Here is a 72,089-nt window from a genome sequence, read left to right as displayed (position 1 = left end):
CTATCTTGACAGGCTTGGCTAAAATGGAAAATCGGAGCATTATCCCCAGATATTCAGGTCACTGAAGCTTTAAGTTTTCTTTGCCACTGCATCATTTGGTTAGTGACTATTTTCTATCGGAAAGAGTGGATCACTGCATTAATGCAATTTCTGGTTTAATAGCTCAAGAGCTACGTCATTAGATTTAACTAATTTTTCTACTAAAAAGGCCAAACGTAAAGAAAGAATTTTATAAACTGACTCATGTAAATAATGTACTTGGTGCCGTTGACTGTTTAATATGAAAATTCCTGTCTGTGCCCTTACTGCCAGTAGTCACGTGCACATTAATTATAAAAGCAACCATTTAATTGATTCTGCCAGATGTGCAAAGCCAAAGAAAAGCTGCTTAATGTAATAGTCCGATGACCTGGAAGCACCAAAGACTCATTCATCTAACAAATCTATATAGAAGACAATTGTTTTGTTAATGGACAACATGGGTAACCTTGTCAATTTATATTAATTACTTAATGTCACAAATACAACTACCTTTAAATGATAGATCTAAAATTAGAAACATAACAAAAAGACACAAGCATGCAAACATTACATATTTTGGGGAAAAGCCGATCATATAAACAGCAATAAAGGGTATATAAAATGATGGAAAAATCATAATTGTGTTAGGTCTTCCTTATTGATAGAACAAGCTGGTTTTTTGGTGTACAGAACATGACTGCTCACATCAATAAAATTCATGTACAAATGTATAATGCAATTCAAGTGCGTGTTAATTTTGTATTATTTATTTTAACTAAAGTAACACCTCTGCAAAATTAACACAAAGAATGTAGCACAAGCATATTAAGCATTCATATATCAACTTCATCTATTGGAAATGAGAATCATAGAACAACAGAATAATACAGCATGGAAGGAGGCCATTCGACCCATTGGTCTGCTCTTCTGAAGAGCTGTGTTAGTTTAACATTGTGTTTTGTTTAAAGTGCTATGCTATTTTAATAATTATTTTGAAATTCAGAGGAAAGAAAGTCATGCTTTAGTTGCACAGAGCCTTGATCATACCCCATCTGGAGTACTGCAGTTAGGTTTCAGCACCACACTTCAGGAAGGATATATTGGTCTTGGAGGGGTACAGTGTACATTCACCAAAATGATACAAGGCCTAAAAGAGCTAAATTATAAGGATAGGTTATGTAAATTTGGCTTGTATTCCCTTGAGTTTAGAAGGTTATGGGGTGATCTAATGAGATGTTTAAAATGATAAAAGGACCCAATCATGTAGATACAGAGAAATTACATCATCTGGGAGAGGAATCCAGAACAAGAGTGCACAATCATAAAATTAAAGCTGGGCCATTCAGAAGAAATGGACTGGATTTTATGGAGGTGGTAAGAGTCCTGCCACTGGGACCAAAAGCTGGGGCAACCCCGCTTTGGCGGTCATGGAGACCCGGGCCGCACATTGTGAGTGGCAGCCAGTTAAGTGGCTGCTGCTGGGGCTGCCATTCATATTAAGGAAGACAGCCCACATGCAAGAGCTACCAGCTAATCAGAGGGCCGGCAGCTCAGAGGCCTCAGCAGCGCCACCACTAGCAGTGGCCACTGCCAGGGCTGCACCTGCAGGATGAGGGTGCCTCAATGGCTGTGCGCCCTCAAAGGCAGGTAAGTGGGGTCTGGCGGCACCAGGGCCAGTCAGACATGCCTCAGCGACTGGATGGGATGGGACGCTGAGAGTAGTTGGTGCTGTTGTTGCAGGGGTTACCATTGCTGCTGGGGGACCCCTCCATGGACCAAAGTGTCTGTAAAGGAGGGCCCCTCCTTCCCTGGAGCCTGACGGGAAGTTGCCAGGACTTACCTGGTGGGGCTGGAGTTTACCAGCCATTTGGGGATGGGATGGAAGGTGGGAAGGCTGGCAAAATGGTGTGGGATGGCAGTGGATGGCGTGCTACCAGCCATCCAGAGTCCAATTGAGTCACTTAAGTGGCCAATGAAGGGCCTTTTCCCACCTCCATTGGCATTTTGCCAGCACTTGGGGAGCCTTCCACTGCGTGGGGAGAGCACCAGGTAAACTCTGGCAGCCTCCTGGCAGGCTCCGGGAGGTAGGGGGTGCCAATTCCTTTTTGGGTACTTTTGTTCCATAGAGGGCTGCCCCCAAGGCAACGGCGCCACCCACCTTCAGCAACACCCCCTTCCTTCCTTTCCAGGGCCTGCCTGACTGGTCCCGGTGCCCCAGACCCCAATTACCTGCCTTTGAGAGTGCACAGCCATTAATACTCATACTGAAGGTGCGGCCCCAACAATTGCCATCACTAGCAGTGGCACTGCTGAGCTGCTGGTCCTCTGCTTGGCCGGCAGCGTTTAGGAGCAGGTCACTTTCCTGCTATAGTGAGCTCGCTCCCTGCTTTCAGCCCCGACAGCAGGTGCCTCTATAAAATCCGGCCCACTGTCTCCCCAGACGGTGGAAGGTCCCCAAGCGCTGGTAAAATGCCAGTGGAGGTGAGAAAAGGCCCTTAATTGGCCACTTAAATGCCTCAATTGGGCTCCGGGCAGCCGAGCCATCTGCCACTTTTTCCTTCACAGGCAAAATGGTATGCTGACTGGAAATGATGGGCATGCCACCTGCTGCCTTCCCGTGCCATTTTGCCAGCCTTCTGTCTCCCAGCCCATCCCCAAAAAGCTGGTAATATCCAGGCCATTTTTTTTCACACAGGCTGGTGAAAAATCTCTCCACTAAAAGGAATTTAAAGGAAAGCTAAAGGAAATTTTCAAGACTTAAATTGACTCCTCCTGCATGAACTTTTAATAGTTGTACAAAAAAATCCATTCAGTGGCGCAGTGGTTAGCACCGCAGCCTCACAGCTCCAGCAACCCGGGTTCAATTCTGGGTACTGCCTGTGTGGAGTTTGCAAGTTCTCCCTGTGTCTGCGTGGGTTTCCTCTGGGTGCTCCGGTTTCCTCCCACCACCAAAAGACTTGCAGGTTGATAGGTAAATTGGCCATTATAAATTGCCCCTAGTATAGGTAGGTGGTAGGGGAATAGAGGGACAGGTGGGGATGTGGTAGGAATTTGGGGTTAGTGTAGGATTAGTATAAATGGGTGGTTAATGGTCAGCACAGACTCGATGGGCCGAAGGGCCTGTTTCAGTGCTGTATCTCTAAGTAAATAAAATAAATAAATAAAATGATTCAGCAGAGAGGGTACATTAAAAATTCATTTATTTCACGTAGTGCTCCCCACAGTGTGACATATAATTCAAAGGAGAGTCTAGCCAGTGGAATACAGAATCAAGGAAAGGAAGTAGAAAGGGTGAAGCAAAGCTGGACCAAAGCGGAAGGTTTTAAGGAGGAGAGAAAAGTGGAGAGGCCAAGAGGTTTATGGAGGGAACTCCACAGAGAGGAATGTAGAAAGCAGAGATTGGATGGATTTAAACACAGGATGAGAATTTTAAATTTGATGCATTGGGGGATATAAAAGCCTATGTAGGCCAACAATGATAGGGGTGATGGATGAGCAGGTCTTCATTTGGGACAGAGTATGGGCAGCAGAGTTTTGAATGAGTGTTACGACCAGGTGAGAAAGGTGTCTAGGGGTCCCTCTCAGCCTTCACCTAGTTTTACTGTAACAGGGTTTAATTTTAAACACACCGTGTTTTGAGCTCCCCTTTGGTGATTATCCGCCTTCCAATTATAAGACAAATAAACCAGCCAAACAGGTTTTCTTAGGTTTAAAGAAGAAAGGTTGAAATTTATTAAAACTTAAACTCTAATTAGGTTAACGCCTACGGATACACAACGAGCCCACGCTAGCATGCAGATGCGATACACACATGCAGATAGGGACAGAAAAGAGTAGAAGAAAAAAATAAAGTGGAAAGGTTTGAGGCAATATTTTTAGAGATACAGCACTGAAACAGGCCCTTCGGCCCACCGAGTCTGTGCCGACCATCAACCACCCATTTTATACTAATCCTACACTAATCCCATATTCCTACCACATCCCCACCTGTCCCTATATTTCCCTACCACCTACCTATACTAGGGGCAATTTATAATGGCCAATTAACCTATCAACCTGCAAGTCTTTGGCATGTGGGAGGAAACCGGAGCACCCGGAGGAAACCCACGCAGACACAGGGAGAACTTGCAAACTCCACACAGGCAGTACCCAGAATCTGAAGAGTTGCTACGGTTCTTCGAGTTCACTGTAGAGTCCTGACTTGTAGGTCATTCTTGCTTTTCATTGGGGCTTAGTATTCTTCTTAAACCTTGTTCACTGTAGGAGAGTTTTCTCTCTTGGGATTCATGTGTCTTCAATGGATTTCAAAGCTGGTGAGAAAGAGATGGGAGAAGACAGGAGGAGAGGAGGTCTGCTTCAGTCCAGGAGCCAAGAGCTTTCTACGTTCAAATTCTCTGTGGCAAGTTCAAAAAAACCTGCAACAGCCAGTTAGTCATGTGACCAGCTCAGCTAACCAGTCCTGGCCCATGTGGATTGTCTTGTCCTAGCAGACCTTGGAATGTCTCCTCTCCGCACAATACCTGGTAATCAAAGATCCATTGTGGGTTAAATTGGAGCAGGGAATAGTCCCTTTTCCTTTCAAGTACAGTCTTTTAATATGTAAAAATGTCTTTCCAGCCAGTCTGGCAGCCCTTGTAATAGGCCTTCTCTTTTTCCCAGCAACAATTTGAAATTTAATGTCCATGTGGGGAAATTAATGTGCCTCATTATTGGCAGGTGGGGGCCTGCATGACAATGAGCTAAAGCTTACAGATCGTGAAGGGTGGGGAGCTGGCCAGGAGATCATTGGAGTAGTTGAGTCTGGAAGTAATAAAGGCACAGATGAAGGTTCCAGCAGTAGATGGACTGAGGTAGAGGTGGAGGTGGGTGATGCTATGAAGGTGGAAGTTGGCGATCTTTGTGACTGATACAGTCTGGGGTCAGATGCTCAGGCAACAGCATAGTAACACCAAGCTGATCAATGCTGTAGCTGTGAACAGCCTGAGACAATGGTGAGGGAGGAGATGGAGTTAGTAGCAAGGGTACAGAATTTATGCTGGGGACCTGAGACAATGATTTCAGTCTTTTCTATTTAGCTGATGGAAAGTGCAGTCCATCTAAGACTAGATATTGACAAGCAGTCTATCAGCCTAGAAGCAGTTTAGGGATCAGTAGACGTGTTGAAGAAATAGCTGAGTGTCATTAGCTACACATGGAAGGTGGCTCCAAGTTTGTGGATTATATAGCCAAGGGACAGGGGGCAGCAGGTAGATGTGGTGAAGGAGGGGACCAATTATAGATCCTTTGAGGATGGGAATAGAAACTATTGTTAGAGACCCTTCAGATACAGTTGGACAGGTAATAGTATAACCAAGTTATGGCAGTCCCACTGAGCTGGACAGTGAGGATATGCATGGAAGGAGGGTGGTGTGATTGATTGTGTGGAAAGCTGAAGTAATGCCATGGAGGAATGATGAATTCTGATGAAAGGTCACAGACCTGAAACATTAACTCTGCTTCTCTCTCCACAGATGCTGCCAGACCTACTGTGTATTTCCAGCACTTTTTGTTTTAATTTCAGATTTCCAGCATCCACAGTATTTTGCTCTTATTTGAGGAATAATGCACCATGGTCACAGTCACAAAGAATGGTGTTCATAACTATGGTGACAGTCATTTCAGCACTGTGAGAGGGATTCAAATTGTGAATTGAGGGAGAGATGGACATCTCACTGTTTTGGCTCATACATGAAAAGCAGCCACTTATGTTGCAGGCACCTATTGAATCTTGCTGCAGGATAAGTCAGCCTCTTCAGGAAAGGTGAGTAGAAAATTGGGAAACAAAGAAAAACAAGAAAAATGGAATGACATAGACCATTGTGACAAAGTGAAAATGGGTGGAAGAAATCTACTGAAGAAATAGTAGGATGAAAAGTAATTAGAAAAGTAAGAACTGAAAGAAGAATGCAAGGGAAAATAAAAAATGAAACTACAAAAGGAGGTTGTAAATATACTTGCCTGGAGTTTCCACAAAATTTGCCCAAAATAAACCGAACCAGAAAAAGACCGAAGAATTTCGAGAGCAAATTACAGCAAGCACAAATTGAGTTTCTGTGATCTATTGCATTAGTTTATAAAACATTGTGCTGGATTTCGGCCCTGCCCATAAAAATGGCCATGCCCCAGATCGGATTAATCACCATGGTGAGTTGCCTCTGTTTGCAGGCTTTCAAAGAGGGGTTTTAAAATCAAACATTTTTAGGCACCTTTTAAAAGCTTTTAATTTTTTTTTACTAAGAAACTGACCATGGTACACCAATGTAACTAGTACTCTGGCTTTGTATGGTTTTTAAAGTAATTTTCGGTCATTTTATATTGGGTTATATTATCAAAAGTGGTGGAGTTAACATTCCGATTATAATGCTTATATTTTGTGATAAACCCATTTTCAGCTGTATAAATAAAAGCGCACCAGGTTACCACACTTAAATATATTAAGGAATATTTTTAGTGCAAAGTTTAAAAAAATTATGTTCTAAAATGCTGTGTGATTACACAATTTCATAGAAGAGTTTGCATTTGATGATATGTAACTGAGTTTGAGCAGAAACTTGAGCAAAAACGAAACTACTGAAAACTGAAGCAATTTTGTCTGCAATTTGTGCCCAGGTCTCTGATTGCACCTAAAGTGGAAACTCATGGCCATTGTTTTGCTGAAAGATCATCTACCTGAAATGTTGGCCGGGATTTCCAGCCCCTTTCAGGAAGGCCTTGGAGGAGGATGGGGGCTGAAAAGTCTCGTGGGGTGGCGTCGGCACGGACTTCTGATGTCATCACACCAGGTCCACTTTTCAAAAAATGGCAATTAAGAGGTAGTTAAAGTAATTAAAGTTGTAATTGAACAGTATTTTATGGGCCCATTTGAATTTTCCAGCAGGTCCATGGGGACCATGAGGCATCAGAGCCCTGGCAGGAATATCAGGGTAGCAACAGTGTGGCAGATGAGGTCGTTGCTGCATTCAGCAGCCATTAGGTGAGGCAGTGTGCCTTTACAGGAAGGTTGGGGCAGTGTGGCCAAAGCAATTTGCATCGAGGAGAAGTTCAGGTGCTAGGGCTTTGGGGTCGAGCCTGCATAGTGCCATCTAGCAGCTGACAAGTGTGTGCATTGAGAGAGGGCTGAGAGGGGGTGGGGTGAGGTGATTGGAGGAAGCATCTGGCACAGCGGCTCTTTAGACTGGCAGTGCCCACCTGCCATGACCATCGTCCACTCAGGAGATGAGTCCTCTAACGAGGAGAATCTAAGGGGGAGGGAGGTGCAGCCAGAGGAATCTGGACAGCAGCATCCGCTTGGCAGAGGCAACCTCAGGATGGAGATGTGGCAGAAGGCTGCAGAGGGTCCACGAGCAGGTGCCAGCACACGGAAGAGGTTCCCTGCAGTTAGGGTGTACAGACAGAGGATGAGCTACCTCCAGATGTCGGAGCAGCAGTGCTTGCCGAAGACTGTGCCTCTTTCCACAGGCCTGCCATGCTGACCTCTTGGTCTTCTCCCAGTCCTCAATCCCCACCTCCAACCGCTGAATGGTCAGCCCTCCTGCCTGCTGGATGTTAATTGGCTGGCCGGCATGAAATTTTGGTGAGATTGGGGATTGGAGTGGGAGAGTCAGCATCACCCACTTCCGGCCCTGCCTTCCCCTCCTTGCCAATTCACGCAAAATTCCGGCCAATATTAATTCTGTTTTTCTTTCCAAGATGATAACTATACTGCTGAGTGTTTCTAGCATTTTCTCTTTTAAATCTGAAAATCAACTAGTTCCTTGAATTTTGAATGTATTTGAGATAGGAAAGAAAATAATTGGTCAGTACTGAGATTCTATGTTGAAAATAGCTTTGAAAGTTGCAGTTTGGTGACTTTTTTTTTACATTTTGGTGGGATGCCACTGGAACTTTATAGTGGCGAGCTTCAAAGATGGCGGCCTGTACACATGGGCTTTACTCTGCGGAGCCACAGCGATATTCAACACGGCGGCTCATTTACATGGCCGGGGCACACTATCCCCCCAATGATGTGCAGGGGGCAGGCAGTCCGTCCCTGGCAATGGCATCTGGCACCAGTGCACAGGCGCTGACGCCATTTTTAAAGGGCTTCCAGCCCTTACATTTAATTTAAATTTTTAAAGTTATATGCATTTTAAATTTAATGAAAAGACATAAATAAATGTTTCTAGCCCCTCTCCCACCTCCCCCAATAACCAGACAGCTCATTACTTGCCCTCTCCCCCCCGCCAAAATACTTACCTTGTGTACCTGACCTGTCCCCACTCCCCGCAAAGGTCACAAACTTTTATCTTTAACCCTTCCCACCATCCCCTACACCAATCATATTGGTTTGACCCCGATTCCCCCCCTCCCACACTGAAATACTGACCTCCTCCTCTCTCCCCACCAGTGTCTTGCATCGGATCTCTGGACAGAAAACCGAAGGCACGGGATTCACAGCAACTGACTACAATATCAGAGCGGGATGGCCGGCGGGAGCAGGTACGACATTAATTCATTACTTTGCATTAATTAACATATTTAAATTCTGCTCCTGTCGCCGAGTGGCATGAGGGGCCGCCACGAGGCCTCGCTGCTACCGCCGACAATATGGGGCCAGGCCTTCCCGGTGTTGAGGCCCATGGCGGGTCTTTCCTGGAGGCATTTTCCAGGCTGCTCTGCCACGATCCCCCATGTCTGGGGGGGGTCGGTAAAATTCAGCCCTCTTGAGCCTAGTCAAAATTGCAATCCATAAGTACAGGGTGTGGAAGATCCACGGGGAGGGTCTCACTGATTGTCGATGTCTCTTTTGTGATCTTGTGTGTGCCCAGGTGACCATGGAGAGGACCCATGTGGTGTCCACCAGCATGCTTGAAGCCTTCTATGACTGTCTGGCACTTGAGGATGTTAATTGTATCATAAATCATGAGGTTGACTTACTTTAATGCTGTGCAATTTTCAGTTCAAATGGACTATTTATAGGAGTATTTTATTGATGGTGTCCTCTTCAGATTGAAGAGGCACTTGTGGTGCTGTTTCTGTCCCTGTAACACCTGCTTGCCTAGTGCCACCCTTTTCCGCCCAATTAAAATAGTTATAATTTGGTTGCTTTAGCAATTTATGGCCAAAGTGCCTTGTCACCAAGGGATCATTGCCCTGGAGGCCCACAATAGGTGCAAGTAATGAATTTGGAATGATCAGCTAGAACTATCCAGATATATTCAGCTGATCCATAAACATAACCTAACTGCTCTCGTAAGAGATTTTCTTCAAGTAGGATTAACTTTTGCTGAGGAGTAGTTGTGCGATAAATAACATTTTGATATCAGGGCTTCTGTTTTACTGCAATTATCATGTATTTATCATTACTAGTCATTATTCCAGGATGCAACACTCCCATCAATTGATGATCAAGAACTGGGGCATTTTAACAAATCTCATTAATATCACCAGCCTGTTAACATTCCCCCTTTATGTCTGAGCATCTTGTGATGCGTTAACTTTGGTCTCTTTGCAAATCTGTCCTTTTTTTGTAATGACAAACTTACAAGGAAAAATTTGGGTTATTATTATAACACAAGTAGTCTAATTAAATAGGTGGGTGTAACTAAAGAGACTGTATCATAAACTCTCACTCTATTAGATATGGTGGAAAATTAAAAAAAAATAGATTGGGTTTTAAATGCAAAGCTGTAAACTACAGTTTGGGGAAACTAAAACATCTGCAGCAAACTGATCCATCAATTTTATCATCCCTAAATTCTAGTCCAGTCTAAAGGAGGAACATAAGCAGCTGGGTCATTTGGCCCAAATTTCCTGAAGGTGAGTGCCATTCTACATCGTAGAGATTCTAGAAAGACACAAAAGAAAGAGGAAATTATGAAATAAGTGGCTTGTGTCATAACTTTCGAAGATTTCTGTGCTGCTCCGTTATTACCCTCACTGACAACAGGGGGAAGGAAAGTATCATAGCTCTGCGTTTCTCCTACTGGTCATTAAAATCAATTGCAATTGCAAATTTCCTGGATTAATACCAGTTTCCACGCCCCCGTTGTTTAGACAAAAACGATGGTCTGGATTTTGCAACTATAATGATGGCGGAATTGTCAATGTTCGTTGTCATTACAACAGTAAAACTAACAGCAACTTCTGACATCTTAATATGTGCTGCTAAAGATGGAAATACAGATGTTGTTGTCAGTGATTCCTTGCTCCTCCGTAGGGTGCCATGTTGAAGTCTCAGCAGATGGAAATCTTAGAAATCACTTGAATTGACATGAACTTCCACTTTTATGTTGTTAATTGAACTTAGTACAATCTCTTTGGCCCTGAAAAACTAGTTTTATATTTGTGGAATGTCAAATTTCTCCATTATGATAAATTCATAGATTTTTAAAATAAAAGCTATTTTTTAGTTTTAAAGTTTGATATTTCAGCTACTACCTTAATCCAATCTTTATTGAACTGTCAGCAAAATGATTAAAAGAAAAAAACCTTACATTTATACAATCCTTTTTATGACCACAGGATGTTCCAAAGCACTTCACAGCCAATGAAATACTTTAGAAGCATAGTTACTGTTGCAATGTCGGAAACGTGAAAAATAATCAGTACTTTTTACTTCCTGGTTTGCTGTCTGTGAGCATTTGTCAATGTGATTGGTTGCTTGATGATATCACTGTTTTTGGACACTGGTGATCCCCTTGAGCTGATGCCAGAATGAAATTAATGTCAGAAAGGATGAAATCCACGCAATATCGATCATTCGATCTTTGTAGGCATCTTTCTTCTAGGCTAGCGGTGAGCCTAAAAATCCAGACTAGTGGTGTGTTTGATGACTGCGGAGAGAGTTTATGAAGCACTGGCAATATCTGTAAATACGAATGGTCAATTTTCTGTGAAGTTCTTGCCATTCTTTATAAATTCTGAAAGCATGGATACTTGGACTGTCCCTGTTAGAAAGGCACAGATTAATCACTCATTAACGCTTGCTGTTGAATTTGGTTTGTTCTTGTATCATTGCTTCCTGGATCAAACTAATGGTAATAGTTTCTGAAAAATATTACATGTAAAGCTAGCTGGCTGACTTTGTGCATATTAGGCAGCATCTGCAGAGAGAGAAGCAGAGTTAACTTGTCCAAGTTCATGGACCTGAAAGTTAACTCTGCTTCTCTCTCCACAGATGCTGCCTGACCTGCTGAGTTACCCCAGCACTTTCCACTTTGCTGTCACATACTTACCCTGCTGTGTCCCATGGTCCTGTGAAGTTACGATCCTCTTCTTCCACTCAAGTGTAACATTCCTTCTTGTAGGTGTGCCGCACCTGGGTGAATAAGCTTAATTTTGCACATACCAGGACGTGAGACTGAAATAGACCATAAAAGGTATTACAGAGGTTTACAGAGAACACACTGACACAAATGGGAATGCACGGGTGTCACAGCAATGTAAATATGTCTTTCACCAAATGTTCCTCACCAACATGTGTGTCCTTTTCTCTGTGTGAATGATGTGTGCCAGCATGTAGCGCCAATGTCACATCCCTTTGCACCGTTGGCCCTTCAGGAGAGCCCACATATGCAATAACAGCATTGCCATGTCACCATTACGCATGAATGTCTCCACGGACTCAGTGACAGGGACATTGGCTCAGCCAGCTGCTACCTCTAATGGTTTACACAGGGATGCTGCAGATGTGGACTGGTGCACAGCAAGTGAGCGAGGGTGATGTGTAGCTTGCAGAGCTCATGTCAGTTCCTATGGAGCAGACAGCCTTAGTCTGATAAGCCACTTCCATATGTCCCTAACTCACTGCTAGCCCTGCATGCAAAGCCTAGGTGCCATCTGCCCTCCATACGTCTTTCATGTTGTAGGTCTTCAGCGTCCTCATAGTCTGAGGAGGAATCCTGTTGACGTCTCTCCTCATCACGCCAGGCCTGGCTCCTATTGGGTGCGTAGGAGTGCAGAGCAGCAAAGAAAGGAGCTGGCCTTTTCTGCATCACCCTATCCATCCAGGCATTGGAGGCACTCTTTCAGCATGCCAATCTCCTGCTCAATAGTGGCTCATAGCTCAGTGGCTGGCATTCTATCACTCCTCTGCAGCAGTGGTGGAGTCTCTCACTGGTGTCGGGAGCCATGTCTGCAAAGGATAGCCCTTATCTCCAAGAAGCCACCCCTCCATCTGAGCCAATTCATTGAACAGTGGTGGCAGCCGGGACTGGCACAAGACCCAGGTGTCATGACAGCTTCCTGAGAAGCGGTCACACATTTGCTGCAAGCAGCTGCGGTGTTCACATACCAGCTTCACCTAGATTGAGAGGGCTCCTTTAATGGTGATGTCTGCAGGTGGTAGCCTGCCAGTAGGCCTGATGGCCACATGAGTGCAGTCCATGAACATTATCACCAATGGTTCTCCAGCAATGATGCCAGAACCACTGGCCCTCTGGGCCTGGCTGTGAGAGTCTGTCCTGAAGTGGACATCCTCACTGGCCCTCTGGTGCAGGGCATTGGTGACCTCTCTGATGCAGCGGTGCACTGCTGACTGTGTGACCCCACAAAGGTCTCTGGTGGGCCCCTAAAAGGCTGCAGAGGCATCAGGCTTGAGAAACGTTGCCACTATGTGGAACAAAGGTATGGGATGTCCACCAGAGCAGGTCATCCTTGAGCAGGGCACAGAGACATGTCACCATCCTCTCTATATGCTCAATCTCCTCTGACACTGGTGCTCTGACATCCGATGGCATGTCATGTGGGGCCTGTAGATGCACATAATGGCGGGCTCCCCTTGGGGGCTGCTGCTCATGACCGGGGGCCTCTACATGGATTGCACTTGCCTGTTGGTATTGCATCTGGCGCATACCAATCCTCACGTGCAGAGGATCACACAATGTAGGATGAGCCATAGCTATTTCCATGTGATAAATAAAGTTGAACCCTTCATGTATTCTAAGCTTCCTAACAGGGCATGGATTGATGTTTTTTTTTTAGAGATACAGCACTGAAACAGGCCCTTCGGCCCACCGAGTCTGTGCCGACCATCAACCACCCATTTATACTAATCCTACACTAATCCCATATCCCTACCACATCCCCACCTGTCCCTATATTTCCCTACCACCTACCTATACTAGGGGCAATTTATAATGGCCAATTAACCTATCAACCAGCAAGTCTTTGGCATGTGGGAGGAAACCGGAGCACCCGGAGGAAACCCACGCAGACACAGGGAGAACTTGCAAACTCCACACAGGCAGTACCCAGAATTGAACCCGGGTCGCTGGAGCTGTGAGGCTGCGGTGCTAACCACTGCGCCACTGTGCTACCCCACAGTGTTGATGAGTACATCAGCTGCTTTCCTGGATCAACTATGTGGTGTGCCATGGCATTGTCCATCTTGGACAACACTCAGCGTGGCACAGCATGACCACATCAAGATCCTATCAGCTGAATCGATTGCCCCCACCATCCATAAAACCTTAACGTTCCTGCCCTTTCCAGCACCCTCCCCATATACAGGGTGTCCAGTGTACCATTTCCCCCTCACAAACGCAGAGCGTACACTGTTAATGGAGGGATGGTACACGGTACCTCCCTTCATGCCAGCACAGTTTTCCTCCAGTAATCCCAGCCCCCTTTCCTTTCAGAATGCAGAGTGCGACCTATGTATCCCCCCTCCCTTCTCCCTTTAAGAATGCAGAGTTAGTCCCCTGTGTAATCCCCCCACCCTCCTCCATTTAAGAATGCAGAGTTAGGCCCCTGTGTAATCCCCCCTCCCTTCTCCCTTTAAGAATGCAGAGTTAGACCCCTGTGTATCTCCCCCACCCCACCCTCCTCCATTTAAGAATGCAGAGTTAGACCCCTGTGTATCCCCCCTCCGTCCTCCCTTCCATAATGCAGAGTGAAGACCCGCCAGCTTTTCAGATCATGAACAGGATGGCATGTAACAGCTGCCCATTCACTGAAACATCTGGCAGTGTCGGTGGAGGGGCGGCAGGCTGCATAATCAACGTAGGTAAGTAAGCATTACCATATGCTAATTGTGGTGCCCTGCCCCTGTGTGGCAGGGGGGCTGCACCGAGGTCCCACCACCGCCAGTAAAATGCAGCGGGCCCGTCTTGACGTCGCGGGTCGAGGCGGGCCTCTCCCCGCAGCATTTTACCGGCCCCCGCGCCGTGAACTGCTGTGTCGATGGGCCAGTAAAATTCATCCCTAATAGTGTAAATGTGTAAGTTAACATCAGTTCAGTGATTTCTAGGATTTCCATCTATGATGATTTCACCAGAGCACCCTGTGGAAGAACAAGCAATCACTGTCAGAAATTTCTGGATTTCAGCATTTAACAGCATATGTGCAGCAGCCAGAAAGTTGCTGTCTGTTTCACAGTTGTAATGATGGCGATGCTGACAGTTTAGTTGTCATTACAATTGCAAACTCTGGGCCGTTGTAGTAAATTAGCAAAAGTGAGAATAGTCTAGAAGATGGCAAAGTCTCTGGCGTATGCCACCAATCTTGCCATTGTCAGAGATGCCTGTGAGATAACCCTACACAGAACGTTAGTCTTTGCTTGACAGCAGCTAAGAGTAAAGTAATAAAGATAGGGTGTTTGTTCTCTGCGTAATACAACACATCCTTGCACACTTTGGACTGAAGTTTATGATGCCACCACTATAATCGGCAGCGGACATAAACAATATTCAGCAAAGTGGCTCATTTGAATGGCCGGGGCAGACCAGCCAGCCGGCTGATGTGGAGGGAGTGGGCTGTCCGTCCCCAGCAATGGCGTCAGCAGCCTTGCGCAGCCACTGATGCCATTTTTAAAGGGCTTCGAGCCCTTTTATTAAGTTAAAATATTTAAAGAAAGAGGTTAGAAAATTGTTTTAAAAACATTTAAATTGCCCCTCTCCTACCATCCCCCACAATAACCATACAATGCATTACTTGGCCTCTCACCCACAAAAACACTTGCCCTGCCCACCTGACCTTCCCCTCCCCCCCAGCCCAAGTTGATAAACTGTGCATTGTAACCCTTCCCATCATCCCCTACACCAATCAGATAAGTTTGACCCTGCTACCCCCTTCCGCCCGCACTGGAAAACCTAACTGTGCCCCCTCTCCACCAGTGTTCCGTCTCGGATGCAAAGACGCGGGAGTGCCGGCCACAGGCACCAATATCGCTCCGGGACGGATGGCAGGAGCGTGATGGTCATAATTCATGTATTTACATTAATTTACATATTAAAATTGGGCTCCCGTCACCGAGTGGCGGGGGAGCGGCCACGAGGCCTCACCACCGCAGGCAATATGGGGCCAGGCCTTCCCAGCACCAAGGTTCGTGGCAGGCCTCTCCTGGAGGCATTTTCTGGACCCCCCCACCCGCCACGACCCCCGACGTCGGGGAGTCTGTAAAATCCATCCCTTTATCTTTATGTAGCATCACAAAACGTAAAATATCCCTTGTGGATTTATTCAGGGGTCCAAAGAAGTCCCTTACCAAAGTTCCCGCTAATTTGCATGGCCATGCAGCAGCCTGCAATGTACAGCACAAGCCTTGCTCCATGATGAATGACGTTTGTGCGTGGTTGCGTAGAGAATTTAAAGGGACTATGCACTGAACAAAAACGGGCCATATACAACCAAATTTTAAAGGGAACATTGTTCCTTACTGAACATTTTTGCAATATGCTGTTACTCATGTTATGCATTCAACATAGAATCACAGAATCTTATACTGCAGAAAGAGACCATTTGGTCCATTATGCCTGTACTGGCTCTATGAGAGAGCTATCCAATTAGTTCCACTCCCCTGCTCTTTTTCCTCAGTCCTTCAAGTATTTATCCAATTTCCATTTGAATGTTACTACTGAATTTGCTTCCTCCCCTTTCAGGCATCACATTCCAGATCATAATAAATAGTTGCTCAAAAAGAAAATTCTCCTTTTCTCATTTCTGCTTCTTTTGCCAATTACCTTAAATCTGTGCCCTTTGGTACCAATCCTTTTGTCACTCGGAGCAGTTTCTTCTTATTACCGTCTCAAAACCCTTTAAGATTTTGAGTACCCTATTAATTTTCTCTTAACCTCTGCGCTCTAAGTAGACCTATCCCAGCTTCTCTAGTATTTCCACATAACTGAAATCCTTCATCCCTGGTACCATTCCAGGAAATCTCTTCTCCACCCTCTTCAAGACCTTGACGTTCTTTCTAAAGTGTGACAGCCAGGGTTGAACTCAATAATTCAGTTGGGGCCGAACCTGTGTTTTAGAAAGGTTTCGCATAACTTTCTGGCTTTTGTACTCTATCCCTTTATTTATAAAGCCAAGGATCCCAAATACTTTTTTTAATAGACTTCTCAACTTGTCCTGCCACCTTCAAAGATTTGTGTGTACACCTTGGGTCTCCCTGTTCTTCCACCCTCTTTAAAATTGGACCTTTGTCTCTCATCATTCATCCTTCCAAAATAGATCCCTTCATACTCCTGTGCATTGAATTTCATCTTCCATGTGTCTGCCCATTTCATAAGTCTGTATGCTCTTGAAGCCTGCAACTAAATACCAAATAAGAGAAGCAAAGAGAGAGTATAAGAAGAGAATCACGGCTAACATAAAAGGGAATCTAAAAGTCTTTTATAGCACATAAATGGTAAAAGGGTCGTAAAAGGAGGAGTGGGGCCAAAAAAGGGACCTAAAAGCAGATTTACACCTGGAGGCTTGCGGCATAGCTGAGGTATTAAATGAATACTTTGCATCTGTTTTTACCATGGTGAAAGAGGAGGCAGTTGAGACACTGGATGGGCTAAAAATTGATGAAGAGGAGGTATTACATCAGCTGGCTGTAGTTGATAAGGCACCAGGACTGGATGAGATGCATCCAGGGATACTTAGGGAGTAAGGGTGGAAATTGCAGAGGCACTTACCATAATCTTCCAATCCTCCTTAGATACAGGGGTGGTGCCAGATGACTGGAGAATTGCAAATGTTACACCGTTGTTCAAAAAAGGGTGTAAGGCCAAGCCCAGCAACTACAGGCCAGTCAGTTTAACATGAGAGGTGGGAAAACTTTTAGAAACAATGATTTGGGACAAAATTAACAGTCACTTGAACAAATGTGGATTATTTAGAGGCAAACCGTGTTTAACTAACTTGCTTGAGTTTTTGGATGAGATAACAGAGAGGGTTGATGAGGTTAATACGGTTAATGTGGTGTACATGGACTTCCGAAAGGCATTTGATGAAGTGCCATTTAACAGGCTTATCGGCAAAGCTCGAGGCCATGGATACGAAATTGGCTGAGTGACAGGAAACAGTAGTTGTGAATAGCTGTTTTTCAGACTGGAGGAAGCTATATAGTGGGGTTCCCCAGGGGTTGGTGTTGGGACTACTGCTTTTCTTGATATATATTAATGACCTAGACTTGGGTGCACAGGGCACAATTTCAAAATTTGCCGACAGCACAAGACTTGAAAGTATTGTGAACTTTGAGGAGGATAGTGATAAACTTCAAGAGGACGTAGGCTGGTGGATTGGGTAGCAGATGAAATTTTAATGCAGAGAAGTGTGAAGTGATTCATTTCAGTAGGAAGAATGAGGAGAGGCAATATAAATTAAAAGGCACAATTCAGGAGCAGAGGGACCGGGAGGTATATGTGCACAAATCATTGAAGGTGGCAGGGCAGGTTGAGAAAGCGGTTAATCCTGGGCTTTATAACTAGGGGCAGAGAGGACAAAAGCAAGGAAGTTATGATAAATTTGAATAAAACACTGGTTCAACCTCAGCTGGAGTATTGTGTCTAGTTCTGGGCACCAACTTTAGGAAGGCTGTTAAGGCACTAGAGAAGGTGAAGAAAAGATTCCAGGTATGAGTAACTTCAGTTATATGGATTGGTTGGAGAAGCTGGGGTTGTTCTCTTTGGCGAAGAGAAGAATAATAGGAGTTTTGATAGAGGTATTCAAAATCATGAGATGTCTGGACAGAGTAGATAGGGACAAACTGTTCCCATTGGCAGAAGGATCCAAAACCAGAAGACAAAGATTTAAGGTGACTGACAAAAGAAGCAATGGCGACATGAGGAAAAACATTTTTTTACGCAGCGCGTGGTTAGAATCTGGAATACACTGCCTGAGAGTGTGGTGGAGGCAGATTCAATTGAGGCCTTCAAAAGGTAATTGGATAACTATATCTGAAAAAAAAATTACAATGGGGAAAAGGTGGGGGAGTGGGACTAGCTGAGTTGCTCTTGTAGACAATTGGCACAGACATGATGGGCTGAATAGCCTCCTTCTGTGCTGTAACCTTTCTATGAGTTTGTGATACTATCCTCCTGTTTACTACTTTTAAATTTCATGTCCTCTGCAAACTTTGAAACTAGAATACACCATTGTAAGCTGCTCTCCAGTTTGAAAAACAACCATTCACCATTGCTCTCTGTTCTGTCTCTTAGGCAATTTTTTAGGTATGCTGACACAGCCCCTCAAATCCAATGAGCTTCAATTTTGTTAACAAAGCAGTACACAGTTATGTACTGCTGGTGCACGCTAGTTAAATAAGCAAATTTATTAGCCATTCCTGTCTCTTTTTATATAACCAGAAGCAAAATATATAGATTGACAATATAAGATTAGAAATGTTCAATCAAATTAAAAGCACCGATTTATATAATTAGATAAAATTATGTATGCATATTGTGCTTTAATAAAATATTCAGTTGCTCAATGAGATTATCTATTTAAATTCATATTGTTCTGAAAATAGTAAGGGTATTAAATTTTATGTATCTAGGCATACCCTATCTCTCACTTCAGCCAAAACACATTGTCCAATGCAAATTTGTTACCTTTTTGGAAGTAAAGAAATAAAGGCTATGTACAGCAAATACTGGAGCAGCAATGTCTGCAGGCTCTTAATTGAGATTCTCAAAAACAAATGTCAATTCTGATTTCTAGGCTGCGTAGTAACTACCACTTAAGCAAATGCTAGGAGTACATTTATCAATAGACTTTTGTTGCCACAGAGGGACACATTACATTTTAATATTCCTGTCCTTATAAGATAATAATTCCTCTGACACATGGTCCAAATTTAGTGTGAACAGCGCGGGTCTCGGTAGTGACACCAGAAGCAGGTCCTGTTGACGCATGAGCGAAATGCAGCCAACCAATTAAGGAAGGGGAGGCTTGGGGCCCATGCAGTCAAACAGCAGGGGTGGGAAATGAAGCACCTATGGTGGCGTCATCTGACTCAATGGCAGGTGCTGGCACCATATTTAAAGGGATGCCAGCCCTGCATTCACTGCTGCCTGTTTTAAAAGAGTGCCTTTCTGAGTTTCCTGAAGAACCTTGCTGCTGCCTCTGTTTCCCGAAAGACAAGAAGCTGAAAGAGAGCCTGCAGTGACCATTGCTGAAGGAAGACACTGGTTTAGCAATGCCTCCGTGCAGGTTCTCCTCCAGGCTTTAAGGGAAAGACAGGAGGTCCTCTTCCCCAGGGATAGGAGGAGGAGATCTGCCCACCTGACGAAGCAAGCCTGGACGGAGATAGCGGAGGAGGTCAGCCGCCATGGGGTCACCCCTAGGACATGGTTCCAGTGCAGGAAGTGGGTCAATGATCTGATCCGGACTGCTAAGGTGAGAACTCCTAATAGTTTTGACCCTTTGGGCATTGCATGTGGCAGAGCAAGAGGGAGCATTTGGTGGAAAGGGAGTGACCACTCAGTCACATGCATTGGGGATGAGCAGCAGGACAAGCTGTCTGAGGCTTGGCTGCATCTCAGTGAGAAGCGCATGTCAGTCATTGTAAAACTCGACAAAATCCCTCACAATGGGCTGCATGCAGGAGGCATATGCGTGTCCCCATCATGGATGACTGGACTATCACCTTCATAGATCTTGGGCTTGTCCCCACCAGGAGACGAACTCTATTCATCTTTGTGTCTGCAGGAGAAGACAGCCCACAATTGGAAAGAGCATGCCAAACCCAGCAGTGGAGTGCCTTATCTCATTTTCTTGAGCCTGATGGAGGAGGAGGCCATGGATCTGGCAGGACAGCAAGGCGGCCGCTCCACATCTGATGGCGAAATAAGGACACCTACCCAAGAGAGTGAGTGAGTATCTCCTGGGGCGCAAGTGTGTATCTGCTGCAAATGAGCCATGCTGCTCATCTGTTCACCCATGCATCAATGGAGCTGTACAGTAGGGGTGGATAGAATGTTGCATTAGGCAGATATTAACAAGTCAATGGGCTGGATTTTAAGGAGCCCTCAATGTCAGGATCCCTGATGGGGGTGGGTGGGGGGCTGCCTGAAGATGCCCCCAGCAAAGGTTCACCTCACACCTGATGCCAGCAGGGCCTGGCCCGATATTACTGGCTGCGGTGAGGCCTCGTGGTGGCCCCCCTGCTGCTCGGCAACGGGACTGCCATTTAAGTATTTAAATAAATTAAAATAAGTGAATTAATTTATCTCATGTTGCCTCCTGATGTCTTGCCACAATCTTCGGCCCAGCAGCTGGCACTTCCGCGCCTTCGGATCCCTGTCTGGGGAAATAAGGTGCAACGCTTGTGGGGATTGTGGGGAGATATGTTTATCATTGCCGAAGGGGGAGGGGAATGGGGTAAAATTAGCATCATTGGTGTAGGGGATGGTGGGAAGGGTTGTAGTTGAAAGTTTGTGCAGTTTGGAGGGGGAAGGCCAGATGGTAAAGGTACATATGTTGAGGGGGGAGGGCAAATAATTAATTCAATTGTTATTGGGGGGTGGGAGAGGGGCAATTTTATTTCCATTTCCTGGTAGGGCCGATAGCCCTTTAAAAATGGAGTCAGCGCCTGCGCACAGGCAGCTGACACCATTGTCAGGGACGGAAAGCCCGTCCCCTCCACGTGATCGTGTGGGTGGTGGTGGGTGGCATCCCACCCTGGCTATTTAAATGAGCTGCTGTCCTTTCAATCGCTGCGGCTCTTTGGCTGAAATCAGCGGCGGGCTTATAAAATTCAGCCCAATGTCTCAGTTCTCTCATGCAGGTCACGCTGAACAACAAGAACAAAGAGCTGGAAAGACTGGGGGACAGCCGGCCACCTCTGAGGAGGAGGAGCTTAAGGTGTACCGTCACATCATTTCCCTGCACCCTCCACCAGCACAAATATTCTCACATCAGTGGATATCTAGTCATGGTTAGATTTGGGCACACAACCTGGTTAGCACATCACAGCTGCACTCCAGCAGCTGGTGGAGGCTGTGACAGCCCAGGCCACTGGCATTTGGAGGATGGTGGGAGGTCAGGCCCATGCTGAGTCTCAGGCTGATGACGTGCCTCTGGTGTCACGAGCAACATGGGAAATGCTGCAGCTGCAGTGAGAGGTAAGGCAACATGTGGCAGAGATGTCAGAGGCTCTGTGTACCCAAGTGTGGATAATTGAAGAGTCCATCCAGACCTTTAGTGCTGCGCTGTCTCTGACGAGTAAGTGTTTGGTTCCTACATCGATAGATTGGTGACTCTCATGGTGAGCCAGATCCCAGATCCAGCAGACCAATCAGTGGCTGCCAGAGATGTGCACATACCTGCACTCCATCGCATTGTCTATGAGCTCAAGGCAGCAGTGACAAAGCAAGAGGGAGACAAGGCACCTGAAGTCTCCACCAGGTTCATGTCCCTCTCAGGTCAGTGGGGAGGTACAAGTGTGCCTTATAAGAGAGGAGGAGCAGCTGCCTCCTGCACCTGTGGACTCCTCTCAGGGAGCTCCTGGTGTGGGCAGTAGGTCCAAATCCCCTCTGCCAGTGACACTAGCACCTCCATCACTCCTGATCACTGAAGTGGTTTTTGCACCTATGCAGGAGGCCCAGTATGCCGGAGCACTCCAGGCCTCAGGCAGCCAGAGGAAGGTCATCCCAAGCCATGGGGCAGCAATGTCAGCAGCCTGTCTCCATCTCAGCTGACAGGGTGGGGGAAGCATCATGTAGGATCACCCGGAAAAGATTTAAGAAGAGTACTTAGATGCACTTATGGTTCACGAGTGAATGTTTAGTCTACATGGAAAGGATTGCATTTGGTGTCACGCGGAATAAAGAAACACTATTATGTCACAAAAACTCCCTCCTTTCATTAATGCCCTTCTGGATGTTATTTAAATCCTCAATTTCTGAAGAGACTGTAAGCAAGGGACCAAGCTACGGGCGCTGAACACTTCAGCCTTGTCACTGTGAGATATGCATCTGGGCACAATGCCATGGATTGTGAAATGAAGGGCTGCATATGTGTATGGCATTATTGCAGCAGTTACCAAAGGTAGTAAGAGGCATAAGGAACATGAATATATAAGGATGCCTCAAGCCTCCTTGCGTGTACCTCATGGTGCCTTTCCTGCTGTCCCTGGGGTCTTTCATCTGGCACTGCCTGGGCAGGATCCTCCTCTACATCCTATTCGTCAGAGGAGGCATCACGATCCATGATATCCTCACTGGCCAACACATTCTGCCTCTGTAGTGCCAGGTTGTGCAGTGCACAGCAGACCACCATGATACATGAGACTCCTCCTGAGGCATACTGAAGGGCTCCACTGGATTGGTCTAAGCATCGGAATCTCATCTTCAGGAGATCAATGGTCTGCTTGATGGTTGCTCGGGTTGTCCCATGGCAGTTGTTGTATCCCTCCTTTGCATCTGTGTCTGAGTTCCTCACAGGTGTCAGCAGTCCTGTCGTCAGTGGGTAGCCTTTGTCTCTGAGTATTCATCCCTGACTGCGTGCGGGGGCTGGGGGGGATGGGGGTTGCTGGAAAAGCAGTGGCATAGTGGCAATGTCACTGGACTAGTAATCCAGAGCCCAGGATAATGCTCTGGGGACATGGGTTTGAATCCCACCATGACAGATGGCGAAATTTGAATTCAATTAGTAAATCTGGAATTAAATCTCGTCTAATGACGTAGTCAAATGATGACCATGAAACCACTGTTGATTATTGTAAAAACCCATCTAGTTCACCAATGTCCTTTAGAGAAGGAAATCTGCCGTCCTTAACTGGTCTGGCCTACATATGACTCCAGACCCACAGCAATGTGGTTGACTCTTAAAATGCCCTCTGAAGTGGCCTAGTAAGTCACTCAGTTCAAGGGCACTTAGGGATGGGCACAAATGCTGGTCTAGCCAGCGACACCCACATCCCACAAACGAATAAAAAAACTTGGGAACGCTGAAATATGTAGTCATTGTGGCTGCTTCCTGGGAATTGTGCACAGAACTGCATGATCTTTTTGTTGTGGTCACAGACTAGTTGTACATTGAGCGAGTGGAAGCCCTTCCTGTTGATGAAGCCTGCGGGAGCTTTGATCGCCACGTGCGTGCAGTCAATGACACCTGCGCCTGGAGAAATCCAGCAATGGCCCCCAACCCAATGGATCTCTCAGCTTGACTGTTTGGATCAGTGCAGTAGCACACACAGTCGCCTGCCCTCTTGAAAAGGGCATTGGTAACCTCTTTGATGCACCAATGCGCCATAGATTGTGTGATCCCACACCTCTCTGGTGGATCCCTGCAAAGATCCGGAGGGGTAGAATTCAGTGCCACGGTGACCTACAATGCCACTAATATTAGGTGTCTACCAAGTCCCATGAGGCTCAGTTCGTGCTGCATCATGGCACACAGGTCTGTGACAGCCTCCTTTGAGAGGTGGAGTCTTCGTAGACACTGCAGCTCGGAGATCTGCAGGTAGTTTCTTCTGCATGCAGGAGGCTGTTGGCATGCCCCTCTGCACCCTTCTCCGGAGTCCTGACCCTGAAGCTGGTTCTCCTGCGGGCCTCGAGGTTGCTGATGTTCCAGTGCTAATGCCTGGACCTCTCTCCCTGTCTGCTGCTCCTCCCCCTCATCGGAATCCCCAGGCCTGGGTGAATGAGGCCCATGACAGGTTTCCTGTTCCTGTGTGAAAGGCCTTCACAGCCAATGGACGCCTCTTTTGTCACTTGTCACCTCTGAGGAGGTGGCACTTGCCTGTTGGTACACTGGTATGCCTCCCAGACAATGTTGGCACCTTTGCTCCCACTCCTCAGACTTATTTCTGATATCCTCCATGGCAATCGATGCTGCCTTACCTGATGGCTTCCCTTTGTATCCAGAACTGAGCTCCTGCCTCCTTGTCGCCTCCTTTAACCAGATGAGGCTCTAAAGGCCCATGGTTCCTGTGCACCTTCAGTTAAATTCCAAGCAGAGAATAAAACTGTTGTCAGTTGGGCTCTTAACTATCTAAATTGGCTTCCAGCCACGTCTGCCCCCCATGTTGGTCACCAACAGTAAAATACGGTTGGGATGTTATGATGTTGGTCTTCCGGTCCAATGTCTTCCGTCCTTATTTATGCACCACCCCCGACTCCCCGCCTCCATTCCCGTCCCCAACCTTCCTATAGAATTCAGCCGCACCATGAGCATATCACAGGGGATTTGCAATCATATTAAAATCAGGACATCTAGCATGCATTCTATTTCAAATGTCACACTTTAAGCATTAACGACTTAGTAGTTGAAACCAGAGTAACTGTAATCTCTGGGTGACCTACAAGTAGCATTCAAAAAAGCAAACCAAGTTTGTGATCTAAATCTCAAAGGCAATTAAATTCTGATTTTGCTCAGTGTTAATAGCAAAATCCTTTTCAAGCTTTAAAGTGACGCCGCTTAATCTTACCAGTAGGATAACATCTGTGGTATTTGCAAAACATAACACTGTCCTTACAATGCAGGGTATAATTTATTAACCATGAACAATGCCACAGAAGATCCACTAGTAATCTGCATAAATCTTGCGTCTGGTGCATGTTTATCACAATAGATCTTGCATTTTGTTGCAGTATAAAGCATTTCTTTAAGAAAGAAAGTCATTAATCTAAAGACTGAAATTTACAAGTAATTGATTGACCTCTTCGCTACAACTTACAAACAGCTACTATTATGTGAATTCAAAGAGGGAGCAGGAGTCTTGAAAAGTGCCATTAAAAGGACAGGTTAGCAGCTCAATATTACAACTATGCTCCAGACCAAGCAATTTTAGTAAATACCACAAAATATATAATAAAATTAAGTTTATATTTTAATTGTTTTTCATCTATAAACTGAAGTTCAGGGTGATATGCAAATATTCATGCTGTAAACTGTTTTGGTGACTGTGTATATGCTTTTTGGAAAGGGAAAACAGCATTGATAAACCAAATAAGAGCTAATAATTGCAATTTTTTGGAAAATAAAGAGGCAGGAAGTAGCCGATCTACTGCCTGTGCAATTTCCAACAACTCCAGGAGCACACTCTCTATTCATGCAAATATATAAGACAGAAAGCCAGGAAAGGGAAGAATAAGGTTCTCGACCATCAAGTACTTTGCTGCATGAATTTCTCAAGTCAGCAGACCTGGGTTTTAAAGTTATCTATTGAGGATGGACTTGAAGTTAGTGATCAGTAACGAAAGGAATTCTAGAGGTACCAGCTTTAGATCACACGCATTGTACATATAGGGCTGAATTTTTCGGCGCCACTTGCAGTACCGTGGCCTGGACTGGAAGCGGACAGCAGTGCTGTTTGTGCACGGGGCAGGCTGTGAAGTGCAATTATGCGGCAGTCAACCAATTAACTGCTGGCAGACGAGGGAGGTTCCCACGAGGGATACTTGTGGGTGGTGTGAGGTCACGCTGCTGGGATTGCTGGCGTCATCTTTAAATCTTCAATTGTTGCAACAGCAAAGAAGACTCAGGGACAGCAGCAGAAATCAGGCTAATGCAACAATGGCAGAGGCATGATCCCAGGTGGCCCCATGGTTTAGCGATGTCTTCCTGCAGGTTCTCCTACAGGCTGCTCAGGCAAGGGAGGAGGTCATCTTCCCCATGGGGGCCGGAGGAGACCTGCTTGCCAGAACAAGGAAGGCTGGATGGAGATTGCAGAGGAGGTCAGCAGCTGTATGGTTGTCCATAGAACCAGGCTGCAGTGCCGCAAGAAGGTGAATGACCTCATGAGATTCGCCAAGGTAGGTTCACCACAATGTGCTCACCTTAGGGGCTTACGTGTGGGAAGGCGTGAGGGTAAGCGAGTTAGCAATAGGATGCCAACCCAGGTCCTGGCAATGGGGCCAGGCATCAGCATTGGCTGTGGCAGGCGTGGCAGCACATCGCTTAATGGACCTGGTCTGTCTCAGATGAGTCCTGCATTGCTGCTTCTGACTGGCCGCATGGAGAAGACATATCTGTGGGACCTTTGTGGACAATCAGCTGGTCAGCATCATAGGCAATGTGCATGTCTTTGTCAGGCAACTTACAATCGTCATCTGTGTGATTGCAGGAAAAGACAGCCCACAATGCCTGGGAAAGGGTGAAGGTTGATGGTGGTTTCCTGCACCTCTTCATCCCAACCCCCAGTGAGGAGGAGGCAGATAGTATGGGGGCCTTTCTATCGCAGACAGTGGCATGGGAGTGGAGAAGCGAGACACTGAGTGCTGAATTGATGGGCACAAGAGAACCTCTGATGAACATGAAGCATAGTTCTCATGTGTTCATCATTGGTTAGTTGGTGCTCCACACTTGAAGTGGACTCAAAGACGTGATGGCATACTCATCATCCTCTAATTATTATTCTCTCTCAGGCAGGTCAAAGAGAAGATCGATCAGCTGCAGAGACTGGGGGACAGTCATTTACCTCTGAGGAGGAGAAGGAGAGTCAGAGGCTGCACCGTCACATTGTTCCCCCTCACCTTCCACCAGTGCAGATACTCTCATGTCAATGGGTATACGTTCGCGAGTAGATCTGGGGTCACAATTTGGTGAGCACACCACAGATGCACCTGAGCAGCTCATGAAGGCTGTGACAGTTGAGGACGTTAACACTCAGAGGACTGTGGGAGGTCAGGGTGATGCTGATCTTCAGGCTGATGACATGCTTCTGGAATCATCAGCAAGGCAGAAGATGCTGGAGCTGCAGTAGGATGTGAGGGAACATCTGACAGAGCTTCCAGAGTCTATGTGCACATATGTGCAGATGGTGGAGTACATTCAGGCCATGGGTGCTGACATGTCTCTGGCGTATGTACTCTTGGCATCTTCCATGGAGAGATTGGCAACCCTCATGAAGAGCTATATCCAACAAACCACTCAGTGGGTGCTGGAGATGTGTGAGGACCTGCATGCCACCGCCAACTCCATAAGCCTCGTGCAGCAATGGCTTGGCGAAAGGGGAGCGAGATGTTTGGAATCATTGCCAGGTCCTCACACTCCTCAGGTGATCAGGGAGGTACAGAGGTGCTTTTCAAGGGAGGAGTAACATTTGGGAGCTCCTCTCAGGGCACTCCTGGTATAGACAGCGGCTTTTCAGCCCCTCTGTCAGTTACACCAACACCTCACTCAGCTGCAACAACAGAGGAGACTCCTGCTCTTCTGCAGGAGGCCTTCAATGTGCTGGGGCCCGTCAGCCCTCAGGCAGCCACAGCACAACAGCCAAGGTCCTCCTAAGTCATGCAGCAGAAACGTCAGCAACTTACCTCCACCTCAGCTGACAGCCGGGATGAACACCGCAAAGGAACACATGGAAGAGATTTAAGAATAGAACCTAGCTGCGCTTGGGTTCACGGGTTACTTTTTTTGGATTCTTGAAGCCTAAAATATTTGTAATGCCGTTAAATTTCTGATGTGGCAAAGCCTGAGTTACCCTTACATCACTTGGAGAGGCCATTTGTAGTTTAGAAGCACCATGACTCCATTAAATAGTTTAATGGGTGGGAGCACACCGCGTGAGGTCGAAGCATTCCCTGTGCCACAGAGTCCAGTCTAACTGGGACCAGCTAAATGGTAAGGTTAATGAAGGAGGTGGCACCAGGGCTGTAGGGTGCTGAAGCTTTAGAGATTCTGCCAGTAAGGATCATGTGAACTGTTCCTGTATGAGCGTGTCCTGAACATCCCTTATGCCTATAGCATGGTATCTTGCCTGCGCTCCCTGAGGCTCCACAGCATCCTGCACATGGTCATCATCTTCCTCCATCTTCTCATCTACAGAGGAGGCACCGTGTTCAATGATACCCTCAGTGTTCACTTGCTCTTCCCTCTGGAGCTCCAGGTTGTGTAGGCACAGCAAACCACCACTATGTGTGAGACCCTTGCTTGGGCATTTTGTAGGGCTCCACCAGATCTGTCTAGGCATTGGAACTGCATCTTCAGAAACCCTATGGTCTGCTTGATAGTCGCTCGAGTTGTGCTATGACTGGTGTTGTATCTCTCTTCAGCAGCAGTGTTTGGGCTCCTCACAGGCATCAATAGCTTCAATAGGTAGCCCTTCTCACCCAGTAACCATGCTTGAAGGTACATGGGGGTGGGGGGGCGGGTGCGGGTGCGGGTGGGCAGTGGTGTTGGTGGGGGTCAGAAAAGGTCTGGCACCTGGGATTTAGTATGTAAGCATGGTGGCTGCTTCCCGGGAACCGTGCACATACCTGCAGGAACCATTTGTGGTGGTCGCAAACCAGTTGTACATTGAGCAAGTGGAAGCCTTTTCTGTTTATGAAGGCTGCAGGCTGGTCAGTGAGAACCTTGATGGCCAGATGTGTGCAGTTGATGACACTCTGCACCTTGGGGAATCCAGCGATGGCCCTGAATCCTACAGTCCCTTCAGCCTGACTATCTGTTTGGATCAGTGGGAAAGTGCACGTATTGGCTGGCCCTCTGGAACATTGCATTGGTGACCATTTTGATGCAGCAATGAGCCGCAGACTGGGAGATCCCACACACATCTCCAGTGGATCTCTGGAATGATCCAGAGGTGTAGAAATTCAGCGCCACTGGTACTGGGTGACTATCACTTCCCCTGGGGCACAGGTCGTCCTCCCACTTGGCAAACAGCTCTGACGGCCTCCCTGGAGAGGTGAAATCTTCAGTGACACTGCTGCTGTGACATCTGAAGGTAGCTGAGACACGGTCTGTAGACCCTCTCTGGTGGGTAACTTCTTCTCCACGCTGGAGGCTGGTTGCATGCACCACTGTTTCTCCCTGCACATCCCCCCCACCCCACCCCTGCCACAGGCTGGCGGCGCACCTGAAGCCCCTCTGGTTGCTGCTGCCCGGCTGCTCAATGCTGCAGCTCTGTCCCTCTTCACTGCTCCTCCTCACTGGAGGAGCTGAAACCTGAGTGAATGAGGCCTAAGGCATGTAGATTCACTGTGTCCAGGACCTCCTTTCACCCACACAAGTGCCAGCATCGTTATGGCACACTGGCAGTATGCCCTGCAGCTCTGGCGCCTTTTCCCTTCTCCCCACTGTATATGCCGATGCCCGTCCTGTTCCACCCTCCATGCCAAGGCTCTCCTGTGTTCATGATGGCTACCGTTTACAGCCAGAACTGATCTTCCACTTTCTTACTGCCTCGTTCTACCTGGTGAGACTCTGAAGCTCCCTATTTTACCTGCAGGCCAGGAAAATCCAAAAACCATCATAAAATATAAGTTAGTTGCCTTTCCAACAAGCTTAATTACCTGCCTGCCTTATGGAAGTGTGATGTCCTCCTGCCATGCCAGCCACCCTTCACAAATCTGGATCTGGTGGGAAGACTTCCAGCTTTGTCCCAACATCTTCCCACCTGATTTGCGACCCCTTCTATCTCTCGACTTGGCTCCAAAGGACCTGGAAAATTCAACCCATAGATTTGGTCCAGATGGGACTGTGAATCTTTCTGCGTATTTCAGGACTTGCAGATGCTTGATAAATAGCAGCATATGGCAATATATTTATGCTTTCTGCCCAACCTGAGATGAGGGTCTTGTTATGACTAAGGTTGGAGGAGTGAACTGTCTTTCTCTAGTTCCACGTCCCCACAGGACACAACATATATTTAAATATTTTACCCAGTTACCCAGATAGGCCAATTATATACTTTATTTTAGTTTCAGAACAAAATCCACCAACCAGGTTTCTTAAATAAACAACAAAATTATTAATTGATTATAAAACAAGACTTATTCAATAAAGATGCAGAGCTTATTGACATACAGGTTGAAATATGAAAGTTTCCTTCTAAATTAACCTAACACAAATGCACACACACCCTGGTTAAAGAAAAAATAAATACGTTTTCTCTGCAGAGATCTCTTTACAAAAAAGACAAAAAAATCTTTTGCCAAATACTTGTTAATTCTTGAAAGAAAAAAGGATAAGATATGGAATGATCTCAGCTGTCCTTTTCAGTCTGGCATCCTGATACACAAAGACAGATGTCACTGGGATCTTTTTGGAGCAGTTCTCTTCAGGCGATGTCGAGGATTAGTCTGGCAGGCTTTCCAGGGGAAATGTGGCATCAGGGGTTTCGGCTATCACACTGGATTCTCAGAGTTTCTCAAAGAAGTGGAAAAAGGTTGAGTTGGTGCCTTCTGTCTGAGCAAGCTTACCCACAACTGAACCAAAATAATACCCAAAATGAAACCAATTCTTGAACCCATAAATCTTGAAATGTCACTTCTCCGTAAACCACTCCCCCTAGTCAGAAGGCTCCTACTGTTTACTTAGCTGAAGACATGTGACTTCTAGTAACTGTGTTTTTAATCAAAGTCCTTTCAGTGACTTTTTTTCTGAAAAAAATGTCCAGCATCTGTGGAATCTCTTCAGTCTTTCAAATGAATCAACTTCCACAATTTTTAAACACATGTCCTCAAAACATATTTAAAACATGGAAGCACTTTCATAACACCTCCATTTTTAAATGCATTTCATTACAAAGAGTGGGAAAAAGACAGAAGATAAAAAAATTAAAACACATTTACACACTTATTCTCATTCACTCTTTACCTGTAACTAATACAGTTATGCCCTGTACCACCTTTGCACTCAGATAACTCAAAACAAAGTTAAATTCTGGACAAAGCATCATCAATTACATTGTTTTTCCACACAATATGGATAATCTTTAAGTGATATGGCTGCAATAATAAACTCCATCAAAATAGTCTGGCATTCTGGTTTTTGAATTTTTCCACAAAGGCTAGGGGGTTGTGATCAGTGTATCCAGTGTCTTTCTGGCATCGTGGCAGACATAGACTTCAAAATGTTTAAAAGCTAGTAGTAAGCCCAGGGGTTCTTTTTCCACTGTTGAGTATCTCTTTTGGTGTCGATTTAGCTTTTTGGAAAAGTATCCCACTGGCCTTTCTATGCCCGATTCATCATCTTGTAACTGGACTGCACTGACCCCCAGGTCACTTGCATCAATTGCAACCTTGAAGAGTTTAGTGAAATTTGGGGTAGCCAACACTGGTTCATTGATCAAAACAGCTTTCAGCCTCTCAAAAGATGCTTGGTATTCTCCTGCCCACACCACCTTGGTTTTTTTTCTGTCAGTGGAGCAGATATAGTTCTGAAATTTGCTACAAACTTGCGGTAGAAACCATACATCCCTAAAACCTTATGATTTCTCACTTAGTTTTAGGGGCAGGGAACTCCATCAATGCTTGTACTTTTGCTGTTCTTGGCAACACTTGTCCTTGCTCTACTATATGCCCTAGGTAGGTCACCCACGCTTTTGCAAATTCACTTTTGGCAATGTTTATCACTAAAGCAGTCAACTGTGAATATTTAAACAGAGATAATAGTTGTTCCAAGTGTTCCTTCCATGTGTCACTGTCTACCAGCACATCATCAAGGTAAACCACACAGTTAGGAAGACTGGCTACCACTTGGTTCATTAGTCTCTGGAAAATTGCTGGGGCATTTTTTAGCCCTAACGGCATCACTTGGCATTGGAAAAGACCGTCTGGTGTGACAAAGGCTTTAGCTCGGGGTGTTAAAGGAACTTGCCAATATCCCTTTAACAAATATATTTTTGTAAGAAATGTGGCACTGCTCACTGTGTCAATGCAGTCTTCCAAGCAAGGAATGAGATAGGAGTCTTCCTTTGTTACTGCATTAACCTTTCTGTAGTCTATGCAAAATCTTGTTGAACCATCAGGTTTAGACTTTAACACCACTGGGGAACTCCAGCTGCTTTGACTGGGTTCAATTAGGTGGTTTTCCAACATTTATTGGATTTCTGCTTTCACCTGGGCCTGTTTCTCTGGAATTAAGCAATATGTATGGCTAAGGTTGTACATCCTGGTTTATTCCTACAAACTCCTTTAAATGCTATGAGTAGCCTTGCTGTGAATAGGTTTTCTTGTTGTTATGCATCTAAATATGAAAGCATAGTGTCTAATCTCCCTAACAATTCAATATGAGCTAACCGGATAGTAGGAGGTGCAATTCGAGAATTGTATAGGTCTCCTTCTGCCCCATCCTCACTTTCCCTTTCATTCTTCACTGTCCCTACTACATGACATACCTGTGCTTTCTCATCCTTCTCCCAGTGGTGATATTGTTTCAACATATTGATGTGACACAGCCGATTCTTTTTCTGGCGATCTGGTGTGTAAATCAAATAATTTACCATTCCTTTGACTATTCTATATGATCTACTGAACCGTGCAGTAATACTAACATCTCATCCCCTGGTTGAAATGTTGGCATCTTGGCATGCTTGTCTGCCCATTTCTTCATGGTTGTTTGGGAAGCTTTCAGGTGTTCCTGAGCCACTTTGCAGGCTCTCGTGAGCTGCTCCCGGAACAGGGATACATAATGTAACATGGAAGATTTGTCCCTCTGTTCTAAAAACCTTTCTTTGATTTGTTTTAGAGGACCTCTCACCTCATGTCCATAAACTAATTCAAACTAAAACCAGTAGACTCATTAGGTGAATCCCTGGTGGCAAACAAAAGAAATTCCAGACCTTTGTCTCAATCATGGGGATATTCATGACAATATCCCCTGATCATCATTTTGAGGGCCTGATGGTACCGTTCTAAAGCCCCTTGTGTCTGTGGGTGGTATGCTGAGGACTTTAATAGTGTCATACCCAGATTACTCACAACGTCCTGAAAAATTTTAGACATAAAATTGGAACCTTAATCTGACTGAATCTCAGTTGGTAGTCCATATAGAGTGAAGAACTGGGTTATCTTCTCTACCACTACCTTAGCAGAAATTGTTCTCAAGGCCTCTGGGAACTGAGTAGCCATATCCATAATTTCTTTGGCCTCCTTATCTCGAGAGACAATGGATACGCGCCTGGAGGTGGTCAGTGGTTTGTGAAGCAGCGCCTGGAGTGGCTATAAAGGCCAATTCTAGAGTGACAGGCTCTTCCACAGGTGCTGCAGGGAAATTTGTTTGTCGGGGCTGTTGCACAGTTGGCTCTCCCCTTGCGCCTCGGTCTTTTTTCCTGCCAACTGCTAAGTCTCTTCGACTCGCCACATTTTAGCCCCGTCTTTATGGCTGCCCGCCAGCTCTGGCGAATGCTGGCAACTGACTCCCACGACTTGTGATCAATGTCACAGGATTTCATGTCGCGTTTTCAGACGTCTTTATAGCGGAGACATGGACGGCCGGTGGGTCTGATACCAGTGACGAGCTTGCTGTACAATGTGTCTTTGGGGATCCTGCCATCTTCCATGCGGCTCACATGGCCAAGCCATCTCAAGCGCCGCTGACTCAGTAGTGTGTACAAGCTGGGGATGTTGGCTGCCTCGAGGACTTCTGTGTTGGAGATACGGTCCTGCCACCTGATGCCAAGTATTCTCCGGAGGCAGCGAAGATGGAATGAATTGAGACGTCGCTCTTGGCTGACATACGTTGTCCAGGCCTCGCTGCCATAGAGCAAGGTACTGAGGACACAGGCCTGATACACTCGGACTTTTGTGTTCCGTGTCAGTGCGCCATTTTCCCACACTCTCTTGGCCAGTCTGGACATAGCAGTGGAAGCCTTTCCCATGCGCTTGTTGATTTCTGCATCGAGAGACAGGTTACTGGTGATAGTTGAGCCTAGGTAGGTGAACTCTTGAACCACTTCCAGAGCGTGGTCGCCAATATTGATGGATGGAGCATTTCTGACGTCCTGCCCTATGATGTTCGTTTTCTTGAGGCTGATGGTTAGGCCAAATTCATTGCAGGCAGCCGCAAACCTGTCGATGAGACTCTGCGGGCACTCTTCAGTGTGAGATGTTAAAGCAGCATCGTCAGCAAAGAGGAGTTCCCTGAAGAGGACTTTCCGTACTTTGGACTTCGCTCTTAGACGGGCAAGGTTGAACAACCTGCCCCCTGATCTTGTGTGGAGGAAAATTCCTTCTTCAGAGGACTTGAACGCATGTGAAAGCAGCAGGGAGAAGAAAATCCCAAAAAGTGAGGGTGCGAGAACACAGCCCTGTTTCACGCCACTCAGGATAGGAAAGAGCTCTGATGAGGAGCCACCATGTTGAATTGTGCCTTTCATATTGTCACAGAATGAGGTGATGATACTTAGTAGCTTTGGTGGGCATCCAATCTTTTCTAGTAGTCTGAAGAGACCACGTCTGCTGACGAGGTCAAAGGCTTTGGTAAGATCAATGAAAGCAATGTAGAGGGGCATCTGTTGTTCATGGCATTTCTCCTGTATCTGACGAAGGGAGAACAGCATGTCAACGGTCGATCTCTCTGCACGAAAGCCACACTGTGCTTCAGGGTAGACGCGCTCGGCCAGCTTCTGGAGCCTGTTCAGTGCGACTCGAGCAAAGACTTTCCCCACTATGCTGAGCAGGGAGATTCCATGGTAGTTGTTGCAGTCACCGCGGTCACCTTTGTTTTTATAGAGGGTGATGATATTGGCATCGCGCATGTCCTGGGGTACTGCTCCCTCGTCCCAGCACAGGCATAGCAGTTCACGTAGTGCTGAGAGTATCGCAGGCTTGGCACTCTTGATTATTTCAGGGGTAATGCTGTCCTTCTCAGGGGCTTTTCCGCTGGCTAGAGAATCAATGGCATCACTGAGTTCCGATTTGGTTGGCTGTATGTCCAGCTCATCCATGACTGGTAGAGGCTGGGCTGCATTGACGGCAGTCTCAGTGACAGCATTCTCCCTGGAGTACAGTTCTAGGTAGTGCTCAACCCAGCGGTCCATTTGTTTGTGTTGGTCAGTGATTATCTCCCCTGATTTAGATTTGAGGGGGGCGGTCTTCTTGATGGTTGGCCCAAGAGCTCTCTTCATGCCATCATACATTCCTCTGATGTTTCCGGTGTCTGAGGCCAGCTGAATATGACTGCATAGGTATTGCCAGTAGTCGTTTGCGCAGCGCCTGGCTGTTCTTTATGCAGTGCTTCTGGCTGCTTTAAGTGCTGCGGATGTTAAATCGCTAGGGGCTTTCTTGTAGTTCAACAGTGCAATGCACTTAGCGGCTATGACAGGTTCCAGCTCTTCATTATGAGATTGAAACCAGTCTGCATTTCTCTTCGCACTTTTGTCGTAGGTGGTCAAAGCTGACTCATAGATGGCGTCTCTGATGTGGGCCCACTTGGTCTCAGCATCCCCTGTGGGAGTGTTTTGAAGGGCTGTTACAAGTGAATTTAGAAATTTTTGTAACAGCTGTGGGTGAGAAATTCTGCTCGTGTTGATGCGCGGGTGGCCCTTCTGCTTGGAATGATACAACTTCTTTGGTCTGAGTCTAACCGTGCTGCACACCAGGGAGTGGTCGGTGTCACAGTCCGCACTGTGGAAGCTGCGTGTGATTTGAACACTGTTTAAGGCGGCTCGCCTTGTGACAATGAGGTTTAGCTGGTGCCAACGACGTGATCTTGGGTGCCTCCATGAAACCTGATGACAGGGTTTAGTGTGAAAGAACGAGTTGGTGATGCAGAGGTTATGATAGGTACACAACTCAAGCAGTCTCTGCCCGTTCTCATTCATCCTTCCAACGCTATAGCGCCCAAGGCAGGAGGGCCATGAGTCATGGTTGGCCCCAACCCTGGCATTAAAGTCCCCCAGCAGGAATAGGTGTTCGGTGTTGTGAGTATATATTGGTGTCCCGCTTTTGTTTTCAGTAACGGGCCCATATAGTCTACCAACACCCGACTAAATGGTTCCCCAAAAGCTGGTATGGGAATTAGAGGTGCTGGTTTTATGGCAGGTTGAGGTTTTCCCACAATCTGACATGTCTGGCATGTTTTACAAAACTGCACCATGTCCTCAGAAAGACCTGGCCAGTAAAAATGTCGACTTATATGTGATTGGGTCTTCTGGATCCCCACTTGTGCCGCCCTAGGAATTTCATGGCTAACCTTAATATTTCCTGGTGATACTTGGGCGGTGCCATTATCTGATGAACAACCTTCCATTCTTCATCTGCAGGTCTGTGAGGAGGTCTCCACTCCCTCATCAGAATCCCATTTTTAATATAGTATCCTTCCAGAACTCCCTTTGCTTCAGCTTCAGTTAGAGCCGATTGTGCCACTTAACTCTGGATCGGCTTGCTGAGCCTTGATCAGAGAAGACTTATTAAACATTTACTTCAGATTATCAAAATCCCCAAAGAAAGTTTCAGTTCGGCTATCTGTCTGTGGTGCCAATTTGACCTCCGACAATGGAACTTGTTTAGCCATTGCTTGGGCCACTACACATGAAGGAAAAATTCCTGGAACTTTTTCCTGCAACTGCTCTGTCTCTTTGACTTCACTTGTTCTTTCCATGACTGCTGGAGAAGCTACTATCTTCGCTCTGGCCAAATCGTTCCGCAGGAGTAGGTCAGCTCCGTCTGCAGGCAAACTATGGACGACTCCGACAGTTACCTTTCCAGACATTATGTCACACTCCAGCTGCACCCAATACAAAGGTATGGGTATTTACTCCCCAATGATACCATTCATTAAAACCTTGGCATTGAATGCGCTCTCTGGTGGAAAAGTTATGCCTTTTCCATGCAAAAGAGATTGGGTAGCTCCTGTATCTCTAAGCATAACTAAGCATAACCTGCCTCACTTGAGGAATAAGGAATTACTTTTCCTTCTGACAAGAATTCCCTGTAGCTCTCAGGTATCTTGTTCATGTCCCCTGGACTCATAGCAGTTTTTGTACTTGGCCTTACAGCTGCTTTCAAAGCTGCAGCCTGATCTGTCGTACACTCGGTCAGGGTCCCTTTCTCTGCATTGGCCTTGTGTACCCCAATAAGTCCCATGGGTTTACTCTGCAACTTCCAGCATTCTGCACAAAGGTGTCCCACCTTGTGGCAATGGAAAGACTTAGCTTTGCGGACCTCACTTCCACCCTCAGCATCTTCCTTTCTGGTCAGAGGACAAGATCCTGGGGCATTCCCAGCTATCCCTTCTTGTCCCTGGCTACTTGCCTTCCTTTCACCCTCCCACCTTTTATCTTTCTCTGGTTTGTGATGGTGACGGATAAAGGGTTTGGGCTTGTAAGGATATTGGAGAGTGAGAGGGAGGATCCAGTTGTTGTGGTCCACGTTGAGACAAACAACATAGGCAAGAGGACCTGTTTGGGGATTATCAGGAACTAGGAACAAAATTAAAAAACAGGTCCTCAAGGGTTATAATCTTTGGATTATTACCCGAACCACATGCAAATTGGCATAGGGATAAGAAAATTAGGCTAAAGGAGTGGTGTGGGAAAGAGTGGTTCCATTTCGTGGGGCACTGGCATCAATATTGGGACAGGAAGGAACTGTACCGTTAGGACGGGATCCACCTGAACCGATCTGGGACCAGTATCCTAGTGGAAAGGATAAATAGGGTGGTCACAAGGAATTTAAACTAGTAAATGGGGGGGGGGGGGGGGGGTGGTGGGGGGGTGGGGGGAGGGGGAGGCCTCAGGGGAAGTCAATACAGTTTCAAAACAAGTAACAGGGCAGAGAGTAAAGAAACAGTCAGGAACCCTACTTCAGCAACTGCAGGTAATGGCAAAACTGTAAGAAATATACTGGTTAAACCAGAAGAGAGAAATAATACACAGGTGAATAAAGCATCAGTGTTGAGGGACAGGTTAGGGGGTATAGCCCAAATAAGAGTTCTATATACAAATGCACAGAGTGTAAGGAATAAACTAGATGAGCTGCAGGCACAAATTCAAATGGAAGATTAAGATGTGGTGGCCATTGTGGAGATATGGCTGCAGGACTGGGAACTAAATGTACCTGGTTATAAAGTTTACAGGAGGGACAGGGAAATGGCAGAGGGGTGGAGTAGCCTTACTGATTAGAAATAATATCACCTCATTGGTGAGGGAGGATATAATGAGGGGAAAGCATCCAGTGGAGACCTTATGGGTGGAACTGAGGAACAGAAAAGGATCTAAAACTGTAATAGGTGTTGTGTATAGACCCTCTGGTAGCAGTTCTGAGGTGTTAGATTGTATAAATGCACAAATTAGGCAAGTGTGTAACAAAGGCAGAGTAGTATTAATGGGGGATTTTAACTTACACATAGATTGGGAGAGGCAGACTAGCACCTGTCAAAAAGGTAGTGAATTTCTGGAATGTGTCTGGGATAGTTTCCGACAGCAATATGTCCTAGGTGTAACAAGGGGACAGGCAATATTAGATTTAGTTATGTGTAATGAGCCAAATTTAATTAATAACCTAACTGTGCGTGAACATTTATCAAATAGCGAACACAACATGATCGAATTCGAGGTAGCTTTTGAAAGTGAAAAGCACGAATCAGCTACTAGAATTTTAGACTTAGGTAAGGCTGACTTTACCGGGATGAGACAGAGACTGTCCACGGTAAACTGGGTAGATCTGTTAATGGGTCAAACGACTGAAGAACAGTGGAGAATATTTAAAGAAACATTTAATGAAATACATAGCGAGTAATATACCCCTGAAAGGAAAAAGCTCCACTTCACAGAAAAAACAGCCATGGACAACTAAAGAGATTAGGGATAGCATAAAACAAAAAGAAAGGGCTTACAAAAATGCAAAGGGCAGCACAGATCCGGCCGAATGGGATCGATACAAAGACCAGCAAAGGGTCACAAAGCAGCTTATAAGAGCTACTAAAACGGATTGTGAAAGGAAACTTGAAAGGGACATCAAAATCAATAAGAAGAAATTTTATAGTTACATAAAGGGAAAGCGGGTGATCAAGAGCAATGTAGGCCCACTAAAAGCTGAAAATGGAGATATTGTCATTGATAATGGGGAAATGGCAGACATGTTGAGCAATTATTTTGCCTCAGTATTTACAGTTGAAAAGGAGGATAACCTGCCAGAAGTCCCCAAAAAATTAAGAGCCGATAGGGGACAGGGACTTAATACAATTAACGTAAGTAAAACATCAGTAACAAGGAAATTAATGGAACTAAAGAGTGAGAAATCCCCGGGACCTGACGGTTTCCATCCCAGGGTGTTAAAGGAAGTAGGGGAGCACATTGTAGATGCCCTAACTATAGTCTTTCAGAGTTCCCTAGATTCAGGAGTGGTCCCTCTGGATTGGAAAGTTGCACATATCTCTTCACTTTTTAAGAAGGGTGAAAGTGGGAACCAAGGAATTTACAGACCAGTTAGACTGACATCTGTGGTGGGCAAGTTGCTGAAGTCTATAATCAAAGGTGACTGGACACCTAGAAAAATTTCAGTTAATCAGGGACAGCAGCATGGATTCATGACGGGAAGGTCATGCCTGACAAATGCCATTGAATTTTTTGAAGAGGTGGCTAAGATAGTGGACAGGGGAATGTCTATGGATGTTATTTATATGGACTTCCAGAAGGCATCTGATAAAGTCCCACATAAGAGAGTGTTAACTAAGGTAGAAGCCCATGGAGTTGAGGGCAAATTATTGACATGGTTAGGAAGTTGGTTGAGTGGTAGGCGACAGAGAGTGGTGATAATGGGTAAGTACTCTGATTGGCAGTATGTGACTAGTGGTGCCCCACAGGGATCTGTGTTGGGGCCTCAATTATTCACATTATTCATTAACGACTGGGATGATGGCATAGTGAGTGATATATCCAAATTTGCTGATGATAAAAGTTAGGCGGCATTGTAGACAGTCTAGATGATAGTGTAAAATTGCAAGGAGATATTGACAGTCTAGGTGAATGGGCAGATGAATTTCAATGTGGGCAAGTGTGAGGTTATCCATTTTGGACCAAAAAAGGATAGAACAGGGTACTTTCTAAATGGGAAGTGGTTAAGTACAGTGGTTGTCCAAAGGGACTTGGGGGTTCAGGTGCATAGATCTTTAAAATGCCATGAGCAAGTGAAGAAAATAATCAAAAAGGCTAATGGAATGCTAGCCTTTATATCTAGAGGATTGGAGTATAAAGACACAGAAGTTATGCTGCAGCTGTCCTCTACCTTTAGTGCCTGCATCCAACGATCAAAGATAATTTGCTTTACCCTCTCAGATTCTATATAAATCTGCCCAGGCTGTTTCCGGTCGTTCCGAAATTTCTGTCTGTAAGCTTCAGGGACTAACTCATAAGCAGCGAAAATAAACTTTTTTTGCCATCTTATAATCTGCTAAAGCCTCCTTAGAAAGCATAGCATAAACTTCATGAGCTGTGCCAATCAACCCGTTTTGCATGAGCAGTGCCAGTTGTCTTTCGGCAACCGCATCTGTTTAGCTAACTTTTCAGAAGAAATGAAAAATGCCTCTACATCCCTTTCCTCAAACCTCAAGAGGGCTTGGACAAATTTAAACAGCTTCCCACTGGGTCCTGGTTTGAAGTCAGATTCTTCCTTCTTAGAACTTTCACTGGAGTCAAGGTCACCCTTTTGTTTTTGTTTTAGTTGTTTAATTTGAATACCCTTTCTCGCTCCCTTTCTCTCTCCTGCCTCTCTTCTCTTTCCTTTTGAAATTCTCTCTCTTTTTCCTTTTCCTTTCTTCCTTTTCCCTTTCTTTTTCTCTTTCAAGTTCAAAATTTTCATTTCTCTTTCTTTTTCAAGTTAAAGCTGCTTCATTTGCAACTGAATTTTAGCTAATTCCACTACTACCATCTGGATTGCCACTTCCTTCTTCAAATGCAATGCTATTATGTCAATTATGTCTGCTTTCTTAGCTCCTGGTTTTAACTCTACCTCCAACTTCTCTGCCAATGCTTTTAGCCTAGTCTTGATTAAGATTTTCAAATCACTCAGTTTTAGGTCCTCCCTCCCCAGAAAGGTCATAGCAACTGACAAAGCCATTCTGGTAGTGTAAACTGCACTCTAATGCACAAGTTATCTGGTGTTTTCCTTTTCCCCTTTTCAATTATTATTATCGTACATACAATTGCATGTCATCGACTTTGGGTTATCCTGGATAAACCCCTAATTATATGTTATGATCGAGGCTGGAGGAGTGCAGTGTTTTTCTCTAGTTCCACTTCTCCATGGGTCACAACATATATTCAAATGTTTTACCCAGTTACCAATACGGCCAACAACCAGGTTTCTTAAATAAATAACAAAATTATTAATTTATTATAAAAATAAGACTTAGTCAATAAAGATGCAAAACTTATTAACACACAGGTTGAAATATGAAAGTTCCCTTCTAAATTAACCCCCCACCCTACACACACACACACACACACACTGGTTAAAGAAAAAAAAATAACAAATTTTTCACTGTAGAGATCTCTACAAAAAAAAGACAAAAAATTACTTTGGCCAAATACTTTCTTGAAGAAATAATGGATAAGATATGCAATAATCACAGCTGTCCCTTTTAGTCTGGCATCCCGATACACATAGACAGTTGTCACTGGGGTCTTTTTGGAGTAGTTCTCTTCAGGTGATGTTGAGGATTAGTCTGACAGGCATTCTAGGAGAAATGCAGCATCAGGGGTTTCAGCTATCACACTAGTTTCTTGGGGTTTCTCAAAGAGGTGGAAAAAGGGTGGCTTCTTTCTTAGCAGACTTACCCCCAACTGAACCAAAACAATATCCAAAATGAAACCAACTCTTGACCACCATAAATCTTGAAATGTTACTTCTCTGTAAACAACTCCCCTAGTCAGAAGGCTGCTGCTGTTTACTTAGCTGAAGACATGTGACTTCCAATGTGTGTTTTTAAACAAAGTCCCAAAGTCCTTCCTGTCACCTTTTATTTAAAAAAAAACAAAGTCCAGCATCTATGGAATCTCTTCAATCTTTCAAATAATTAATTTCCACAATTTTAAAACACAAGTCCTCAAAACATATTAAAAAATGGAAGCACTTTCATAACACTCTTGTCTAGAACAGTGATAATAATAGGATGGATAAAGTATCTGTGAAGTATTTGTAATGCTTTGTTTCCTTAGCTTTGCATGCTGTGGATTTTCCATATGGAAATCTACCTCATAGAATGATACAGCTCAGAAAGAGTCCATTCATCTCATCGTTCCTGTACTAGCAGTTTGAAAGAACTTTCTAATTAGTTGCACTCCCCTGCTGTTTCCCCATAACCCTACAAAATTTTTCTTTTCAAGTATAGATCTTGAAGGGGAAAATCTGGAACCTGCAGAAAAAGATCTTCAATTGTCCTAGATTTATCTTTCATCTATTAAAGGAGTAAGGTGATTTATGTGTTTTCTAATGATCTGTCCTGTTAGTGTGTGATGTTGAAATGTTTATCTCATCCTTTGTGTGGGCTTTATAATTTGTGCACTACACATTCATGAGAAACAATCATTAAGCAATCAGATCACTGCTGAAAAAAAGTACAGTTAAAATCAGGCCAACTTTTCATGATCCTCCTTGAGAAAATGTATTTATTTATTTGGACTCTTGCAGTTTTTAGTGACCTGCTCCTTCCTAGAAACCCCTACTTAGGGTCATTTAGTCCTCCAATAAAACTGCATGACAATGAAGCTTTTCCTCTTCCACAGCAATGAACTGGAGGAGAAACAGAATTTTCAATTGTGATCAAATTTCTAGGCATCCTCTAATAAAATCGCAGAATACAGAAAGAGGCAATTCAGTTCATCGTGTCTGTTCCAGCTCTTTGGTAATTAATCTCACACCCCTGCTCTTCCCCCATTGCCCTGTAAAATATTTACCAATTCCCTATTGAAAGATATTTTTGGATCTGCTTCCGCTATCCTCTCAGGCAATGCTTTCCAGATAATGACTTGCAGTTTTCTTTCCTCCATGTTGCCTCCTGCTTTTTTTGCCACTCTGTGTCCTCTGGTTACTGATTCTTCTGCCACCGGAAGCAGTATCTTCTATTTTTCTTTCAATGCCGTTTTGAACACATATCGAATCTCCTCTTAACCTTCTCTGCTCTAAGGAAAGCGACTCCAGTAGATCACTGGGCTGGCTGGACAGATGCCCTGAGGTAGAGGTGTGGGAAGAATGGAGCAAGAAATCATTGGTCTCTCTCCGGATGGCAGCATTCCTTTTCCCTCCTCCACCACTCGACTTCTTCTGAGCATTTTCGATCTGGATGTCCATGAATAAGGCAATCCCTAGTGATCCTGTTGATCTTTCCTTTCTCCGCAAACCTCAACTTTCAAAATGGGTTCAAGTCTTTGCAACCTTTCACTATATTAGTTTTCTGAGAGTAGGTGTTCCCTCTCTCTTTCTCTGCCTTGAGGCTGGTCTTCTTCTTTACAGCTTGCTCTGGGGCTGTCACCTCTGGTCTTCTTCCTTACAGCCTGCCTGTCTTCCGAATATCTATTGAATTTGTGTTGACTCAATCGCCAGTTGTCCTTTTCCAATATGCAAAGTCTAAAGTCTGGCTGGAGCAGAGCCACCCGGGCTTTCCATTGTTTCCAGGTGTTAGCAGCTGTCATTTGTATTTACGTTCTCAGAGTCACTGAGTCCTTGTTTATGATCTGAAGGTCTGAGAGGGTGAAACCAATTGTTCTTCAGGTGTTCTACCCCTGCAGTCACTGCTTTCCAAAAAGATCTTTGATCTGGGATCTTTGTTGTCCTGGTAACCAAGATCTCTGTCTTGTCCTTAAACACAGTTGATGTGAGGTCACCTGACAGCTCTGACTCCATCTTAAACTACATTAAAAATCTTAAACTACATTAAAAACGCCAAACTTTTTTAAGAAAATGTTTTTAAAACATAATCATGTTACAAAGCTCAGCATTCATAAAGCCCATTTTAGTTGCCCTGAGAATGTGGTGGTGGTGGGCTTTCTTCTTGAAGATACAGCTAAGCTTGCTAAGGTACTTAGCAAGGACAGTTGGTGGGAGTCACATAAAGGCCAGACTGTGTAAGCTTACTGTCATGAAGGCCCCCATCTGCCAAGAATGAGGCATATTAGTTTCATCATATGAACATTAATTTTAAACTTTTGCTGGAGTGAAGAGATGACTTGTTTATAGAGACCGGCAGTGGCTGGAAAAACATTTTCATACTAAGAGACAGTGCTTGCAGAGACAAAAGAATTGCTCACTGATTAAATTAATAGAGATAGAGATGGGTTTGGACAATGGTGATCCACATCTTGTCGGTGTAAGAGACAGCACTACACCGACCCCCCCCACCCCCCACCCCCACCCCCACCAAGAGCTTTGGAATCCACAAAAGATGCAGGAGAGTTTGTTGGAAAAACTTAGTCACATGACTAACCTGCTGGACAACTTGGAGGTTTGAATTGTGCTCATAGGACAGGTTGAATTCAGACTGCAGAGTGTAACTGAACCTGGAACATGACAGCCTCTCTCCTGGCTGTCTCTCTCTCTCGCTTTCTCACAAGCCTCTGCACCCAGTGAAGACACGTAAACCTCAAGAGGAAAAAGACTCCAACATCGAAACAAGTTAAAGGGTGAACTGGGCCTCAACGAGTAGCAAGACTTACTGGCAACCAAAGACTCAACATCAAACCCAAAGGACTGTAACTACAATCCATCTAGTGCCTCAAGCTTTTCCCCTTTATCCGTTTTTACTTTTTCTAACTCTATCTGTATCTGTGCTTATCGCATATGCATGCTAGCGTGGTCTCGTCGCGTGTTTGTAGTTGTTAACCGAATTAGAGTTTAAGATTAACAAACTTCTATCTTTCTTCTTTAAATATAAGAAAACTTGTCTGATTTCTTTGCCTTACAATTGGAAAGCGGTGAACAAGTGTTCACAGAGGGGGAGCTAAAAACACAGTGTTTCTAAAATTAAACCCTATTATGGTTAGACCAGGCAAAGGCTGAGAGGAAACCGCCAGACCCCTTCGCATCTGGTCGTAACAGAACCAGGATTCATTCCATTAAAGAGTTAGGCAAAAAGAGTTGAAAATGATCCAGTGCTTTGGGGTTACTTGACAGATGTATAGATAATCATCACCATCTTAGCATCTCTGATCACCAGTGTCAGAGAAATGCTATGAGGAATGACTTGATAACCAAGGGCTCCTGAGATGTTTCAAATGGGACATTAATAGTATACCCAAAACAAAACTTTCATATGCTAGGACAGCAATATAAGAAGCCATGGGTTCATGGTTGTGAAGTGTAAATTTGAAATAGACATGAGGAAGTAATTACTTACATAAATAATTTTGAAATGGGTCATGAGGTGGTGCAAACTGGAGGTCAGGGCTCTGGATCCCTTGTAAGAAACAGCTACATCATGTAATGGGAAGGCAGATTGGTGTTTTGGAAGATGAAATGAAATGAACTGAAAGGCCTTGTACATCCAAACCTATCTTGTGATCTATAACCATATTAAATGTACATATTTTGTGTGACATGAAGGAAGGAGCATAACGTACAATAGAAGAATTACACAACGTACTGCAGAAAAACTCATGAATAATGAATCAGCTTTACAAAAGTTAATGCCTTAGAATGCACATTCCCAAGGCTTTGAGCACACTATAGCCCAATTAATGTGATTTATTCCGACACATGAGCAAAGTAAGCTGAAACCAGGAAGTGTGCAGTGATAGACCAGAATCTGTGCAGCATATGCCTCAAATTATACGGGCCTGCTCCAATGATTCCAAGACTGGACAGGTCACATTTATGGAACAATTAATTACTGTCTAATAATTAAGGGTATATCACTTAAACATTTTCTCTGCATCAGCTGTCCTCTGACTGAAATGCTAAGATCACCAGTGACTACTGATGTCGTTTTCCCTGAGACATCTCGAGTCATTCAACTTGTCATTTAATGTGTTGCAATGGTTTCTGGGGCCATTATATACCAGTCAGCAGTTACTTTCTTGCAGTTCTCAGTTAAGTAAATTCACTGCTTTTCAAATGCCAACCATTGTGCTATTTTGAATCTTCAACAATGGTATAGTCTGTCATTTCGCCTAAAGCAAAACTAACCATGGTAGTCCACATGTCAGCAGTACTTCTTTGACAACAGGCAGATTGATCAGTTAAGCAAAGAATATGCAGATAGTTTTATTACTCTCTGAGATTGGTACTTGCATGGAATCAGTCCCTGGGATGTTGAGTCAGAGTTAATTCAAAGTCAAGAAATTGAATTGTGTTTTTTTTTAAAAAGCACAGTTGTTGAAGATGCTGGATCTCATCCAATATTAAAGGGATGGTGCTAGCAGGTGTCAGGAGTGAGATTCAAAAAAATTTAGAAGCTGAATTGAGTATTTAAAGTTAATTGGTAAATGTCTAATTTGGCTAATTGTCTAATTTGGCTAATTTGAGTAGATATAAAACATAACTTGATAAAAAGAATGCAACAGAAGCTATACTTTAACTCTCTTAATAATATTGCTACGATGTATATTGACTTTCAACCACATTGATGGGATCCCTGCCAGCTGCGGCCTGCTCAACAGGGTAGGTGAAGCAGACAATGTTTGGGGCACATTTTCTAGTTCCTTTCTCATTCTAGGGAGGTAAGAAGTGTGGTCCTAAAAAGAGTTGTTCAGTTGCTCAGGGAGTTGCCAAGTTCCACTATTGCTTCCTTCTAGTGAAAAACGACCTTGTGGCCTGAACTGCCTGTGTGCAGCTTAAAGGTTACAGCTCCCAGTGAATTAACACCTGCTGTTAGATCACTTACAGATTGCCACAGGACTTGTGACAAATGGATAATGGATGACAGATGAAGAAAGATGATGAACATGACTTGAGCATGAAATGGATTTTAATGAGGGACAATTGCGCATAGTCAGCCTTACTCTCTTGCCCTGACCTATCTTGGTCCAGTGGCAAGACAAGTCTAGATGACTGGAGATAAATCCGGATGCAGCAGTGACCAGGACGTCTTCTGTGTCTTGTCAAGCTCTGTGCATTCCACAATACATTGCTCAACCACCTTCAAGGCTGTTGGCCCTTACTTTGTACTCATCCACCCAATCTACCAAAATCAGTCTTCGCATGCCAGGGTAGACAAACCCTAATTCACTGAGGGTAGGAGACCCGACGGCCACCCTCACCTGGTTTGGCCCGCCCATCAAAGAGGTTTAATGGGATGTGGCCGCTATTGCATGCTAACAGCTGCTTGGAGCCACAGCTGAGAGCTGGGTGAAGGTGAGAACCAGTACAGGATGAGCCACTCCAAAGTTTGCTGTGAGGTCGCCTGTGAGAGGTGCTACCACTCCCTTAGAACCACTTTCACTTGAGCTGTCTTCGGGAGTTTCTGAAGATCAGATGGCAGGACAAAATACCAGATGCTGAGGTGCTCACCCAAGCTGGCATGCCAAGCATCCACCCCATATTGAGACAGTCACAACTAAGTTGGGCTGCTCATGTAGCTCGAATGCCTGACACTCATTTATCAAAGCAAATCTTCTACGTAGAGCTTGAGTCTGAGGTGCAGTCTCAAGGCGGTCAAAGGAAGATACAAGGACACTCTGAAGGCTTAGTTTAAGAGTTTTGATATCGACCCGAGTCCTGGGAGAAGCTTGCCCAGGATCGCTGCACCTGGCGCGACCAAATAAAAAAGATGTGGTCTCCTTCGAAAGCAAGCGCACATCAGAGGCAGAGTGAAAACACGAGGAGAGGAAATCCCGCTCCAGCAGCTCATCCAAAACTCAATTGTCTGTGCTGGCCTGTCCTATTTGCAGCAGAACCTTCTGGGCACAGATCGGCCTTAGCAATCACCTATGTATCCACCGGAACCTACCAAACACACCTGATGATGGGCATGGTCATCTTCGACTCGAAGAACATACAACAGTGCAATGTATAATTGGGACTTAATTTATATATATGAGGATAATACTAAGAATTCATTAAATATTGCGCTTACAGTGCATTTTTTAAATTATATTTTTGATGACTTTGGCTCTCACCCATACTATGTCTATTAATATTAATTTTGATTGAGAATAAAAGTAGGGCTGTGATGCTAATAGGATATACTGATTTAGAACGTAATGAGAACTGAGCACAATGTTATAAATCCTCTGGTACAACAGAATACACTGTCCCGCTGTGATGGTGCACCAAGCTCACAGTAAACTGTACTGAAAATTCATGGGGCTGAATTTTACAGATCCCCGACGTTGGGGGTTGTGGTGCGGGGGGCTGGAACATGCCTCCAGCAGAGGCCCACCACAGGCCTCAATGCCGGGAAGGCAAAGCCCAATATTACCAGCGGTGGAGAGGCCTCGTAGTGGCGCCCCATCCCCACCCCGCTGCTCGGCGACAGGAGCCAAATTTAAATATGTAAACTAATTAAAGGAATAAATTACCTTCTCACTCCTGCCATCTGTCCCGGTGCGATATTGGTGCTGATGGCCGAATATGGGATCAATGTAGGATTAGTATAAATGAGTGGTTGTTGGTCGGCACAGATTCGATGGGCTGAAGGGCCTGTTTCAGTGCTGCATCTCTCTATGACTCTATGACTCCTGCACCTTCAGATCCCCGTCTGGGGCTCCAAGACGCAATACTGGTGGGGAAGGGGGAGCAGCTAAGTTTTTCAGTGTGGGGTTGTGGCGGGGGGTTGTGGGGGGGTGGGGGTGACATTAAAGTCATTGGTGTAGGGGATGGTGGGAAGGGGTAAAGTGTAAAGTTTTAAACTTTTGGGGGGGAAGGTCAGGTGCACACGATAAGTGTTTTGGCAGGGAGGGAGCAGGTAATTAATTCTATGGTTATTGGGGCAGGGTGGGAGAGGGTCAGGATCAATGCATTTAATTTTTAAAATCAATATTTCTTCAAATATTTAAATTTAACGATAGGGCTTGAAGCCCTTTAAAAATGGCATTAGTGGCTGCTGGGGACAGACGCCCTCACTGCACGTCATCGGGGTGGGCAATCCACCCCGCTTAATATAGCGGCGGCTCCGCAATGTGCGGCCCGCGTGGACAGACCACCATTGTTTTTGTCCGCCACCAATTATGTTGGCGGAAGCATAAATTCCAGCCCAATGTCTGAACTATAAAACATGGAGTTGCCACTGTGTTGGAATTGTTATTGTTTGATCTCTGAACATTCCTGTGCTTCTTCCTACTAACCTTGTACTATGATCTGAGGTCAGCTCATTAAAAACATTTGGAACTCAATAAACGTAGAAGTTGTAAAATTCAGTTATGCAGTGCCTGTATTTTCAGTGCTACTGTTGGCATTTCGTGTCCAAATTGACGCCGGTCCTGCACACATGCACTTCTGAATTGGGCTGCGTTGGATGCCATTTTGTAGAGGTTATAACACGAGCACTGGAAGTGTGAGCCAGAAGTATGCTGAGTCGGCAGGTCATGATGTCAGTCAGTATGTAACACTGATTGGACTCTAGCAGTGTCATTTTTGAGTTCAATGCTTCAGCTAACACCATCTCAGCAGAAGGAGGGGCCCCACCCCTCCACCCATCACCAACAGTGCTATTTCAAGGGATCATCAACTTCTTTCCGCTTCGTTTCTGGTTGATTTCTACTGGCTCTGAGTAGAAGTGTTTGGTGGTTTGCACTGTTACTCAAAGTTGTTGAAGTCTACATAGAGTGATGTTGCATGCAGTGAAGGCCTTGGTTCTCACTTAAAGGCTTTTTTCTCAGATCACTTGCTCCCAGCCATGGAAGTCGTGGGTGCTATAGTTTCCATTCCCCTGCATGCCTGCAGCATGACAGGACAACAAGCAGAAGAGGACAAGCTGCTGGAAGAGAAAGGAGGAGGAGACAGAGAAGAACTCTCAGTCGAGGGCCATATCCACCCAGCATTACTCCTACCTTAACCTAAGCAAGGACAGTGGGTAGAATTTCAAATCATCAGTGAGGGTAGGAATGGGGTGGGCGATCGGTTACACCTGCCCCTTGGGCAGGCGAGTTGGATTCCTGATGCGAAACCGACTCACTCCGATTTTGAATGGCGCCGACAGGAGCAGGAAGAGGCAACCCGCCCGCTCTATGTAATTGACCAATTAAACATATCAACGAGCTTGTTGGCAGCTTGTTTAAGGGCCAGTCTTGGATTCTGGTTCTAGGGGGTAGATTTGACGCGCCATGATGAATATGACAGGGAGAAGGAGGCGCTCACATAGTAGGAAGCGATGTGGAATGGCAACACAGAGGCAAGAAGCAGCATTGAAGGAGGAAGGCTGAGAGATGCCCCACATTCACAAGTAAGCAGTTGTGTTCAGTGATAAGAAATATCCTGCATATCTTTGCAGTCTTGACAAGGGCTTTTTGTGAGATGGTGGGAGGAGGTCGTGTGATTGGGGTGGGGGGAGGGAGGGGGGGGTGGTGTTTCAGGCAGGGTCCACAGTCCAAGGCCAATGAAGGAAGGGCACAAGAGGAAATGGGATCAAGCTTCTCCGAGCTTGGTCCAACCAGTACCAGAGCAGAGGCGGATCCCTGCGCAGCAGGAGTGCAGGGGTGAGGGAGAAGAGGCACGAATGCTCTAGACTCTGCACCAAACACAATCTTCACCAGCACAGTCCATCACTCTGCCAACCTTCACTGCCCATTCTCCTGCCCTTCGCCAACATGAAATGGAAACACACAAGTCAGCCTTCGTGTAACAATTTTCCAGTATTATTGTTTAATAGTTAACTATTATTTACATAATAAACAGCCAAGTAACGCACAAAGTGACAATACTGACGTGGTGGCCTCTGATGACGACCACTCTTACAAGTGCTCCTACTATGGATGAAGATGAGGATGGGGTGGAGGCAGGCTGCTCACTCATGCCTATCTGGGACTGAGGTGCCCGTTGCAGTTGTCCTCATCATCGTGGTGCCAGGGGGAAACCTCCAAAGGCTGCTGCAATGGCAACGCTGAAGGAGCAGCCTCTGTCACAGGGCATGACTCTACAGATGCTTCATCCATCGGAGGGACTATTGGGGAAGATGATGATGACGAAGCTCCATGAGGGGGAGTCCACCTCATCACCATCTGTTCACCTATCATGGTGCTGATTCGCTATATTAGTATGGACAGAGGATTGGTTAACAGACAGGAAGCAGAGAGTGGACATAAATGTGGCATTTTTCAAATTGACAGGCAGTGAATAGTGGGGTGCGGCAAGGATCAGTGCTGGGCCTCAGCTATTTACACTCTATATCAATGACTTGGATGAAGAGACAGAGAGTAATGTATCCAAGTTTGTTGATGATACAAAACTCAGTGGAAAGATAAGCTGCGAGGAGGATGGAGAGAGGCTGCAAAGAGATATAGACAGGTTAAGTGAGTGGGCAACAAGATGGCAAATGGAGTATAATGTAGGGAAGTGTGAAGTTGTTCACTTTGGTCATAAAAATATAAAAGCAGAATATTTTTTAAAAGATGTGAAACTGGTAAGTGTTGATATTCAGAGAGACCTGGGGGTACTCATGCAAAGAATGCACAAAGTTAACATGCAGGTGCAGTAGGCTATTAGGAAGGCAAATGGTATGTTGGCCTTTTTTGCAAGGGGATTGGAGTACAGGAACAAAGAAGTTTTACTAAAATTGTGCAGGGCTTTGCTGAGAATGTGCCTGGAATACTTGCACTGGAGGCAGTGCAGCAAAGATTTACTAAATTGGTCCCTGGGATGAGGGGGTTGTCCTATGATGAGTAAATTGGGCCTATATTCTCTGGAGTTTAGAAGAATGAGAGGCAATCTAATTGAGACATATAAGATTCTGAAAGGGCTTGATAGAGTAGAAGCTGAGAGAATGCTTCCACTGGTCAGGGAATCAAGAACATGGGGACACAGTCTCAGGATAAGGGGCAAATCATTCAGGACTGAGATGAGGAGAAATTACTACACCCAAAGGGTTGTGAATCTTTGGAATGCTCTACCCCAGAAGGTTGTGGATGCTCCATCGTTGAATACATTTAAGGCTGGGATAGATAGATTTCAGGTCTCACAGGGAATCAAGGGATATGGGGAGCAGGCAGGAAAGTGGAATTGAAGCCATGATCCTATTGAATAGTGGAGCAGGCTCGATGGGCCATATGGTCTACTTCTGCTCCTATTTCTTGTGTTCTTGATCGCTGGAGGGGACCACCAGTTGGGGTGCAGCTGGAGGCCCAATCAATGCTTCTCTTTGACATTTGTGTCACTGACTGTTGCTGAGTCTGGCATGCATACTGTGCATGTCAGTGTGCTGTTCCTGCATCCACTCTGAGTGATGCCGCACATGGCTCTCTAGGAGGTTGGCCACTCTCTCAAGGGAGGATCTAACGTGCTTGAATTACTGAATGATTGTGAAGCACATGAGGTGAATGGACTCCTCCATTCTCACCCCGCATCTGCAGTCCTCAGGTAAATCCGAAATCTCACGCTGGTTCTCCAGGTAGAGTCGTCTGTTTTGTAACTTCCAAGCCTCTGCATCTCTACTCTGCTGAGCAGGTCTGTGCCTGCTCTCCATTCTCCAAGGGAGACTTCAACAGCTGACTCTGCCTCCACTGAATCCTCCTGCTCTGAAGTGACATGTGCTTTATCCTGTGCCACCTTCTCTAATAACGCGTGAAGACTCACTGAGGTGCGTGTCTGCGCTGGTGGAGGGTGCGCTAGTAAGATGTGATGGTGCAGGCTCTGGGGTCTCTTCCTCCTCTGACTCCTTAGGAACTTGTTCTCTAAGCGTGGACACTGGCCCCTCTACAGCTGGCCCTATGAGAGACATAACAGAGGTGGTGATGAGAGATCAGGACAGTCAACAGATGCATTTTCTGCTTAAAATAATATGACAACTCATACATTGACAGCTCATGATACGGGGAGCATTGCCATACATCCCCTGAACATGGAGATGTTGAAATCTTTTCACCCAGTCAGCGGCAGATTCCTGCTTCTCCATCCCCAGGGTCCCTGTGGATGGACACTGGTCACATCAAGCTCCTGCTCCTCGATTCATCTCAGTACTGCAAGCTGGGGCATCCCACTGTCCAGGTGTGCCCTCTCATTCTCCTGAACCTTCAACTCCCTTTTGGCCTGCAAGGTGAAGAATGATGCTGTGAGGGCAATGCCTCCCTCCCTCTCCAATTACAGCTTCTTTTTCGCAGATGATATTGCAGTCTGCACTCCAGCCTGCTGACCAGCAGCACTAAGGTTCTGTCCTATGCTTATGGGTCAGCAAGGCACCTGAGCACACCCCTGTTTCATGGTATGGAGAACTCTGTGTGCCCCCAGGATACCGCACTCTTTTGCACTCTGGTGACTTCTGATCGGGTGGCATATCTTCTGGGTCTTCCTTGGGACTCACATTGCCAGATCTAAGAACGTCTTTGAAGCATTTTGGGCACTGCACTCAATCCCTCCTCACCACTCCTCTGCGGCTGACCTCATGTGCCACCTCCAGCATGCACTCTTGATGAATCGTGTGATCATCTGTTGCTGCTGGCAGGGACGAGAATGCTCTTGGTGCATAGTCACTGCCTCCAGCCAATACCTCCAGTGAGTCTTTGGTACAACATGGAGCTGCCCTGGCATGGAGGCCCACCATCCCCACTGCCCTCTGCTCAGGTTGTGCTTCCATTTTTTCGACGGACAGCAGCCTCAGAAATGGCTGCCGCCTGCCCTTTAAATTGCGCCCACTACTGCCTCAGTCCCACCTGCTTCCTGCGTCTGCTGCTGCTAATTGTGTGGCGAACACGATTACAGGTCAATTACGTTCTGGCTGAATCAAAATTGCGACGCATGCAAATTTCCACATTGGTGCAGGGTTGGGACTTGGACGTCATTGCAACATGGGGATTTTGACCTGCAATTTGATATCCTGTGCATTATGTACGATGTTTCTGTTTCAATAAGGAAGTGCCCACTGAAATCTGCCATCTCTTACAAGCAGACCTGCAGCCTCAGAGCAGGGCAAGGACTGCATCACCAGTGGCTGTCAAGGTGACCATGGCCATGAAAATTTTCCTGTCGTGCTCTTTCCAGGCTGGAGCGGGGGGCATCGCCATCATTTCGCAGTTTGCTTTCCACTGCTGTATATGGGAATCACTAACGCTCATATGTCAAGAAAGGGGAATATATTGACTTCTCTCTTTCCAGAGAAAAGTGTGTATGTGGCTTCATCAGGATAGCAGTCCTCCTCATGACGCAGGGTGCCACTGACTGCACATATGTTGCTTTGTGGGCGCTGCATGTAAATTCTGAGATGTACTGCAACTGCAAAGAGTCCCACTCCCTCAATGTGCAACTGGTGTGCGACCATACTTACAGTATCATGCAGGTGAATGCCCAGTACCTTGGCAGCAGTTGTGATACCTTTATTCTGCGCCAGACTGCTGTACCGTCAGCATTTGAATTATCATGAGAGATCAGAGGATGGCTACTGGGTGACATAGGCTCATGGCTCATGACTTTGGTGCACAACCCAGGTAAACATGTGACATATATACGAGAGTCATGCTGCCATATAAAATGTAATTGAGCAGACCATTGGGTTGCTTAAGCAATGCTCCCGCTGGCTGGACCACTCTGAAGAGCTCTGGAGTACTGTCCAGATTGTGTCATGATTCATAGTGGTCTGCTACATCCTGCACCATCATGAAGGCATGGCCTTTGTCACCAGGCATACAGTGAGAATAAAGACGAGGAGGAGGAAGGGAGGAGGAAAACAACACATCTCCTTTTCGGCTGGTGATTGGTTCATCCGGCTGCAGTACCAGTGAACACAATCCCAAGTCCCTATTCAACAAGAGTCCAACATCTTATGGACTCTGTTATGGACCAACACAGCATCCACTTGGACACAATGCTGAAATAAAAGCCACCACAAAACAAACATTCTGAAGCAAGTTTATCAAGTGCACCATCCAAGTCAACCAATCACTCTTGTGCATTCCCTAAGTGCCTGTCTTCCATGTGCCTTTGCCTGTCTGAGTGCTCCTACGCAGCTACCCCAATGTCTGCAGTATGGCTGGTAGAAGGCTGCTGACTTTCAGTGGGGGCATTGCAGTTGGCCTTGAGCAGCTCTGGAGTTAGAAGGCCTGGCTTCACACTGCATCATCTTGATAAATGGGGCAGCAGTCTGAACTGGCTGGCTGACAGGCTGCAACAAAGATACTGACAGAGTGGCAGTACTGCGAGGATGAATGCTGTCATCCTGAGAAAGGACAGCAGGTTTGTGATCTATGCAGCCACTGCCACTCCCCTGGGGTGGCCCCTCAGCATTCTTAGTAATCTTGGAGGAAATATTGCTGGACGGCTGTGACACCTTGCAGACCCCTTTGAGCACTGGTATCCACAGGCATGTGGCAGCAGTCTAAGTATGCATGGCAGAAACTACTTTTGCATGATTTCAGTCCGACCTTCCACTGCAGCACTCAGATGTTGGGTGGCTTCTGCTTGTGCTGTAATCAAAGCTGAGACATTGGCCATCAGATACTGCATCATGATTCGGTTCACAAGTCTGCTAGTAGAGTTGGCCACCACTTCCACACTGGAAAGAATGGGCTCCAAACTCTGTTCAACACCCTGTGCAAGGTTTGTGTTGGATTCCTTCATCCTCTTTGACAGTGACCACAGTCTTTCTGGCAGTTCTATCAATGTACCCAGCATTTTAGTTTACATGCCCATCAGCCTATTTCCGTACGCCATCCCATCAAAGTCCTCGTCTGAGTCCTCTGTTGCAAATGCGTGTGCAACCTTGCCCTCTAGTGAGCTGGCACCTGTGCTACCCTTTGCCCTGTCCTGGCTACTGGCCACTTATGCCCAGTGCCTCACCACGTGAAGATTCCGCCTTCTATACTATCCTCTAAAGTACATGTTGTGCCAGTATCTGAGCTTGTGGTTGTGCAAGTGATGGTGTTTCTTCAATATCAGTCTCTTCTTCCTCTACTCCTTCTTGCTGCTGCACCACTGCCTGGCCAGGTTACATTTCTTGGATCTGAAAGGACAAAGGCCTGAGGGCAGGGCTGCAGTGGAGGGGGGGGGGCATGGGGGGCAGTGGGAGTGGGGGAAAGTGGAACCTTAGACAATTGTAGTTTGTAAATCAGAGGAGTTTGTGGGATTAGGGGAAGTGGAACGTGAGAAGGAGGATTAGGTAGGAACACACCTCCAATGGTTTCAGCTCCATTGCTGGCCATAGCCTCAGTCATGGCAGCTTCATTGATGGTGACCACCATCTTCTCCATGGGTTTAAGGACATGCAGCTGTGCCTGTCCTACACTGTTTAGGTGCTGCTGTCTCCAGTTACACCCCACCTTGTTCTGCAAGGGAGATGGAAGTGTGTCAGGTGATTGTGGTCCAATGTGTTTGAATAGCTGGCCTTGTGTGCAAGCTGTGAAATGTAGGTGGGAGGCTTGCAGCAGTGCAAACTGTGTGAGGAAGAGGTGAAGCTATGAATGTGAGTTATGTTATAATTGATAGAGATTGTTGGTATGTGAGTGATGGGGGTGTGGTTCATCGAGCAGTGTGTAAGGCAATGGTGCAATTGGTGGGATACGGCATTTGAACTTGTATTCACTGATCTTGACCACTTGTGTAAGGTCACTGAACTTCTTGGGGCACTGCAAATTAGACCTTGAGGCTACATTGCTTGCATTGATCATGTTATGACCAGATAAGGCAGGGGTCTAGGGCTCCCCTGTCAGCCTTTTCCTGGTTTGGCTGGAACAGGATTTAACTTTTAAAAACACCGTGTTTTGGCTTCCCTTTCAGTGAGTCCTTGCTCAATGCTCTCTAATTGTAATGGCAAAGAAATCAACCAGACAGGTTTTCTCAGATTTAGACTAGAAAGGTGTCTGTTTATTAACTTTAAAACTTTAATTCAGTTAAAACTACTAAAAATACGCGACGCGACCCCACTAACATGCATACACAATAAACACACATGTAAATAGACAGAGGAAGAGAAGAATTAAAGGGGAAAGGTTTGAAGTAATAGCTGGAGTTCAGTTTCTGGCTTTGGATTTGATGTAAATTCTTTGATTGAAGCTAAGTCTTGCAGTTCTCGTTGGGGCCTAGTGCACACTTTCAAACTTGTTTCACTGGTCTTCTGTCTTGAGGCTTGAGTTACTTCCATGGGTCCCTGGAACCTTGTGTGAGAGAGAGGGAAAGAGACAGCAGGTTAGTCATGTGACTAGCTCCTTATTTAGAGCAGCCTCGCCTGCGAGATTGTGCGGATTCCTTCAAGCTTAGCAGACACTCTCAGTTGGGGGGAGTGGGTGGCGTGGAATGCTGGCTCTTACACATTCAATGTCTTTTGATCAAAATCCATCTGGTTAATTGAATCAGAGAGGCACTCCCATTGTCTTCTTCAGGCAACTGTCTTTTAGAATGCAAATGTGCATCCATGTTTTCAGCCACTGTTGTGGTCTTTTTAAACAAGTTAATTCAAGTCCAGTAACAGTTCAAAAATAATGTTCCATATGACGAAATTAATATGTCTCATTTTGGCAGGTGTGGTTTTCGTCACAGTCATGACGGATATCTGCTGCTGTTGCATTTTGAGAGTTTGTGTGGAGGCCCTCCTGGCCCCCTGTGGACAGAGGGCATCTCTCCTCCAGTTTTCTCCCCGGTGATGTCATTAGTCACTCTTCTTTCAGGTCAGACACTTTACCCCAGCCACTCCCAGCACTTGCTCTAGCCAGAAGGCACCACCCACCCCCAACCCCCCATAACAGGTGGAGGCTAGCTTTAAATAGTGCAGGCAATTTTAAGTGGTGCTAGCCTTGAATGATTTTCAGCCCTTGGCTGAGGTGTACAGACAGTCAACAGCATGTTTAAAGCTGGACTGAACGTTTCTATCAAATGAATATGCACAGTATAAATTTTGTGTGCTGCCTGCTTCAGAAGGATTGGGCAAGGGCTAATTGCGCATTACGATTCCTGTGCTCCTCTCCCCAATTTTGCCTCCAGAGTATATTCTGTGCTGCTGTGTGTTAGCTAGACCCAACAACTCTTAAAAAGGCTGCTGATTACCCTTCAAACTAACATGCTACTGAGGGGTGAAAAGCCATCTCAACAGATGGGAGGCGGGGGATGGCATCTTTAGCATTCAGTGATTTTGCTTTGGTGGTGCTGTGAAGAACGGGGGGCTTTTATGAGGTCAAGGCCACAGTGCAGTACAGAACAGCTTAACAGCAACATAGATGGAGGTGACAGAGAGTGAATGCTGTCTCACACATGGCCTAAATTTGGAAACAGGCAAAGTATTTTTATTGCATTGGATTTGTACTTGAGATGCTTTAACCTACAAGGCTACGGACCAAGAGCTGGAAGGTGGGATTAGGCCGTATAGCTCTTTTTTTGACCAGCATGGATTCTATGGTCCAAATGGCTGTAAATCTTTCCATGTTTAAAGTAGGGATTTGCTAAACTACCCGAGATTGCCATTGCAATTATGCTGACATAGCAGGATTTTACAATGTTGGCTTACAGTTCATCTTTAACTGCAATTCACTGTGAACAACCACAGAGCGAGAATGCACAGCATGCTCCCCAACTGTTACTACACTAGCATGCTCATGTTGTACCAGATCAATTTTATCCAGTTGTCCATTAATTGTTAGCAAGAAACAAGCATGTAAGTATGCTGACAGCGCAAGGTTCCCGAATGCTCCATGTTGACACATTGTCTGGTTTGACCTGGGCACTTGGGTGATACAGATCTTCTCAGATTTTTCTTTCTACTATATGCTCCTTTTATATCAGCTTGCAGGTTAAAGCTGCAAATAACAAGAAACATCACATTCAGATGGAAGGGGGTGGTTGGGGGGGTGGGCGGGGGAGGAGTGGGGGGGGTTGGGTTGGGGGGGGCGTCACCTGAGCTGATTCTTTTTGCAGAAAGGGAAATAGAAATTCGAATCATGGAGGCAATAGAAAAAGTGAGGGTGCGGGAGCTTGGCAGCGTCCCCCAAGATCATGGCTAGTATAATCTTGATAGGTTCATTCATGCTTTCTATTTATCTACTAACGTAACATACATTTTCATTTCTAAGTGTGAATGTGTGAGCAAGAGTAAAAATAAGTCTACTTCAGTATATCTGGGCAATGGAGAGTATTGGTTTTTAAAATTATTTTAATTCTCACTGTGTATAATCTTTCCTTATTATACTAACAGACACTTTGAAACTCAAATAAATGCAGGCAGACTAATTGATGACCATTCTGCATAATCACCTTGTTATTTCTTCGGTAAGGTGAACTTTGAAGTTACTTTGAACATAAACTGCATGCTTTCTACAATGTGATATTAAATCCTCTATTCTGCTTATGAAATCTCATTCAGTCTAAACGACAGCAAGCTGTGACTAGATACTTTTAAATCCTTGTGAATGAATTCCCCTTTTCAAGTATTTGCTTATTCAAGCTAAAATAAAGTAATGGAATTTATTTGAATATGCTTCATTTAAACTTTGTTAAGAGCATTTCCTTGCAAATGTGAAATCATTCATTTGCAAAGAAAATCACTTTTAATGTAAATTATGACATGTTGTGTCTAGTTTAGATTATTCTATAAATTTACTAAGCCATTAATTGTTGTTATGAACAGATGGTAAAGGGTATGGGTGGTTCCCACTGATCACTTCCCAACTGACTGCAGCAAGTGTTTTTGTTACTAGGGTTAATAACCCCTTGTGTTTTATTGTCAAATAAACAGACAGCGACAGGGTTTCTTGTAGATTTAAAACAATATTAATTCCTGAAATCGTTGCAACTGCAACCCCACATGCATTCACTCACACATACACACACACACATACACACACACACACACACACACACAAGAAAAGATAGATAGAGAGGAAAAGGGGTAAGTGGTTTGAAGTGAGGTCGGTGTTCAGGTTTCATGGTAAACCTGTTGAATCTTCTTGTAGGTCAATTTCTCTTTTAAAGTTGCAGGCCTGAGTTGTTTGTAGGTTTTTCTGGTGGTTGAGATTTCAGTCTGAAATCGGTGATCACTTCCAGTTCTCTGCTGCACAAGTTGAAGTGTAGAATTCACAGCAGGGCACCTACTTTGGCTTTTTCTGGATCTCTCAGCTCTTGGCTGAACAGGCTTTTGATGAAGTTGTTCTGATTCTCTCCCTCTCTCTCCAAAGATCTACTTTTTAAGGTCAAAAATTCTCTCACATGTTGCCGCTGTTGGGAGGCGCAGAACTCCCTCCCTGTGGTGGTCGATGATGAATCAGGATGTGGTTACTTTACACCTTCTTTGTTTCAGATGAACCCATTCAATTCAAATATGTCTCTTGATGGGTTCAGGATGGGTATAATTGGAATCATAGCTTGGAATGTATCCTTTTGTCCATAACAAACAGTAAGACAGATGGGTTTACAGGACCAGATTGTTTGAGCTTTGGTGGCCATTTTGCAGCACATTGTCCATTTATTTTTAAAGGAATAGTCAATTTTTATAAGTCTTTAGTTTGTGTTCTGTATTTTCAATGACTGCTCTTCATGTCAGCATGACATTGCATAAAAGTTACATGATATACATGCCCTTTATTATACCAGGAGATTTTGTTTACCCTTGGTGGTTTGTAGTATAGGCTTACAGTTTGCTGCATGATTATCAAGAAAATATGTGATGGGCTGCACATGAATTGAAGGAATGCAAGAAAAATAATAAAAGTCAAATATCTTACAGACATTTGAAGAAATAAAGACTAGGCCAAACATATTAAAATCAACTGAGTAAGAACATTAAGATGTGCTTTGAGGGAATGCATTTGCATTTTTACATGGGGAAGAATTTATTGGTTCCCCCTCAAGATGGGCTAGGAGGATGGTGGGGGGGATTTGGGGGGAGTGCATAGAATTGTGATGGAAGGCGGCAGGAGGGCGGGAGGGTGGTGTGGAGGGCCCGTTGCCTTCCTGCTAACCTGCAATTAAGTTGGGGATGGGAAAGGCTGAAGACAGTCTTCCTGCCCCGAGGCCAATTGAGGCCCTTAAGTGGCCAATCAGTAGCCACTTAAGGGCCTCTTCCCACTGCTGCTGCAATTCAATTAGCTGCGGGGGCGGGGGTGGGGGGGGGGGCCTCTGCCAGGCAGATAGGTCGCCCAGTGAAACAAGGTGGCTTCCCTGCGGGCTTGGTCATCTCCTTGGAAAACCTGTGGCCCACGGAGGGCCCTCAGCGGCAAAGGCTGCACCCCAGTAACACCCCTCAGCCTGCCTTCATCGTTCACCCTCCACCTCAATCGCTGGGGCTTGCCAGACTGGCCCTGGTGACCCTGCCTCACGCACCTCTGGTCCAGGGTGCCAGTCCCAGGCCTCCTGTAATACCAGCAGTGGCCACCGCTCCTGGTGGCGCTGCCAATACTATTGAGCTGCCGGCTGTCTGATTGGACAGCAGCTCTTGGAAGTGGCATTCCTGTCCTTAAAAGGATGGGGACCACATCACCGGGCACTTAAGTGCCCGAGCGCTGTTGAATAGTCCCAGGGGTCTCCGAAAGACCAAGGTAAGGTTTCCCTCGCATTTTCGGCCCGGTGTTGGGCATTGCCCCAGCACGATTAAATTCAGCCCATACATGTCATTCAGAATGGAATGGTAATAGTTAAGTAATAAAAGAAATAATAGAAAAATAAAAAAAATCTAACATCAATGGAATGAAATTGGGTTTGACCATTAATTCATGAGGTGAATAATTAGGCCACCTTCATTGTACCTTTTTACCCTTTGACCATTGACTGGCTTCTGTAATTCTACTAACTTTAGACATTTTAGCTTTTTTGCAACACAATATATCAAACCCTATAATGGAATTTAGATATTATTAGTTGATACTTTATGCTGATGAATAAATTTTATTTTGTAAGAAAATATTTGATACATATTTTCAATTTCCACTTTTGAGTGGAAAAATATTTTGTTTGGATCAATAAAGCAAATTCAGGTTGGATTCCTTATGATTTTATAGTGTGAGATTGTGTAGAATGGTAATTGGATTATTTTTCTCAAATCTGGTTGAACAGACACTAACATGGCCTCTCAGTCCATAACCTGGAATATTCCCTATCTTGTATTAATCTGCGAAAATGTTGAAAACTTCTAGAATTATCAAGGTTAAAGAGTGGTAGAGACAGGAGGTTTATTAGTGAAGTGACATAGTTATTAGAGACACAGAAGAGTGAAATCAGGTAACTCAGTAAGCAAAGTAGAGCAGCTGGAATGTCAGAATGAATGTCAATGAACATAACCGCATACATTATGGATAAAAAGTTGCGTAGAAAATGCAGGAGGAAAATTGGAAGGCAAAAAGTTTGTTTGCTTTCTCATATCCCCACTCTTGACCCTTGGAGAATAGTGTGAAATAATGAAAGGATTCGTGGGCTCATTAACAATCTAACAGGCTATGATGTGAACACCTTTATACCAGCCTGCAGGGTGGCTATGCAACGGGAGGGTTTAATGAGCTCCCAGAATCTATACAATGTGGGGGGGGGGGGGGGACACACACATCTACTGGACGCTTAATGTCAACCCAAAACTTAAAGATGGAGTACCAGTCTCCACGAAATGAGATTGTCTGGGGCTTGAACTCAACACCATCCAAGTCTGAGGAATGAATGCCATCACTAAGTTAAAGTCTCACTCCTGTAAAAGGTGCAATTTGGGTTTCAATGATTGCCAGGTTTTGGGATTTTTGACTATTTCATCATGCAAAGATCTTTCTTTGATTTATATTAAAATGTAGTTTTTTTACTCTCAAGGAGTTCAATTTGGTTAAATTGGATAACTCCAAAACAGTTGCATAGATTGCAATGCACCATTAACCTGCACTTACTGCTATGAAGGCAAGATGTCAAATTTGTGCTTCCTGCTGTTTTAAGTGATTGCTGTGTTCAGCCAGTGTTCCCTCTGCTGTTTCTTGGCTGCATGCATCAGCGGGGGCCCGATATCGTGAGTGCCAAATGCTATTTAAAGGCAAACTGCGCCTTTAAAAGGGGAAGTGCATTGCAGCTGGAATAAGTGCTGGGAGTCATTTCAGAAATGAATCTGTCCTGTGGAGGAGAGAAAAATGGCTGACCATGATAGAGACTGAGCACCAAGTTTTTCTGATAATGTACTGGAGTCCTTGGTTGAAGAGGAGGAATGGAGGAGAGATGTCCTGTTGAGGGGGGTGGGGGGGGTGTGTGCAGTGGGAGAACAGGGTTGGGGGTGGGGGTGTGGTGCAGGAGATCATCCATACACATGCACAGGGGAGAAATAGCACTGGATGTCAATACAAGGAGTGTTGCTTATCGAACATGCATGCAGTGCAGGAAGAAGTTTAAGGATCTCATATGAGTTTGTCTAAGTGAGTGACTTCATCTTCAAATGCCATGTCCCATCAAGTGCACCATTAGCTTTATCTGCTGCTCAATTCACTACAACCCCATCACTCACCTATCAACAATTTCTCTCAAGCAGAACTAACCTTAACATTCATATGCTTCACCTCACCTCCACACACTTTGCACTTTTGCAAGCCTCGCATCCACACCTCACAAATTACACACACAGGCATCTATTCAACCATGATCGCCACATCCCCCAAACATATTCTTTCTTGCAGGAGAAGGTGGCACAAAACAGGAGGCAGGATGAAAGAATGGGAGGGAAGGATTGCGCTTGCATGTTTCAATTCCCATGGATGAGACAGAGCTGGCCATCATAGAAAGGGACATCACTGAGTATATGGAAACTGGTGGCACTGAAGTGATTGATGATGAGGGTTTCAGCACACTTAATTCTCCTTCTCTCACCCCACTTCTGCCTCATTCCTCAATCTCTTTTGACTGAGAGATTGCAGAGGGTCTAAACACTCACATCTTACTTTCTCCTAAACCTTCATCAGAACCCAATTGTTGTCCCTTTTTCATTTCAGATAGCTAGGAACTGGAACCTGCCCAGTCGGTGGAGGAAGGAGAAAAGGCAGTGAAGATGAACAAACACCGTCACCTGATCTCACAGTTGCAGGTACCAGCTCAGAAACTGACATTTTAGAGGCTAGAATAGAGGAAGGATCTACACGCGGTGAGACACTAGGCACAAGTGCACAGGAGCCAGGGTGGGGCTCAAAAAGAGTGCAGGTGCCAGCTCACTGGAGAGAAAATTGCCACACTAATTTAGCTGCAGAGGAATCGGATGAGGACTTCGATGGGTTAGGCTACAGAAAATTTCAATCTAAAAATTGGCCGTGTACTTCACAATGAAAAAAAAACTGTAGACTGCTGGGAGATATCAATGGACTAGTCAGGTGGGCAGAACAGTGACAAATGGAGTTCAATATGAAGAAGTGTGAGATAATTAATTTGGAAAAGGCTAACAAGACAAGGGAAACACAGTAAATGGTAGGATACTGAGAAGTATAGAGGAACAGAGGATCCTGGAGTGCATGTCTACAGATCCCTGAAGATGGCTGGACAGGTAGTTAAGATGGTCAAGAAGTATATGGGATACTTGCCTCTATTAGCTGAGAATATAAGAACTTGGAAGTTATGCTGGAATTGTTTAAAACACTAATTAAGCCACAGCTGGAGCAGTGCATGCAGTTCTGGTCACTGCACTATAGGAAAGATGTGATTGCACTAGCGAAGGTACAGAGCAGATTTTCAAGGATGTTGCCAGAACTGGAGAATTTTAGTTAAGAGGAAAGTTTGGATAGGCTAGGGCTGTTTTTTTTTGGAACAGAGGAGGCTGAGGGGAGACCTAACTGAAGTGTATAAAATTATGAGGGGACTAGATAGAGTGGATAGAATTATGAGGTTTAGAGGTGATTCAAGGGGAAACTTTTTCACCCAGAGGGTGGTAGCGATCTAGAACTCACTGCTTGAAAGAGTGGTAGAAGCAGAAACCCTCATAACATTTGAAAAGTACTTGGATATACACTTGAAGTGCCGTAACCTACAAGATTACAGACCAAGAGCTGGAAAGTAGGATTAGGCTGGATGGCTACTTGTTGGCCGAAGCAGACACAATGGGCCGAATGACCTCCTTCCATGCTGTACATTTCTATGACTCTATGTGAAAAAGGTTGATGGGCGTACATATCGAAATGCTTAGTGTATTGAAAAGCCCACCAGAAAGCCTGCGCTTATTGTCAAGGAACATGGAGGAGTCTGAATGGCCTGTTTCTGTGCTGTAAATACTACATAACATAACTGTGGATGGAGACCTTACCGTGAATTTAAATCAGAGACAGCTAGAATGTATGGAAGCCCATGGTCTGCCATCTGCATCAGTTCTTCATAGACTAACTTCATTACTTTGAACACCAAGATGTTATCTTCCGTCCTCGTCGAGGTTTATTGGGCTCTTTCAATCCTCATACTTCATTTCTGAAAAATGCAGGTAACTAAATGTCTTCCTCTTTTTAAAGAACTGTTTGTTTATTCAAGGTTATCTACACATTTGTATTGTTTTTAAAGCAGTTTTTCTTCCTTTTTCTACAGTGGAATATGCATATTTAATAGATGTCAAGTTTTATATTTCCAATTGTTAAACTGTTTAATTTATATGGTTATGTCTTGCATTCCATTTGATAGAATTCTATTTTTCTTACACGTTAAATTAACATGTCAGCTGGGCAAAAAACTATGTATAAACATTGCCTAAATAGTCTTATCAATTGTAGACAGGATGATTTTGGTCATAAATTTTGATAATTAGTTGTTATAAAGGTCTTGCTGCATTCTCAAATCTGACAAAGTGTGAATGTTTTTCAAGACACCCTAACTGCCATTCCTAATGAGACTGCAGGCTAGGTTTCTCCTGTGTTCCTACAGACAGTGGACACTAAGGTGAGATAACCATTTCACAAAGAACCCTTCACAGCTAGCAGCAATAGGAAGCTTTTATCTGTTTGATCTAGATTCATTTTGCTGCTAATTTCTGGAGATGAAAGGATAGTCTGGTAAATCATTCAGGCCTATGCAGTCCTTTATAGTCTAGAAATTGTTTGCAATAATAGCATACCAAAACTTAATGGGGTAGATTGTTGTCTTCACCACCTGGTGATAATCTGTCTGAGCAGATCACTTGCACTTGATAACTCAACTCCACCCCCTTCCCCCCACCCCCCACTCCTCACCCAACTGCTTCCTGCCCCTGATTTTCATTCCATTGATTTCCATTGAAAATCTATCCCAATGTGTTTGTATGACAATCATTGGTTTGCCATTTTAACAGAGACATTTAATGGTAAAACTCAATTAAAATAGTAGACATAGGAATGTCAAAGAAATATGTTAAAACTACTTTATTAGCATTGCAAACTATCGTTTTCACCTGAAGGCTATAATTAGTTTGAAATAACTTAATGTGAAATATTGAATATTACAAAGTCTACAGGGAAGGTGGAGCATCATTGAATACACTTCAATTACATGCTGCATTAGCAGCCTTACATGTAGAGGTGACATGTTTGAAATCCCACAAGTTAAAAATGAAGTGCCAAACACTGTCTCAAAGCACTTTATATTTGCCACAGAATTTATTTACATTTCTAGCTCCGTAATTCAGTAGTCTTTTAATTCAAATTGTGCCAAAAGTTGAGCTGTGGAATCAGCATTCCAGGCCCATATTTCAACAGCTTAGTCAAGGATGCTCTGCATAATGAGAGGTGCACTTGTGTCTATGAGTAACAACATCACTAAACTTCTAAGAAAGCTGCAGAATAGTGAACATTACTATTAAGACTATGATCCTGAGATATTATTGTTTTAGAAAAATATTCAGATATATAAGTCATAGCTGGAAATGCAAAGTATCCCTGAACATAGAAAATATGTGTACGTAAGGAAGCCATTCATCCAATATGTCTGCAACTAAAAATAAGATGTTATTGTGATGAGAAGACTGAGTGGTTGCCAGGACAAAGTATAGTAAGAAGACTAACCCTACAGTGGGGATAAAGTTAAAAATGAAGGGCCAAACACTGTCTCAAAGTACTTTATATCTGCCACAGAATTTATTTACATTTCCCATAAAATTCTGGAAAGATTTCATTAATTGCAATTATATGTCATGTTACGACCAGGTGAGAAAGAGGTCTAGGGTTCCCTTTCAGCTTTCTGGTCTTACTGTAACAGGGTTTAATTTTAAACACACTGTGTTTTTAGCTCCCCCTTGGTGAATCCTTGTTCACTGCATTCCAATTATAAGACAAAGAAACCAGCACAAACAGGCTTTCTTAAGTGTAAAGAAGAAAAGTTGAAATTTATTAAACTTAAACTCTAATTTTGTTAATGCCTACGGATACATGCCGTGCCCCACGCTAGCATGCATATACGATACACACATGCATATAGAGACAAAAAAGAGCCGAAGAAAAATAAAGTGGAAAGGTTTGAGACAAGATCTGAAGAGTTGTTGTTAAGATTCTTCGAGCTCACTGGAGAGTCCTTGATTGTACATAGATCTTGCTTTTCGTTGGGGCCCAGTATTCTTCTTAAACCTTGTTCGCTGTGGGAGACTTTTCTCTCTTGGGGTTCATGTGTCTTCAATGGATTCAGAGTCTTGTGAGAAAGAGATGGGAGCAGACAGGAGAGGGATATTCTCAGTCCAGGAGCTAACAGACTTTCTGCCCAAACTGTTTGTACAAATTCAAAAAACTCAGGTTGCCCAGCAGGTTAGTCATGTGACCAGCTGGTTTGACCATGAACATTTGTGTATTCGGCCATCTTAGCAGTCAACCTGGAATGGGAGCACCCCCACCTTCAACGTCTGGTGATTAAAAGTCCATTGTGGGTTGAATGTGTCAAGGAATGGCTGCTTTGTCCTTCCAAACACTGCCTGTTAATATGCAAATGTCCTCTTCAGCCATGGCTGATCTGCTTAGCAAGTCCTTTCTTCACTCCAGTACCAGTTTAAAATCAATGTTCATGACAAAGTTAATGTGCCTCATTCTTGGCAGGTGGGGGCGCAGCATGATAGCCAAAACAAATGCTGTGTTTGCAACTTGAAAATAAAGCAATTGCTATGCATTTCTGGCTCTAATGGGATTGAGTTTTACTGACCATTTTCAAAAGTAGACATTGTTTGATGGAACAGAAAGTAAATTAATTCTATCTTTTGCTATCAGAATGCAGGTGAATAGCAGTGAGCAAGAAAGATATTCTCAGATTCTGATCTGTGATGATGACTATTTAAGGGTCGTTAGTGAAGTCAGCTTGGTCCATCAACATATTGCAAGCATTCTCACAATTCAACATAACTGGCAGTAATTTTACAGTGTTATCCAGTGTCAGGCAAGTCCCCCACCTGCCAAGATTGCGGTATACATTATTTTGCCACATGAACGTTAAACCTTAAAATTGCTGGGAAGAAACAAGGGCCGATTGCAAGGAATTGCCAGCCCCCTGACTGGAAAGACATTTGCATGGTAACAGACGGTGTTGGAACAAGGGACCCAGTCCTTGCTTCCCCAATTCACAGAAGAAGTCGTCAGACCAGTTTAGTCACATGACTGGCTGGCTGTTGGGAATTTGAACTGGCCACAGAATTTTGAACTCAGAAAGCTGTTTGCTCCTGGACTGAGAAGACTTCTCTCCTGTCTGCTCTGATCTCGCTCTTACCAGCTTTGGAAACCATTGAAGACAGAGGAACTCCAAGAGAGAAAAGTCTCCTGCAGTGAACAAGGTTTAAGAAGAATACTGGGCCCCAACAAAAAGCAAGACTACCTAAAATCAAGGACCTTATAGCGAGCTCGAAGCACAGTAAAATTCCCCTCTTCAGAGATTGCCTCAAAGCTCTCCATCTTGTTTTTCTTCTCTTTTCTGTCTCTATTTGCATTTGCGTATCGCATATGCATGATAGCATGGTGCGAGGCATGTCTCCCGAGGCGTTAACTGAATTAGAGTTTAAGTAAGTTTAATAAATTTCACTTTTCTTCTTTAAACCTAAGAAAGCCTGTTTGTGCTTATTTCTTTGCCTTATAATGAGAAAGTTGTGAACAAGGATTCACAAAGGGGGAGCTCAAAACACAGTGTGTTTAAAATTAAACTAAATTACAATAAGAAATAAAAACCAAAGAAGTGTCTCTGACCCGAAATGTTAACTCTGCTTTTTGTTCCACAGTTGCTGCCAGACCTGCTGAGTGGTTCCAGCATTTCTTGTTTTTATTTCAGATTTCCAGCATCTGCAGTATTTTGCTTTTATGTTACAATAAGACCAGGTGAAGACAGTAAAAGATCCCCAGACACCTTTCTCACCTGGTTGTAACAGAAATTTGGGTGCTAGCATCTGACATTTTACCCACAGCAAATGAGCGAAATTGGAAGTGGGAAGCCAAATTGCAACCAATCAATAAAGAGCCAGATTAATAGAAGTTTTCTTGTGGTTGTGTGTGATTGAATAATAACATGTCTGCAACTGAAGCGAGTAGCTCTCCAAGCCAGGGTGAAGTAACTGGGGATAAGTTAAAAGCAGTGTCTATGGAGGAGTTGAGAAAAATGGGTGAGCAGTGTTGGATCACTGGACGTGGCAAGGCTAGGAAGTCTGAACTCGTAAGGCTAGTGGACAACCATTTTTCCCTTGAATCTGAAGAGGCTGAAGCAGTGTTGGAAGTAGACCCAGACAGGGTACTGCTACCAAAGATACAACTGGAACAAAAGAGACTTGAATTTGAAGACAGGGAAATAGAAAGAGAAAGGGAGAAACAAGTAAAACAGAGAGAGAGGCAGGAGAGGGAGAAAGAGAGAGCCTTCCAGAAGGAACGTGAAGAAATAGAGAGAGAGGAAAGAGAGAAAGAAAGACAGGAGAAGAAATGAGAGAGAGAGAAAAAGAATATTCCAGAAAAATTCCGAAGAGGGAGAGCTGAAGTGGCATGAGTTAACTAGGGGGCGACAGAGTAACCCCAGTGAAAGCAGGCCAATAGGGAGGATCAGGACTGGGTACAAGATTGCTAAAACTCGCTCAACTAATTCCAATATTCAATGAGGAAGATGTGGAAACGTTTTTTGTGTCTTTTGAGAAACTGGCAAGGCAACTAAAATGGCCAGCTGAGACCTGGTCTCTTTTATTGCAAAGCAAACTAACCGGAAATGCCCATGAGGCTTATTAATATAAAAGCAAAATACTGTGGAGACCTGTGTAATTCTATTGTAATAAGGTAGGGCATTTAAAAGCTGACTGCTGGAAACTAAAGGGGAAACCATTAGGGTTAATCAGGGCACACCCGCTCAGTGCAGACGGGACCCTGATGGAAAACATGGAACGGGCTGTGGCTTTGGCTGCAGTAAGAGTGCAAATACTGAAATAAAAACAAGAAATGCTGGAAATACTCAGCAGGTCTGGCAGCATCTGTGGAGAGAGAAGCAGAGTTAACGTTTCAGGTCAGTGACCCTTCTTCAGAACTAGAAAATATTAGAAATGTAAAAGGTTATAAGCAAGTAAAGTGGGGGCGGGGCAAGAGATAACAAAGGAGAAGGTGTAAATAGGGCAAGGTCACAGAATAGCTGACCAGAAGGTCATGGAGCAAAGGCAAACAATATGTTAATGAGGCTTATCCTTGTTGCCAGATGAGAGTTCATCAAATTATGAACTGACCAAAAATGCTATCCTCGGGGCTTATGAATTAGTACCTGAAGTCTATCGCCAAAAGTTTAGAACCCTCAAAAAGCAAGCTAATCAAACTTATCTGGATTTTGAAAGAAGGAAGCAGCTGGCTTTTGACCAGTGGCTGAGGACTTTAAAAATACAACTCAGCTATGACACTCTCAGAGAAGTAATCCTGTTAGACAAATTTAAAAACTCTCTCCCATTCTCAATAAAAACTCATGTTGAGGAGCAGCAGGTTCAGGAAGCCCGGCAAGTGGCCATTCTGGCCAATGAGTTTGCTTTAATTTGTAAGTCGGGAGAACCTTTCCTAATCACCCTCACAAATCCAAAAAGGACAAAGGGTGGGAAGGTGATAGAAGCCCAGGCAGTCCTGGAAGAGAAAGGAAAGCAGGAGACTCCAGCCAAAAAGGAAGGTGCTGTGAGCAAGAGTGAGACCCGGAGACCTGTGTGCTTCCATTGTAATAAAGCAGGGCATTTAAAAGTTGACTGCTGGAAACTAAAGGGGAAACCGTTGGGGTTAATCAGGGCACACCCGTTCAGTGCAGACGGGACCCTGATGGAAAACATGGAACAGGCTGTGGCTTTGACTGCAGTAAGAGTGCAACCCAGGAAGCTTACTACGGCCAGTGCAAGAAAAGTTAATAGGATTCCTGAAGGTTATCAGGGTTTTGTATCGGAAGGGAAAGTAACCCCCTATCGCTTGAGTGCGGCAAGCAAGCCCATAGTGATTCTCAGGGACACAGGGGCAACTAGATCCCTTTTACTGGGAAAAGGCCTGACCTTTCCCCCAGAGAGTGCAGTGAACACCAAAATGGTGCTGAATGGTATTGGAGGGCAGTATATGCCTGTAGCTGTGCACTGGGTGCACCTGGAGTGTGCACCCTAGTTTCGGGACCGGTGACTGTAGGTGTTGTCCCTAGTTTGTCTGTGGATGGGGTTGACCTGCTCCTAGGTAATGATCTTGCGGGGGTGAAGGTGGTAGCACCCCCAGTAGTGAAAGAAAGCCTGCAGGATGTCAGAGAGAGAGAGCAGTGGCAGGAGACAGTCTCCTGCAGAGTCCCTGAATGTGTATTGGTCAGGCCATGATCAAACCAGCTCCCCCAGAGGAGACTGCATTGGCACTGCAGGCAAATGACCATGAGGCCTGCCTGTCTGAGACTTTCTTTGGAAAGTTAGGAGACCCAGGGAATGAAGTAAATGGATTTTCCTAAGATGAGTCTCAGCGAGCCAACCCAGTATTGCGAGAGTTAGCACAGGCTGCCCAATCTGAAAGTGAAGCAGAGGGAGTCTCTGATTGCTACTATTTAAAGAATGAGGTACTGATGAGGAAATCGAGTTCTCCTCACAGACCTGAGGGCAAGGAGTGGACAATGGTTCAGCAATTAGTGGTGCCGCAGAGGTACCGGGGAGAAATATTAAGAAGGGCATACAAGACTATAGTGACTGTACATGCCAGTATATGAAAGACCAAAACCCGCATAAGACAGCTATTTGACTGGCCAAAACTCCCCAAAGATGTGGTGGAGTACCGCCGGAGTTGCCACATGTAGCAG

Source organism: Heterodontus francisci, chromosome 12 (genome assembly GCF_036365525.1).
Source record: "Heterodontus francisci isolate sHetFra1 chromosome 12, sHetFra1.hap1, whole genome shotgun sequence".
Lineage (NCBI taxonomy): Eukaryota > Metazoa > Chordata > Chondrichthyes > Heterodontiformes > Heterodontidae > Heterodontus > Heterodontus francisci.
This window is presented reverse-complemented; position numbering follows the sequence as displayed.